This window comes from Camellia sinensis, chromosome 10 (genome assembly GCF_055761805.1).
Source record: "Camellia sinensis isolate YWXY chromosome 10, ASM5576180v1, whole genome shotgun sequence".
NCBI classification, from domain to species: Eukaryota; Viridiplantae; Streptophyta; class Magnoliopsida; order Ericales; family Theaceae; genus Camellia; species Camellia sinensis.
In genome coordinates this window covers 89,525,009-89,597,097 of record NC_138970.1, presented here as the reverse complement: position 1 = coordinate 89,597,097, position 72,089 = coordinate 89,525,009, and the positions used below count along the sequence as shown (strand labels likewise).

The following is a 72,089-nucleotide window of genomic DNA, read 5'->3' as shown; positions in this document are numbered from 1 at the left end:
ATATGAAGTCTCAGAAAAACAGCTTGGATGACTTCATTCTCGACATGCAAGGTATATTATTTTCTAATTTTTAGTTTGTGTCAGTGTCCATGTAAAATTTACTATCTAATTTTCTAATTAAATGTTTTAAGATATTACATTTTCTGAAAAAAAAAAAAGAAAGAAAAGAAGTTACTGCCAGAAATTAGCTTGATTGGTATATGTTGTCATAGCAAAAGGGAAGATGCAGGATTCATGTGCCAATTACCAAAAATTATGTGCCCTATAGTGCGCTCCATGAGTGTGATTGGTTTTTGTCAATAATGCATTTCTAATGAACATAACTCATTAAATTTTACCAATTTCTATCGTACCCCTTGTTCACACTGAAGATCAACTTCATGCTTTTTTTATTACGATTACATGGAATTAAGTTATTACGTTAGTAAGATCTGCATTCAAACTTTGGAAGCGAAATAATTTTGAGTTTGAAGAAGTTAAGATCTTGATTCTCTTGCGATAATGTATGATTTGCTTGGATCATTTGCTTATATTTTTTCCTGATAATTATTATCTCATTTAATCTTGGGAAATATCATTCATCAAGTATGCCTATGATGGAAGACGGGGATCATACTAGTGTGGACAGTGAGGAGGAACCATTAGAACATATTATAGGGCACAAAAAATCCGCAGCTGGCATTTTGTGCTTGCTGAAAACTTGCCATGGCAATGAGGCTTCTAATCTTCTGTTGACCAAGGATGTGTTGGGCATTGTTGCTACACTTGGGAATGTGGATGATGACAATCTCAGCAGGCTGGTTTGAAATTGCAGTCTTCTGTGTTTTTAATTGTTTACTTTGTACTATTGTCATTGCTTCGTATTTAGCTGTGTTCGATCATTTTTCAGCCTTTTTGACATGGACATGGTAGAGAATTACTTGTCCCATCCTAATGATATATAGCTCTAGTGATTGAATAGCTATATTCTGGTAAATGTTTTGTATATTATTAGGTTCATTTGAAGTTTGCATGGTCGTGTGTTTTTTAATGGTGCAATGAGTGTTGTTGTTGTTACATTGATGTCTTGGCAGTTCTGATGTTAAGATGCTTTGCTAACTTTACTGGCTCATGGATGGTAGACTTTCTACAGCATGTTGATTAAGGTGTAGTCAGAGAGTCTTACTGTTATTAGTGATCTATAGTATACTTGACATGTTCTGTTTTTCCAACTCTAGAGTCAGGCTTCTCTCGGAGTACTTGGGTATAGAAACTATGTTGGCAGTTGTCTGCAAGACTTATGATGGTGTTAAAGCTCTGGAAACATATGAAAATGATGGTTCTGTAAGTAAAAGTTCTGGTCTTCATGGGCTTTGAACTTCCATAGGGAGGCATTTGGATGGCCGTTTTCAAGTCATTTGTCTTGAAAATTTAAGGTATGTGGCCCCATGTACCATCTTTTTCTTGTGCAATCAGGAGTTCTAGTTTGTTGATACTATAAAACATTTTTTTTTGTTGTTAGACCATTCCATGGTGAGTTTGTAGCTGAGGACCCCCAGATGCAGCTTGATCTTTTCAAGCCAAGATCATATTGTAAATAATTTTTAAAGTTTTTGTTGCCTCAGTTGCAGATCGTATGTTCAGATCTGGTGCTGTTGATCTCATCTGCGTTGATTCTGTCTCAGCTCTTACTCCACGAGCTGAGATTGAAGTAAGTTACATTGTTTTTATTTTCAAAATACAGAAGTTGACAAGATTGCTAATGCCTGACACATCCTTGGGTCTGTTTGTTGTACATAGGGGGAAATTGGAATGCAGCAGATGGGTTTGCAAGCATGTCTCATGAGCCAAGCTCTGCATAAAATGTCTGGAAATGCGTCCAAAATTGGATGTACTCGTATTTTTCTGAATCAAATAAGACACAAGGTAATTTTGATTAATAAGGTGTAAAATAGAGCCCTGAAGACTAGAGGAAACACTGTTACAATCACTTTCTTCAATCACTCTCACAATTACTACAACTCAAGGTCCAGTACCAAAGGTTCGTTCATTTCCATCAGTTTTCTCATCATTTTCCTAGTAATTTTCCATTTCACTATGTTTTCCCCTGTTAAATCATATATTTTGCATACACAAACACACACACACACACACATATATATACACACTAGGGGTATAAGGCCACCTGATGGGTGTGCTATTAAATTTGTAAAATATAAATTTTAATTTTGAATTAGAAATATATATAGTGTTTGTTGATTAAGTGGTAAGGGTGTTGTTTTCCAAACTCGAGATCTTAAGTTTAAATCTTGTGCACTTCACTTTATAAATTTTTTTTCTCTTTTTTTATATAAAAAAATCCACTTGGCAAAAGGAAAGAGTAGGCTTCAAAACACTAAAGTGAGTTCTTCACACATATATAACTAGCGGTTGCCACACGTGATGCATGTGCAATTCAAATAAATAAAAATAAAATAAAACATTTATCATATATTACGTGCTAGTTAAGTGGTAAGAATTTTATTTATTTGACATAAATTTAAGGTTCAAATCCCCTCCTCTCATCTATCTAATTTTTTTTTTATTTCAAATAAAAAAGTAGACACGTGGCAGCATAAGAAACAAAGCTTCAAGACACCATAAAGAGTGTTCACTTTATAATAGTACTAGTGGATGGCACACACGATGTGTGTGCAATTTAAATAAGTAGGAATAAAAAAAATAATAATGAAATTAATATTATAATGTGTACTTAGCTTAAGTGGTATGAGTCCTTGTACTTAAACCCATGGTCATGGGTTCAAGCCTTACCCATCTCTTTGTTTAACTTTTTTTTAAAAAATAAAAAACACTGCCACATGGCATGAGGAGAGTAAAGGACACCATAAGAAGTGTTCACTTTATAATAGTATAGATAGATAGATAGATGGATAGATAGATAGATAATATAGATATGTAGTTTATACAGAATTATTTGTAGTGAAGTAATTTTATTGATTTGAAAGGAGTTTGAATACTGTTCTTAATTAGATAAGTGGTTGTTGTTGTTTGTGAATAGGAAGCTAAAATAGTCTATTTGTTTATCAAATCATACTGAGTTTTGCTGGCTGACTGAGTTGCATTCTTCTTTCCTTCATCTAGAAACTTTTCGAAAACCATGATTCTCAATGGATGGTTTTTCAATTCACAGTTTACTCTTGATTCTTCAAATACGTAATCTTTCTCATTGATTTGAAATTAAGGATTCTCAATGCTGGTTTTTCAGTTCACAGTTTAGTGTTGATTCTTAAAATAGGTAAATCATTTTACAGTTCGATACGTGATTTTATAACTATAGTTCTGATTTGGAACAAGACTAGACCGTTTAGATACATACATACATATATATATATGCATACATATAATTTGTTATTTTTTGTAAACACTCGAGTACTTAATTATGCCAATGACTTCCCCATCTTCAGCGAGCGTTGAAAGCGAACAATGAGGTACAGCAGTTGCTGCTGTGCTGAGCTCATAGCAGCAACCCCAAACCCCCCAATAACCTATTTAAACTTTAACTAAATTGCTTGTAGCATATATAAACACTAATAATTTTGACTAAGAATAAAATAGTTCACAGTAATTTTGTAAATCCATCCCAATAACCTATTTAAACTTTAACTAAATTGCATGTAGCATATAAACACTAACTACTATAGCGGGTTGCAAAAGGGAGTATTGAATGAATAGTAATCAAGATGTAAACAAGTTACAGACAATAAACAGAGAGTATGGAGAAGGTCTTTGGGTGAAAAATAAGGAAAGCACCCCTTAAACTGAAAACAAATTAACGCACTATTAAATACACCTTATCAAGTGTCCCGAAGGCACTCGTTACCAATAGCCAAACTTTATTAGTCTCATGTTATTGAAAGGGGGTTTGGGGAATGAATGGACTAAAATTGGGAAAAGGGGAAATATGATTAATTAAGCATTGAGTTAAAAGTTGCTTGAAATATGGTGACAATAATAGACTCCATATGAGTATGAAAGGGAATTCTTGCTTATTTTGGGAAGTCACATTTTACATTTGGTTGTCAAGAAAATTATTCCCGGTTTGTAAACCCTAGTTACTGTTATCTTTTTTTGCATAAACTATATTTTGGATGTGTTAATGTTGTTGTGTTGTCAATCACTACTCTCCATAATAAGCTTATAATGGGGTTTCCTTTCAGTTGGATTTATTTGCCTATATGTGTTCTTTTTTGGACGATATGTCTTTTGGGTCCCTCCACTGTTATGCAGCAGACATTGTTTTTTTTCTTCTATTCTTTGATTAAATGTTACTTATCACTCTTTGATTCTGAATTTTGCCCTAGTATCACCTCCAAGTTATCAATTTGAAACTGATAGCCTTTGTAAACAGATTGTTCTATATGAATATATTGATCAATGAAGGAATGAAATTTGCTGCTTTATTTTGCTACTATTATGAATCATCAATTTATTTTATTGATTTAGCATTTGAATGGAAGGATTGATTTTTGTTCTGATAATTGAAGTGTCAATGGTGGTGAGCTGTTATTCTTTAATGATTTAGCATTTGAATGAAGGACTGATTTTTGTTTTGAGAATTGAAGAGTCAATGGTGGTGAGCTGTTATTCTGAAGTGACATCCATTCTTTTAGTGATTCCTATTCAAATATCCTTCTCATCAAACTTCTCTGAAGAATAATTAATATGATCTCTATTTACATTCAGAATTTGAGAAATTCTTCCCAGTTTTATATTTACTGTATGTGGCCATTTTCATTATCTAATAGGTTTCCGGGGGGAAAAAATGGTAGTGTGACAAAACATCACTCTTAGAACCTTTTGGAGTTTGTAATAAATGACGGTTGATAGTCTAATAATTGGTAAGTGTGAGTGTGAGAATCCGAATATACAAATAAAATAAATAATTAGATAATAATAATTTTACAAATCTCAAATATTTTATTGTGAATCTTTAAGTGCGAATTAAATATTATTGGAGGGTCTTTTAATTAATTTTTAAACTTAAAATAAATTTATAGTGAAAGTATTTGTAAGTATATTTTGTTATATTAATAGTTCTATTTTATTTAAATTAATGGGTTAGAAAATAAAATAATATAAAGAGATAATAAATTAGAGCCTTTTGTTTAGATACATAACCCTAGGTTGCCTAATACATTCTATAGCAGCAGCAGGAGGCAGCCACGGGGAGAGAGAGAGATTGAGAGAAAAGAAGAAAAAAAAAGGGGTTGCAAACAAGGATGGATTTTTGGATGTGTACTAGGTCTTTATCTTTCTTCTTTGTTTTGGTTTTGTTTTTATCCTTATTCCATTTTTATTTTATTCATTCATGGAGGTTGTAGGTTTATAGTATACATATATATATATATATATATATATACTGTTAAGAAATTTGAGAAGTTAAATTCATGTATAAAGAATGGCTATTATTCTTAGTTAAAAAAATTCTGCGCATAATCACGAACTTTAAAAATCAAGAAACCATATCAAACAGATGAATTTTGAACTGAAATTTTTACAGTAGATCAATTACATATTGAATTGCATATCTGAATTTTTTCATAATTTTTGGAGTCAAAATCCATATAAATTGAGGTATTCAAATCTGTCCAGGAAACCAGTCCGAAACAGTAAATTCGGGAGTGTTGTTCTCTTTGGGTATAAATCCAAAAATTATTAAATTAGTGTCATTAGAACCGGTTACGAGTCTAGTTTCGTACGTTTTTGGCCTTGCATTGATTGCTCGTGTATATTAAGAGAACCGTCAATTTCTTTAAAGTGCTGCAGAAAATAACCTGTTTGGATATAATAAATTGTAGATAATTATTTTGATAAGAAAATCAAGTGAAACCAATTGGGTTTGAAACTTAGGATATATTAGATCATATCTGGAGGTTATTGGAATTTTTCGAATAGCGTGGAGTGGGTTTTGTAATTTTCAAAGTTAGCGAATAGGTTGGGAAGGCTTGTTTGAAATTCTGTTTTATCTTAAAGTCACAATTAATTAAGTTTTAACCGGAACCCATGTCTTGGGTTTTAAACCTTGAAGAACATGAACTTAGGTAATATTTAAGAGTAACGGTGAGTTGGGTTGAGCCGTGTTAGTGCGCTTTATTTGAGGTTACTTAATTCCTATTTTTTAGTATTTTTAAATTAGTTGTGACGTGTAGTTTTTATACTTGGTTCAGGGCACTAGTTGGACTTTTACACTCTATTCGAGGATTATATTATTTCGTTTCAGGTGAGTAGTTTCATGCTACATATTTTTATAAATGTTCCCCTACCCTAAACTGTTGGAAAATTAAATTGTTGTTTCATGATTAAACTGTTTTGATAAATTATTATATTATCAATTGAATCAAATTATTTCTGAAACATGTGTGAACTTGGCATACTGTAAACTATTTGTTTTGGTCTCATGTTTATAATGATGAGCTACCATGTTTTGTGAAACTAATGTGTATTGATTATTGGCACCATGTGTGTATTTAGTCCAGGGAAATTATTCCACTGTGTGTGGTGACTCTGGCCACTAGAGAACAGATCCAAGTTGGGCCATGATGACTCTAGTGCTCAACGATTGTAAAGAAAAGACCTTTAAAAACAACTAGGTGACCTTCAATTGGATCGTCTTTGAGAAAAGGCCCAGGTGCCACCCTGAGGATGACTCTTAGTTCGGTATTGGATCCAACGGGGCTTATAGCCTTGAGAACTGTGTGGCATATTATTTATTTTTATTGGTAGCCAGAAAATTATTGGTGTTCATGTTATAATCTATTTTAAGTAGAAAATGTCGTTTATCATGTTCTTGCGAGACATGAGTATTTTAAGTATTGAATTGTGAAACCTTCTTTTTGAAACAGATTGTATTTACCAAACTGTATGCCAATCTAGTTTCTGTGATATATATCTTATTTTAGAATTGAACCCTGTTTTCAAAACTGTATTTACTATCCATGTTGCTACTCACTGAGCTATCAGCTGACTTAGTTGTTTACCATTTCCAGGTGTTAGAAGGACTTAGAGTGGACTCATGGCGTAGCGGGGACTCAATTGCATGGACCTCTAGGGCATTTATTTAATTTTTTTTAGGTTGCTTTGTCGAGTTTTGTGCATACATTGTGGTTGGGTTTTATTTAGAATTATTTTATTTTGTGGGCAGTTTGTGTCCCATTTAGCATAAATATGTTTTTAGGAAGTTGGTTAAGACTTGTTTTTCACTTGTGGTATGTCGCTGGATTGAGTGTTGATTTATTTATTTCTGGGCTATCATCACGTTTATTCTTTATGGTTTTGGATTCATGTTTAGGCTTACGTGTGCCTTGGGCTAAGTCCTTGTGGGCCACGGCCGGTCATGCCCGGATTTGGGGTGTGACAGTGACAAACCATCCACTTTGGTCGACAGTGCTGGTTTGGTTTTATAACTCTATATGACAGTCTTAGCAGAACCTTTGGAGTCTGTAATTTCAACTTTGATGACTCTCTATTCATGCTCACACATCTTGATCGATTTGTCCATGGTATGGAGTCACATAAAACTACTTATTCCTTGGAGTTCAAAAATTGGTTATTATGTCATTAACAAAATGTATGGGAGTCAAGTGAAGTTTGTGCCCAAAAAATTGAGTTTATAACGTAGGGTTTTGGGGAATTTTAAACCATGGAAGCCCTTGCAGTGATTGGAATTAGTTCACTTATTTCTGGCAATACTTGTCTCTCACCTAGTAGACATCCATGATACTGCAGTTCTGAGCTTTCTAAAAATTTAATTAGCCATTTATCCTGAAAAAGGGAACTGTCCGGTACAAGGTTCTCTGCCAGTTTAATGAAATAAATATTAATTGTTTTGCATTTTCTGTAAGCTTGAAATTAATTATATTATAAATGATATTTTTTTGTGTTTCGTTTTGCAGATGCAATCCCTTTTGAGTATGTGATGATATCTTCACATATCGATATTGGAGCTTACTGTTCATATCAAAACAAACTATAATATATATGTTTTTTTATTTGCATTGTCGATACTTTTGTTTTGCTTTAGATACAAAAATTTAAGTTATTGAATATCAAAAGTTATTAGTATTGTTAGAGAATGTTTTATATATTTTTGTAAAGAATATTTGGTTGACAATTGTTGCAGGGTAAATATATACGTATGATTTTGTGAATATGAATGTGGATGTATTTTATTTTAGAAAATATTAATAATTTGTACAGGGAATGAATTAATAAAATATATATTGATTTTATGAAAATAATTTTATTGCGACAATAATAACCGTCGCTAATGTAATCATCATTTCCTTACATTTTATTAGCGACAGGTTAACCTGTAGTATATACATATTAGTTTAAATCTTTAGCGACGGTTTAAACTGTCGCAAATATGGTATTAATTTAATTTTGCTTTTTTGTGACGTTTTAGACCGTCGCTAATAACACTTTTCGCGACGTCAAATATCGTCGAAAAAAAAGTTTTGGCGACGACAACCAATATTGTCACTAAAAAGTGAAGTTTTTTCTCCTTTTTTGTGTCAGGTTAAACTGTCACAAAAACCATTGATTAGCCGTCGCTACAAGAACGCAACGGTTTGTAACCGTTGCAAATACTTTTTGTCATGCCCGCTTCCGCGAGCCCCCATTTCCCGTAGCTACTCCGTTGCAAAAGACTTTTTGCGCCGATATATCGACCTTTTGCGACGTTTGAGACTGTTGCAAAAAGTCTAATTTTTAGTAATGCTAGTAGGATATTTAGTCCCTCAGTCACAATGTTAAAAAGAAAGGGTGATAGTGGGTCACCCTGTCTAAGACCTCTTTGCAGGCTAAATTTTGAGGTTGGCGAACCATTTACCAATATTGAAACTTTGGCTGAAGATACACACTCCCTCATCCAGCATACCCATTTATCTCCAAAACCAAAATTTGAAAGCATAGTAAATAGAAAATTCCAATTGATTGAATCATAAGCTCTTTCAAAATCTAGCTTTAGGACAATTCCACTCTTTCTACTCTTCTTCCAGCCATCCACAATCTCATTGGCTATCAACACCTCATCTAAGATGTTTCTGCCCCCAATGAATGCTGATTGTGTAGCACTAATGATTCGTGGCAGCACTTTTTTAATTCTGTTGGCTAATACTTTTGCCAAAATTTTATACAAAGAGCCAATGAGACTAATAGGCCTGTAGTCATTCAAACTAGAGGGCTTCTCATTCTTAGCAATCAAAGCAACAAAAGAGCTATTAATACCTTTTATCAACTTTGAATTTTGATGAAATTCCTTCATGAATTGAAGCACATCTGCCTTGATAACCTTCCAACACTTTTGAAACAATATAAGATTAAACCCATTAGGTCTAGGTGCCTTGTTTCCTTCACAGCTCTTCACTGTAGCTTCAATCTCAGCTTCTGAAAACTCAACTTCTAAGGGCTCAACAGTTTCTCTACCCCCAATGGATAAGAAAGGCCCAGATAGTCTTGGTCTAATAAGCCATGGTTCAAAAAATTGGTTAATAAAATGTTGTTTTACTTCAGCTCTAACCTCCACAGGATCCTCCTTAACAGTCCCATTAACTAGTGTTGAGCACAGAGAGTTTCTGTTTTTCCTAGAACTTGCCATAATATGGAAAAATCTTGTGTTCCTATCTCCTTGTGTAGTCCACTTGATTCTAGATTTTTGAATCCATACCCACCATTTTACTTAGTTTCCAAGCTTCACCTTTTGCCTATCTTCTTCTCGCTTTCTCTGCCTCAGATAATGGTCTTTCTTCAACAATTATATCAAGAGTATGAATCTCCTCTTCAACCTCATTGAGTTTATGCTCCACATCACCAAAAACTTCCTTAGCCCAAAGTTTCAATGCCAGTTTTAATTTTTTGAGTGTCTGTAAACATTTGAAACCAGCCCAACCTTCCACATTTGATTATGCCCACGTAATCTCCACAAAAGATCTGAACTTTGGATGTAAGGTCCAAGCATTTAGAAATCTAAATGGTTTGGGACCCCAATCTCTCTCATCCTCCATCAACAGAATAGGACAATGATCTGAGACCTTCCTTGGCAGCCCTCAAAGCTTAAAATTAAACATTGTAGCCATTCTGGATTAAGCAAAAATCTATCAATTCTACTCCACTTCTCACCCTCCTGAGAATTACACCAGATAAATTTTCTCCCTATCATTGGTAAATCGGCCACTTCAAGTTTATCAATCAACCCATTAAACTCCCGCATACCTTTATCTCTCCTAGAACACCCTTTTCTTTTATGATATATTTTTGATCTCATTAAAGTCCCCTCCCAAGCACCAAGGTTTATTGCATAACAATTTAATCGAACCAAGCTATGCCACACCTTCTTTCTTATCCCAATATCATTTGGACCATAAATGTTTAATATCGCACAATCGAAACTGTTATAGAGAGTGCCTGATAAGATTATAAAGTTCCTATTGCTGCAGCAATCCACCAGTTGAAACACTTATGGGTTCCATGTGCATAACAGACCACCAGCAACTCCTTCTGAATCAACTGCCATGAAATCCATTTGGTCTCGGCCCCAGATTGATCTGACAAACTTTTCATCAATTGTTGATCTCTCTACCATATCAATCCTTCTTTCACAAAAAACTTTTCTAATCTCTCTCCTTTTCTTAGGCCTTCCTAACCCTCTTACATTCCAAATAAAAGCTTCATTAAAAAAACACTTATCAGCTCCTACTCACCCAGGTTTGCTGCTTAACTAGCATCGCCACCCCTTTTCTGTATTTTTTCCTTGTCTTGTGCTTCCAAATCCATTAATTTGTTGAGAATTTCTTCATCTTTACCTTCACAATTCACTCCAAGGATGTGCCCAATTTGGAGTGATACTTCAGCCTCATTGAGTAGCATTCTCCTATTACTTGATTCATTTGCTGTTAAGAGGGATATTGCAGCCACCGCCAACCTAAACACAGCTCCTTTCTTCAAATTTAATAAAGTTCCTCCAAGTTTTTGACCCCTTTGAAGACTTCCTTTCTTTTTGTGATGTTTGCTTGAGGTTTCTTTGGCTTTCTCCTTCTTGCTTGTAACTCTCATCCGAATTGATTCTGCAGAAGTACCAATGATCTCACTACTTTCCTCTCTTACATTACAAGTTTGTGCTTCTTCTCCACTGCAAGGTTGAATAGACTCTTCTACGTTGGACTGGGCCCCCCAATTTGCTGCTTTCAGGTGCTCTATGGGTTTGGGTTTGTGCACACTTCAATTCATGGGCTTTATTCAGGACAACCTCAATATTGAGCGCATGCCTTATTCATTTAGATCCACTTAGACTTTTCATGAAGCTTGGGGTAATGATTTCATCCTCAACGGTTCTGCTTCCCCCATTTTGAACGTTTATAGGGCTCATCACCAAAGCTACCTCCCTACCCACGCATGCACCCCCAGAAATTTCTTTCCCCATACCGCTGACAGTTTCAACCACCACAGACGTGCTCGTGCAGGTAGCCTCCCCTCCACTGACATTATAACCATCATTCCTTGTTTCGCTGACCCTTACCTCTAGGTCACCATTTCCATCCACCTCATTGCCAGCTTGCGCCTCCATGTCATTATCATCATCTTCATGCTTGCTTGCTACTTCAGCCGTCTGGACATCTTTATCACCATTAGAGCCATGATTGGCACTATTACCGTGTTGGTGATGACACATGCATTGTTTATTCACCACCTTCGCAGTAACAATCTGATCTTCACATACTTTTATCGGACACAACACCCTTTTGCAGTCCAAATTTATAGTTTTGTTGATGGATTCCATGCACTTTGTGCCTATTCTTACCTTGCCACAGATCAAGTTTTTTATATTAGAAGTATCATCATCCAGACCAATCACTTCCCCTCATAATCTGCCTATTGCATAAAAAGTGTTGTTGTTCCATAAGTTTAAGGGAACACCATAACAACTCAACCAGACAGCTCTTTCTTGTTCAATGGCCATCCTTTGTTTCCATTTCGTGATCGATTTAGACCATTCCTTTACCCAAACCTCCATTTTCTTGAGTTTTTCTCTCATGCGTTCCACTGATTGAAATGATAGAACTATGTCCCTACCCCCTCCATCTTGAACCTCAATGTCCTCCATGCCTCTAGTCCTCAACTCTTTTTGGAAATCTACCCCACAGCACAACGATTTTAATCACGCGATTGCACTATTGTACAACCATCCATTCCCTACTTCATATACTTTGAGAGTTAAGTTCGCACTAGCGATAGATCTTTTTCCACTTACAACATGGGCATAAGATTCCTTACCTTTTATCTTCCAAGAAACCTATCCAACACCTCTCATATCCTGTCTTTGAGTTGGTAGATATAGAGGCCTTTTCTGTGCTTCTTTACGTCTAACAAACTCTGTAGCTTTCACTTTCAAAGCTCTGTTATCACACCATAATCCATTTGCTTTCTGGATTGCCATGCTTGCTGCAATTGAACAATTATATCTCACAAATCCAAACCTTGAGCGCGTCATCTTCCTTCTTTTATGGGGTATGAATACATCTTGCACCACTCTGAAGTTGGTGAACAAAGTATACAGCCCTTTGGGTTCCATTGACTCTAGTAGGTTGTCAACAAAAACAATGTAGATGCCTGACTTCGATCTTTGATGCATACTCCTTGCACCTCCGTGCTTGCGTATCACTGGCTTCCAACCTCCTTCCTCCATTTGTTCTTTTCTTCTAACTTTGAAATCGTGACTTTTATGGTGCCTTCGACGATATCGACTTGGTGGACGAGAATTATGCTACAATGTGTTTCAACTCGACTATGCACCTAAAGAGACTATTAAGGTCTCGTTTGGTAACTACATGTTTTAGTCAAAAAGCTAAAAAATCACTATAAATTGTCATATCACTTTCTGTACTTTTCTACATATCTTTTCATAAAAAGTCAAAAATAGAAAAAAGTTACTAAAATAACTTGTTCCCAAATAAGGCATAAAATGGATGGGGTTGTGTGAACTGTGTGTCTGAGAAAGAATTGGTCTTCTATGGTGTTGTACAATTGCAGGCATCCGAAGAATCGAGTGTGGTTGATGCCGGGGGTTGTGAATTCAAAGTCATGTTTCGCTTGTTTGGAACTTTCTTGAGGGTCACAAAAACAAGGTTGCTGAGGGTGATCCGAGTACATTCCCAAAAGCAATGCACCTATAATACTCTCAAAGGGCCATGGTTTGATTTGTTGGACTTGTTGATCAAGGAAGTAGAAAAGTACCAGAAGGCAATGAAGAAAATTGTCCGCTCACAATGATTAGTATTTTGATTTCTTCTTTTGCACAACTTTAGGATGAGTCCAGATATATATGGTAGTGAAAAAAATAAAATAAAATAAAATACAAACAGAGTTTGGTTTTTTGGTATAAATATGACAGTTTTATATTTGTAATTTAATCAGAATGTTGTGAGTGACTTGAAATATGTTTAATGATGTAGACAAATACAATCACCTTGTTTGGTTTTGATTGATTTTCTAAAATTTGAGTTTTTTATTTTTTATTTTTTTGATTTTAGTAATTTTTATTAATATTTTAAGTAAAGTTTTTACTTCTAAATACGCATAACTTAGATTCATTTAAAGAGTAAAATATTTGGAAACAAATATTTAAAAAATTCAATAAATATAAAAAAAATACGAAAATGTACTAAATTTTTATATTTTTTGTATTTGATAAATTCTTTTTTTTTTTTAAAAAAAATCATAAATATTATACTTTTTAGGGTGAAATACTAATAAATCTCAAAATGTAATCTTGTGAACTGTTTTGTTCCCCTTTTTTCATATAAATTTAAAGGTCCCATTAAAGTGGAAATTACACAAAATGGTAGTCGCTTACACATTTGGGTTTAAGTTTTTAAGAAAAAAAGTGGATTTCTCCAAATGTGAAATTACACATTTAGGCAATCTTCACTATAGAGGTATTGGATTCCTTCCTTTTGGAACAAGTCCCACATTACGAATAAGAACGTAACACTACAATATTGCACTCCAATAACATAATACTCCAATGTAACACACTAAAAAAGTTCTTAATGTACTTTTCTCAAACGTAACAACTTAACACTATAAACTTTTCCCAAACGTAAGATTCCAATGTAATACAAAAAAAATTTCTTAGTGTACTTTTTCCAAACATAACACTCCAATTAACATAATCTCAAATGTAACACTCTAATGTAACACACATAAAAACACTAAAAAACTACTTAATGTACTTTTTGAAAATGTAATACTCACAGTTTGAAATTATACATTTACCCAAAGTTTACTGAGAAATTTTTGTACTCCTTTTGGAATGATTTGAAGAATCCCACACTTTTTTAGAATGGTTTGAAGAATCCCATATCATTTTTTTTAGTGTTATGTTGGAATGTTACGTTTGTAAAAAGTACACTAAAAAATATTTTTGTGTTACATTGTAGTGTTACCCTAAAGTTTTTCGAAGTGTTACATTAGAGTGTTACAGATTGAAATTATACATTTGTTCAAAGCTTACTAAGGAATTTTTTCATTTCTTTTGAAATATTTGAAAAATCTCACATCATTTTAGAATGTTTAAAGAATTCTATATTTCAACCCATTCAAAATAAAAAAGATTCGCATAAAAATTTATCTCAAATTTGATTCTCATAAGTTATGTATCTTACCTTTCTAGTACCCAAAAAACAAAAAAAAAAAAACAAAAAAAAAGGGAAAGAAAACAAAATAGAAATAAAGGTATAACTGTAAAGCTAATTTTCAAATAATATATTAAATTTATTTTTTCAAAATTAATGAAACTAACTGGTTTATAAGAAAACTCTTAGGATACTAAAAACGAAAAAACATAAAAAACAAAAAATTCAATTTTTTAAAGAGTGAACTTAATTTTCTAAGGACAAACAAGATGAATAATGTTATAATCTTCATTTCTAAAGACAAACTAGATGAATAATGTTATAATCCTCATTTCTTTTTAGGATACTGTGCAGTGCACCCAAAAGAATTTCCTTCTTTTTTTCATATTTTTCATAGTAACTCATTATAAGAGCATCTCCAACTGTTCATTTTTATTTTTATTTTAATTAAATTTGAGTAAAAACTCCATTTGATATCAAGTGCTCTAATTGAAGATTTTGGACTTTCATCAAAACACTGGATGACCGGACGAATGTCCAACCGATTGATCGTCCAGTGTATTTTTTTCACAAATTTTTGTCTAGAGATAGTCATTCGAGAGGACATCTGATGGTAAAAATCCAACGATTATGAATAGTAATTTGATGAAAGCTCCAAACGTCCTCAATTTGATAAAAGATTTTTGATATCATTGATTTAATACTAATTTGATGAAATCATTGGAGCAAAAAAAAAAAGTTATTTTTTCATCAAATTTTTTTTTTTCATCAAATTTAAATTTGATGAAAGAATTAATGAACCATTGGAGATGGTCTAAGTCATGCTTGGTGTAGTTTATTGTAAATTAAAACTTGATAATTAAAAAATAGAAACTAAACCACCATTTCTCTAACTTTCAAATAATCAAAATTTTCAACTTATTTAAGTTATTTTTTCCCAATAAATTATAAACAAAAATTGCACTAAATAGTATGATATAAACTCTTAAATTAAAATAAACCGTTTTGTAGCAAACAAGGCTCTACATTGTTGGATTAGTGATAAAACATAACATCAACTATCAACCATCAATTTGCAAACTATGCCACATCATGAGAAAAAAATATTATTATAACATACATATATATATATATATATATAGACGAACTTAGGGTTTTAATTTAAAACCGGTAAAAATATATACTAGCAAAAATTTTAATATATATACGAACACTATAAATCCTTAAGATTTGAACCTTCTAACAAAATAAATCTTAAATTTTTAATTTTATTAATTTAAATGCTAATTTATTGATTTGTTTCAAATCTAAAACCTTGCAACAAGTAAAAATTCCTATCCTAACTAATTCATAGATTGATTTTTTCTAAAATCAAGAGCAGTGCATATAGTAGTAATCTTCAAGAAAGGCTATTGTTAGAAGCCTGCATGACAGACGAAGCACATACCCTTGTATAATTGGAATACTAACACCAAAATCACACCAACAAAACCAATAATTCATCAAAAACATTAAAGGGAAACTACATGTAGGTGGGAGTTAAGAAAAAAAATTACAAACACATGAGGGTGCAAGTGTGCATATGTGGTAGGGTGCAAATGAAAGGCTGTGGATGTGCAAGTGTCACTTGCACCCCTCCATGTGTTCGCAATTTTTTTTGCCCAAATCTCACTTACATGTAATTCCCCCAACATTAAATTAGACACATTTGGAATAGAACATAAAATTCACTAGTTTAATAAAACAAACAAAAATATGACCAGTAGAGTTGCAGTTTTTTTTTAATTTGCCAAGCTTTTTCTACCAAATAAAAAACCAAAAACTACAGTCACTCTGCATAACAAAAAGTTCAAGCATAAATTATTCTGAATTGTGGAGGAAAGAAGGAATCTGAACCCCTTAGTCAAAAAGACTGAAGCCCATATCCTGCAGCAAGTTAGAAGAAAAGAAAAATCAATACCATTATGTTTGAAAGTTGTTCATATGCAAAGAACATGCATGAATGCGCACAACAATTTAAAAATAGAATAATGCTAGATTGGTCATATTTGAATAGCATATTTGGGAACTATCTATTGTGGCACCTCATATGACACTAACTATAATATTCACCTTTTATCTAAAATGAATGGACAATATAGCTTGAATCCATCAGTGTTATGGTTAGTTTGAATCCATCAATGTTAAACAAGTTAACCAGTAAACAAGTTGAAGCTCAGATAACCATGTAAGATGCGAGGAAAATTGAGATAACATAAGTAGCTGGGCGAAATGAGATGTCAAATCTCAGAATTCCAGCAACAATGTGATTAAGTGGATAAAAACTTACATCATCTGACTCCTCTTTCTCTTCCACCTTTTTCCTCTTTCTTGGGCTCAGCTGCTGCTGGAGCTGCTGCAGCAACACCACCACCATATGAGGTCACTGCAACAGCACCACCGCCACTAGAAGGAACTGATGCCAACTTCTCCCATCCAGATGCAATGAGCTCCGTTATATCCTTACCCTTGACCTCCGACAAAAGGAGCTGAATCCTATCATCATCAGCCTCAGCTCCAACTGTGTGAAGTCAAAACAAAGCCATAATATCAAACAATACAATACAGCATCACTTCTTATATAGGAAGCAGCTGAAATTAAAGGAATGCATCTTACATAGATTGCTTCAGGATAACCAATCCCTAGTAACTCTAGGAAAAATCAGTGTCGGGATTAAAGCAATTAAGATCGCAATAGTTTCAACTTCGTGTTTATGTCGTCAAAGAAATGGCAGTCAAGTTTTATTTTGCATTATATAAAAAATCATAAAAGTTAATGTCATAACCAAGTAAAACAATTGCATTATAAGCAACCCAGATAATTAGTCATTAATTTTGGGATATGTAACGCCCTCAAAATAATACATAATACCCAACATATCAAACATGCATTGATATAAAAGAAATCAACCATTTCTATTTATCAGAGTAATTCTTACAACTGTATTACATGTTAACAACAAAAGCAAATGCCCTATGGGCTTACAGCTTTCCAAGTTAACACTTGGTTACAAAAAGAAAAGTACTAACTCAATACATATTAAGCCCTTGGCTGGAAATTACATGTAATACATCAAAATAAACAAAAGAAAGAGTCTTCAACTCTCATTATCATCCAAGCTACGTCCTTGGAGGTGGCATACTACCTGTACCTGAAAATAATGTCCCATAAAGGGTGAGCCAACGCCCAGTAGAGATATGCTAAACACAGCATGAGCAATAACTAAGACAATAGCAATTGATAAATGTTCAATTTTCATAAACCAATTCATAACCCATTTCCATCTCATGACCACTACGTTCATGTTTCATTTCAGTTTCCATTTCTTATCAATTTCACAATTTACATCAATGGCTCAGAACCTGGCCAACCACTTATATGAGACAGTGACTCATATTAAACATTTCTCATTATTACAATAGATAAACATACTAGTTGTATCAACATCTCAACAGGTAAGCATACAAGCTGTACCCACATTTCAACAGATATGCATATTAACTATATCAACACTTCCAATGACAAGCATATGAGCTGTATCAACACTTCCAAGGATAAGCATATGAGCTATATCAACACATTATCTGACAAGCATATAAGCTGTATCAGTGGAGTCCATCCCCTATCTCCTCCCAAACAACATCCGGTTTAGAGGTCCATCCCCTATCTTCTCCTAAACCGTGGAGTACATCCCCTATCTCCTCTCACACACACAATGCATATATATACAAAGGTCATATACACAATCAATCAATACATAACGTTAATGTATTCTATCAACTGCCATACTCTATGACATATCCAATTGATTAGTTTTAGTTTGCCTAATCATCATGCATTGTCTACAACAATCAAAACTACCCTCCACCGGTAGCCCAAGCAATTATTTCTAAACAGATAATAAAAGCTCCAACAGATAAAATATCAATGTTTTCAAAAGTGAGCGATTTATAAATCCAACTCCATCATTTCACAACATAATGAGCCAATTTCATTATTTCCAACTCAATTTCATAAGTTCACAATTTTCCCAAATTAATTATACCAATTAATTTTAAACAACAAATTAGGACTTTTACCCCCAACTCTCGATATTAACCCAAGGGTTCCAATATCACCAACCAACAACAATATCATCATTTTGAAACCCAAAATACATATTATGAGCCCAAAATCATAAAACCCTCTTTAACACATTTTGAAACCCTATGTCCCAAAATCAACCATTTAAGCAATAGGCTCAAAATCTAGGTTAAAACCCATAAGAGTGAGTAGGAATCCCTACCTCAAAAGATGAGACCCAAAGGAGAAGATGATGAAAACGAAGTTGCTCCAAACCACGAGCTCCTCGGATCAAAAGACAGCCCTCGACGATCAACAACCTTTTTGTAAAGACCAAAGGTGAGGAAAACACCCTAGCTAGATCAATATCTAGAGAGAAGGCAAGATTTAGAGAGAGAGGCTCTCAAATGGCCCTTTCGGAAAAGTAAGAGAGAGATAGGGTGAGAAAAAGTGATTTAAAACTGCCCCACAGTCAACTGATATACGACATTCCTGCTCGAGTGGAAAACACAACGCTCGAGCGTCAAGAACAAAAACTAGGTCCGCTCGAGCGCAAAAAGACCAGCTCGAGCGCCAAGACACAAGAATAAAGTAAACCCGCTCGAGCGCGAAAACCACTCCGCTCAAGCGTAGATTTTCTGCTCTCAGAACTTACACCCAAAGGTACTACCCGCTCGAGCGCCAAAGTACCCGCTCGAGCTCCACCGCTCGAGCGTGAAAAACACACCTGCAGAAGTTTTGCAGGGACACGAAAATACTGGGGTTGTGCAATCCCCGCTCGAGCGCAAGAAGACCCGCTCGAGCGGACCTCCTAAAAACTGGGTAACAAGGAATTGAAACCAAGGCCTAACCAACCTGTAACAACCCTGCCCAAAACATCCCAACACTCAATCAAGCGGAATTAAAAGACGACAACAGGATAGATACAACTACCATCATCACGGAACCGAGTCCGAAATACAACAAAACAGTAAAGGGACAACCGGGATCGCTATAACCTCCCCCCCTTAAAGAATTTCGTCCCCGAAATTAAACACAAGTTTTTTTTTTTTTCAAAAACAGGTTTTCTCCTTTTTCAACAATATTACAACATAATATTAAACAACCCGACCCATTACCGGTCAATCCCATCTCTTTTCAAGAGGCAAAACACATTATTTAAAACAACTTGCATTATCAACATGCATTTCTTTGAAATTTACCAATTTCAACTCATTTTCCACAATTCAATCATACATGCAACATTATCATCATGCTTGCATTCCCACGATACATTGAACATATGCAATGTTATACAAATCTCCATTGACCAAAATATTCACAATGTCTTACAACTTAAGACATACACAATGCTCTTAAAGTTCAACAATATTACAGAATTTCATTATAAAATTACATATCAATAAACATGTCCGGATACTTCTCACGGACTTCCAACTCACGTTCCCAAGTGGCTTCCTCCACTCCGTGGTGTTTCCACAAAACCTTTACCAAGGGAATGGTCTTGCCTCGCAAGACTTGATCCCGCATATCCAAGACCCGCACCGGTCTCTCCTCATACGAGGCATCCTCATCTACCTCCAAGTTGGTCCAATCTAACACATGGGATGGATCCGGCTCATACTTCCGAAGCATACTAACATGAAAGACGTCATGAACCCCGGACAACTGTGGTGGCAAAGCCAAACGATAAGCAACTTCCCCAATCCTCTCGAGGATCTCAAAGGGACCAATAAACCGATGGAATAACTTCCCACTCTTCTCGAACCTCATCAAACCTCGCCTAGGTAATATTTTCAAGAAGACATGATCACCTACCTCAAACGCCAAAGGCCTCCTCCTACGGTCGGCATAACTCTTTCGGCGACTCTGGGCTGTAACAAGCCTCCTACGGATAAGCTCAACTTTCTCCGTCGTCTCCCTAACCAACTCCGGACCCAACAAAGGTGCATCACCCACCTCGGCCCAACACACTGGAGACCTACACGGTCGGCCATACAAGGCCTCGAACAGTGCCATACCGATGCTAGACTGAAAACTGTTGTGGTAGGCAAACTCTACCAATAGCAAGTGCCTCTCCCACGTCCCACTGAAGTCCAGGACACACCCTCGAAGCATATCCTCAAGGATCTGAATAGTACGCTAGGACTGCCCGTCAGTCTGAAGATGATAGGTCGTACTAAAGGTCAACTTAGTGCCCAAGGCACTCTGCAAACTCTGCCACAACCTAGCAGTAAAACGAGGATCTCTATTTGAGACGATCGTCACTGGGACCCCGTGCAATCTCACTATGTCCCGAATATACAAGTTGGCGAGGTGATCTACCGAATCTCTCACGCGTATAGGAATGAAGTGCGCCGACTTAGTCAACCGGTCTACAACCACCCAAATGGCATCACTACCCCGCTGAGTCCTCGGAAGACCTACAACGAAGTCCATAGTGATATGCTCCCACTTCCACTCGGCAATAGGCAAGGGTTGCAACAAACCCGCTGGCCTCTGATGCTCGGCCTTCACTTGCTAGCAAGTAAGGCACTTAGACACAAAAACAGCCACATCTCTCTTCATACCCCGCCGCCAAAACTGGTGACCCAAATCCCGATACATCTTAGTGGGCCCCGGATGCACTGCAAGACGTGAATGATGGAACTCTCGGAGTACTTCTTCTCGGCACGACTCCGGCACACACAGACGGTCTCGGTATCTCACACTCAGGTCGGGATACACCGTCAAACCCTTCTCAGCCTTCCCATTTGAGATCTTCTCTCGAAAGGAATCTACCTCAAGGTCATCTCTCTGTGCCTCTAACACTCGAGTCACGAGTGTAGGCTGCGCAATAACAGAAAACAAGGCCACAGCCTCAACTGATTCACCCAGAAGCAAGTCAAACTCACCAAGTACACCCAACATCTCCCATTCCCGGATGGCTATACAAGCTACATCACTAATGGATTTCCTACTAAGGGCATCGGCCACCACATTGGCCTTTCCCGGGTGATAGTGCAACTCAAAATCATAGTCCTCAATGAACTCCATCCACCTTCTCTACCTCAAATTTAAGTCTCTCTGTGTAAATAGATACTTCAAACTCTTGTGGTCCGAGAACACCTCGAACCTCTCACCATAAAGGTAGTGCCTCCACATCTTCAAGGCAAAGATTACTGCTGCTAACTCTAGGTCGTGTGTAGGGTAGTTCTTCTCGTGTATTTTAAACTGACGTGAGCCATAAACTACCACTTTCCCCTCTTGCATCAACACACAACCCAAACCCTCTCGTGAGGCATCACAGTAAACCGCATAACCCAACCCTCTCTCCGGAATAATCAAGACCGGAGCGGTGGTCAATCTAATCTTCAACTCTTGGACCGACTTTTCACAAGTCTCACTCCATATAAACTTGACCCTTTCCGCGTCAATCTAGTCAACGGCGAAGCTAGCCTGGAGAAATCTTTCACAAATCGATGGTAATACCCAGCTAATCCTAGAAAACTGCGGATCTCAAACACACTCTTAGGCTGTGCCCAATCTTGCACTGCCCCAACCTTGGATGTATCTACAGACACTCCTTCCCCGGATACCACATGGCCTAAGAATTTCACCTCTCCTAGCCAGAACTCACACTTCCCAAACTTGGCATATAGCCTATGGGCTCGAAGCAACTCAAGCACTACTCTCAAGTGTTCCTCGTGCTCCTCCTCAGAAGGCGAATAGATAAGAATGTCGTCCACAAAAACGACTACAAAATGGTCTAAGAATTCCAGGAAGATCCGGTTCATCAAATCCATAAAGACTACCAGTGCATTGGTAAGCCCGAATGGCATCACCAAAAACTCATAATGGCCATACCGCGTACGGAATGCCGTCTTTGGAATATCCTCCTCCCCGACCCTCAACTGGTGGTAACCCGATCTCAAGTCTATCTTAGAGAAACAACGGGAACCCTTCAACTGGTCAAACAAATCATCTATACGGGGCATAGGGTACTTATTCTTGACCGTAGCCCGATTCAACTTCCGGTAGTCTATACACAATCTCAAGGCACCATCTTTCTTTTTAGCAAAGAGGGTCGGTGCTCCCCACGGTGAAGCACTAGGGCGAACGAAACCCTTATCTAGCAATTCCTGGAGCTGAACTTTCAACTCAACCAACTCTGCTGGGGCAAAACAATAAGGTGCCATAGAAATCGGTGCTGTGCCGGGCACTAAATCAATAGAGAACTCTATCTCTCGGTGAGGTGGCAAACTAACGAGATCCTCGAGAAAAACATCTGAGTACTCACAAACCACCCTCGGCAAAACAATCTGGATCTCGTCACACTCACCACTTATAAAGCTAGCAAGTAGACCACTAAGCTCATTCCGCCCTCGCGGACCATACATCGGTGGCAACACACTACCAACCCGATCCCCCAAGAAATGGAAACACTCCCCGCTCAAGGTACAAACCGTGACCCTCTGGTGGTAACAATCAATAACAGCCCGGTATGACGATAGTCAGTCCATACCCAAAATAACATCAAAACCCTTCATGGGCATGACCACAAACGGAAAAGGAAGCCTATGGTCGGCGACCTCTATATCACAACCCCTAACACCTTGTTTCAAGATCAACTCACCACCAATAGGCGATACCACACATATAGGAGATGCTAACTGTGCTAACTCCAATTCCAAAACAGATGCAAATGCAGCAGATACAAAAGAATGAGATGCACCCGTATCAATCAATACACTAGCAACCGAGTTGCAAAACAGAAAGGTACCTCTCACTACTGATGGAGCCGGTACTAGGTCCTGCGCGGTAACAGCATACACATGCCCTGTAGGCCCCTGATCTACCTACTCACCTCTAGGAGCAAAAGACTGCTGCACTGACTGGGATGACGAAGCTCCCGGATTGGCCCTCGAGGCCTGCACAGACTGAGCTAGCTGATAACTCTGCGTCTGCCTAGAACCAGACGCTCCTGAAGTAGCACTCAACTGTGGGCAATACCTCTTCAGGTGCCCAGGCTGACCACACTGATAGCAAGACAAAGGCTAGCCCCTGCCCTGACTCTGGCCGTGAGGTCTAGCTGAAGAAGAAGCAGCTCGCTGACCCCCTCCCTTCTGTGGGCAAACCGAAGACTTGTGACCTAGCTGGCCACACGCAAAACAAGTCAAGCCTCCCTGACTACCTCTCCCAGAGCCCGTACTCGGCACTGGAAAGGTCGATCTAGCCATACCACCCTGAGACTGTTGAGGGTTAGGACCCCTCTGTCTACTGCCGTCACCCTAACCATCATGGCTCCTCTTGGAGCCTCTCTGCCCCTCGTCTTCCTCCTGCATCATAGCCTCCATATGAGCAGCAATATCCACCAAACGTCTGTACTCTCGGATGAAAGATCCACCAACCCATAACTTGAGGCCTCGCCTCAACTTTCGCTCAAACTCAAAGCAACGGCGTTCCTCGGACGCCACTAGTTCAGGTGCAAACCTGGACAGACTAGTAAAACTCGGCCACTGACAAGCCCTGCTGTTTAAGCTGGCAAAACTGCTCCCTCAGCTTCTCCCTTGCAGCTGAAGATAAAAACTTCTCCTGGAAAGCATTCACAAATGCCTCCCATGCACCACCAACACTGCCCTTCTCGTACTTCCACCATTGACCCGCATCTCCCTTCTGCTAGAAGGATGCCAGGGTCACCTTCAAAGCCCCGTCCTCGATGCCTAGCATCTCGAACGTCTTCTCCATCTGTTCCAACCACTCGTCAGCCTTATGTGGCTCCTTCGGATCCCCAACAAACTCGTCCGGGTTAGACCGGAAGAATTCTCTCTTCAAGAAAGAAGGCCCTGCCTCAGTAACCTGATTCTCAGCTCTGAGAATACCCAAAGCTCCCGCTATCTCTCGGGCCAAGGCGCCCATAGCCTGTTGACCCGCTGGCTTGGCCACGTTGGCCTGACCAACTCCCTCCTGCACTGCCGGAACGTCATCTGGTAGAGGCACCTCCTACCTACCATGCCTGCCACGCCTACCACGCCCTCATCCTGACATCCTAATAAAGGTAACCAAGACTATTAGCACATTCACAAATGTGCCGAAGCTATAACACTCGCGTCCTAATGCATGGACAACTGTAATTCACTCCACCTAAGCACATAAACACATAAGCACTTACGAATTTCATTTTCGGATAATGATAGTCCCGAGGCGTTACTAGAGTTCCGGTTAGAAACAGCATTGATCAAGTGCTTTTCCAACAAGACTCCCAGAAACCCAAGGATCCAATCAACATCCTAGAAACTACATTCCATACCCACATAGTCACATAAGCATGTTATCAATTAAACACATAGCATATGACACTACATCTAAGTTTCTATCAAGCGAGACAAACCCATTGCGATCCTAACCATTTCCCACGTACCCAAAGTATTCGAACCCGATACGCTCTGATACCAAGTTGTAACGCCCTCAAAATAATACATAATACCCAACATATCAGACATGCATTGATATAAAAGAAATCAACCATTTCTATTTATCAGAGTAATTCTTACAATTGTATTACATGTTAACAACAAAAGCAAATGCCCTATGGGCTTACAGCTTTCCAAGTTAACACTTGGTTACAAAAAAAAGAGTACTAACTCAATACATATTAAGCCCTTGGCTGGAAATTACATGTAATACATCAAAATAAACAAAAGAAAGAGTCTTCAACTCTCATTATCATCCAAGCTACGTCCTTGGAGGTAGCATACTGCCTGTACCTGAAAATAATGTCCCATAAAGGGTGAGCCAACGCCCAGTAGAGATATGCTAAACACAGCATGAGCAATAACTAAGACATTAGCAATTGATAAATGTTCAATTTTCATAAACCAATTCATAACCCATTTCCATCTCATGACCACTACGTTCATGTTTCATTTCAGTTTCCATTTCTTATCAATTTCACAATTTACATCAATGGCTCAGAACCTGGCCAACCACTTATATGAGACAGTGACTCATATTAAACATTTCTCATTATTACAATAGATAAACATACTAGTTGTATCAACATCTCAACAGGTAAGCATACAAGCTATACCCACATTTCAACAGATATGCATATTAGCTTTATCAACACTTCCAATGACAAGCATATGAGCTGTATCAACACTTCCAAGGATAAGCATATGAGCTATATCAACACATTATCTGACAAGCATATGAGCTGTATCAGTGGAGTCTATCCCCTATCTCCTCCCAAACAACATCCGATTTAGAGGTCCATCCCCTATCTTCCCCTAAACTGTGGAGTACATCCTCTATCTCCTCCCACACACACAATGCATATATATACAAAGGTCATATACACAATCAATCAATACATAACGTTAATGTATTCTATCAACTGACATACTCTATGACATATCCAATTTATTAGTTTTAGTTTGCCTAATCATCATGCATTGTCTACAACAATCAAAACTACCCTCCACCGGTAGCCCAAGCAATTATTTCTAAACAGATAATAAAAGCTCCAACAGATAAAATATCAATGTTTTCAAAAGTGAGCGATTTATAAATCCAACTCCATCATTTCACAACATAATGAGCCAATTTCATTATTTCCAACTCAATTCCATAAGTTCACAATTTTCCCAAATTAATTATACCAATTAATTTTAAACAACAAATTAGGGCTTTTACCCCCAACTCTCGATATTAACCCAAGGGTTCCAATATCACCAACCAACAACAATATCATCATTTTGAAACCCAAAATACATATTATGAGCCCAAAATCATAAAACCCTCTTTAACACATTTTGAAACCCTATGTCCCAAAATCAACCATTTAAGCAATAGGCTCAAAATCTAGGTTAAAACCCATAAGAGTAAGTAGGAATCCCTACCTCAAAAGATGAGACCCAAAGGAGAAGATGGTGAAAACGAAGTTGCTCCAAACCACGAGCTCCTCGGATCAAAAGATAGCCCTCGACGATCAACAACCTTTTTGTAAAGACCAAAGGTGAGGAAACACCCTAGCTAGATCAATATCTAGAGAGAAGGCAAGGTTTTAGAGAGAGAGGCTCTCAAATGGCCCTTTCGAAAAAGTAAGAGAGAGAAAGGGTGAGAAAAAGTGATTTAAAACTGCCCCACAGTCAACTGATATACGACATTCCCGCTCGAGCGGAAAACACAACGCTCGAGCATCAAGAACAAAAACTAGGTCCGCTCGATTGCAAAAGGACCAGCTCGAGCGCCAAGACACAAGAATAAAGTAAACCCGCTCGAGCGCGAAAACCAGTCTGCTCGAGCGTAGATTTCTTGCTCCCAGAACTTACACCCAAGGGTACTACCCGCTCGAGCGCCAAAGTACCCGCTCGAGCTCCACTGCTCGAGCGCAAAGAAACCCGCTCGAGTGTGAAAAACACACCTGCAGAAGTTTTGCAGGGACACGAAAATACTGGGGTTGTGCAATCCCCGCTCGAGCGCAAGAAGACCCGCTCGAGCGGACCTCTTAAAAACTGGGTAACAAGGAATTGAAACCAAGGCCTAACCAACCTGTAACAACCCTGCCCAAAACATCCCAACACTCAATCAAGCGGAATTAAAGGATGACAACAGGATAGATACAACTACCATCATCACGGAACCGAGTCCGGAATACAACAAAACAGTAAAGGGACAACCGGGATCGCTATAGGATACCTAAAAGGCAAAATGAGTCGATTGTACCCACCACAATTTAGGTTAGAGCTTCACCAATGGAGGTGTTAAAATTGTGTTTTAGTGTGTTAACTAACATAAAACAATAAAAGCTAACCCATTTTATGTGTATGTTAATTTAGAGAGTGAATAAGTACTACAATGGAGATGTTAAACCGTATGTTAAGTGTGTGTTAAGAATAAATAAATAAATAAACAAGTGTGTTAAAAAAATTACTACTAAGAATCACAATAACCTTATATGTGATCAGTAGTCACTCCCAGGGCCGGCCCTAACCTAAGGCAGGTAAGGCTTGTGCTTTAGGCCCCAAATTTTGGCCCAAAAAAAGGGCCTCCAAATTTAATAAATTGTTATAGGCCCAACCCCCCCTCCTTTTTTTTTTGTTTTTTTTTTTTTTAAGATCAATTTAAAGGGCCCCAAAATGTTTTATTGGGACCATGTAAAATTTAGCTCATATTTATTTATAAATGTGTTTGGCCCATATTTATTAAAATGAAAACATATATAAAAAAAACAAAACAAAAACAGAAGAAGTGTTTGGGCCCAACCCAAACCATACATACACTATATACAACATCACTTTCACTTTAGTGCACTGTTTTGCTTTCAATCTCTCTCTTTTTAACGAAGTAATGAAATGAAGATCACGGCAATATGTACCAAGTTCAAGGCAAGGCAGACACAGAGCACAGCATTGTTGTGAGCGACTCACTCTTTCTCTTTCACTCACTCCTCCGGCAACTCACTCTCTCTCTCTCACACTCTCTCTCATGGTAAATCTTCTCCCTCACTATTAGATTTTATTAAATAAAGTTACTCTAATTTTTTTTTTCTACATTCTTTTTCTATCAGTTAGTGGAATAATAAATTTGCCCTAATTTTTTTTTTACCTTCTTTATCCATTAGATTTTAGTGGGATAAATAATTTAGCCCTAATTTTTTTACTTAGGTATTTATCAGTTTTAATTGAATAATTTTTTTGCCCTAATTTTGTTTCATTAAATTTTTTTTTTTATAATTTATTTGTTATCAGATCAGTGGATTGTGATTTGTGGATTGAAGTGTTTGTGATTTGTGGATTGATTTGCAGTGTTTGTGATTTGTGGATTGAAGTGTTTGTGATTATAGCCATGTTTCCTAGGAAGTATAGTTCTGGAAAGGAAAAGAGAAAGAAGAGGATGAAAGTAGAACAATTAATTCAAGTATATGAAAGTAAATTTTAGTTTATAATTTTAATGATTATATGTTCAAGTATACTTAAATAAAAAATTTGTGGATACTTATCATTTTATACATAAATTTTTTATTAAAATATATATATATATTAGAGGGGCCCCATTTTTATAGTTCGCCTTAGGCCCCACAAATCTCAGGGCCGGCCCTAGTCACTCCACTACTAGGAATCACAACATTTTGACATAGGATCAGTAGACTCTTTCATTACTAGGAATCATTATGTCTTGACATATGATCAGTAATCTATTCACTACTATGAACCACAATCTCATAACTAAGTAATTAGTGGTCTAACACCCCCTAGAAACCACCAGTTTTTTTCTCTGTGATTAGTGATATTGCACTCACCACCAATTTAAGAATATATTCAGAATTATAAAAATTCAAAAAATATATTCACCCACCCTAACAGATTGTCTCATCTTTGCTCTTAAGCAAAGTCACATAGCAATCATATATCCTATAATTGACACAAGGATAACATACTAATTGCCTCTAAAAAATTCAGAGATATTATCTTGTAATCTTATTATTTCCTTTAATCACACTTGATCCATCTAGATCTTTCTTTAAGAACCTCGCAAGACTCAAGTTGTCAGGTGGAATAACATTTTCTATTGTCACCTCTTGAAGCCATTTATGAAAAATCACAACAAAAATTCACTATTCTATTTTTTTCAAAAACTAAACTTAACACTAGAAAATCCAAAGTCTGAAATTTAATTAAAACATGATCTCACCACTTATCTTAGAGTCGAACATGGTTAGGAAAGTTTCCAAGAAGACTAGAGGAGTCACACCGGTCCCACTTAAGACACAATTAACCTTACACAGAACTTTCAAGAGCATTTGATTCCTAGTCCATAGGAAACAACTTTAAAATTAAGTTTTTCCGAAGATAAACTAGGTTAAAACATATCAAGTTTACAAAACTTACAAGCAATTAAAAATTACTATCAAAATTGCACCACTCATAAAAGTTAACCGGTACTCTCAGAACTGAGCCTATTATTTCTGAATAAAAATCAAAAGTATTTTAGCTAATGCTAAAATTTGGTTTCCTTTTTCAAATCAAAACACTTTGGAAATAATCAAATTATAACCAAAGACTTTCTCAAAACTTGGTTTCCTACCACTTTGGAAATAAAAAGATTAAACCCAAATACTTCCTCTAAGCACAAAGGTTTGAAACCAAATCCATTTTAGTTTTCATTTCTAAAGATAACTCAGAAATACTTTTTAGCCAAGGCTAAACACTTTGGTTTCTATTACATAAAATCAAACCATTGAGGAATAATAAAATTAATCCCAAAGATTTTCTCTAAACCTGAAGGTTTATAAACATCTTTCTTTTCCCCTTTCCACTATGGTGAAACTATTACAAATTACAAATTAAAACTACTACAAATTAAAATGCAACTGTTACAATTACAAATTATCTCAATATGCAAAAACGAAGTTCATGGTTGCATCCGAAATCGTCTGTTTAGCCAAGAACACGTTTTTCCACTTGTAATGCTTATCTTTGTGTAAAATACATTACAAAACTCTATCCTCGTTGTCGCTAAATGTCACAGCCTGAAAATAAAGACAGTAACCCATCCACAACATTAATAAATAACAACAATGTGAAGTAATTATCTTCCATTAAGTCAAATTAAGTTTACAAAAGGATAACATATGTGGATATACATTCACAAAACGGGCCTTGAATCTGTAGCATATGTTGCAGAATAAAGAAATAAGATGGAAGTTAAACATGTAAGAAATGCCCTAAGGACTTACAGCTTTCCAAGTTAATATTTGGTTATAACAAAGTGGATTCGAATCCAATACAGTTAAAGCCCTTGGCTTGTAAAAAAATAAATACAATACTACACAAAATGAAGCTCTTACTCCAAGTCCTCCCAAAAGCTATTGCCTTAGTGGAGGCAAGTCATCAGCACCTGAAAATGATTTTTCCACATAAGGTGAACCAAAGCCCAATAGAGATACTACAACATAGTTTATGAATATTAACAAAGATATAAGGTGGATGCATATGCAATGCTCATGCCAAAATATTTTCATTTTCTCCTTTCAAAATCGTGCAATGCCAAGTTTACCTCTCAATACTTGATACCATTTCCATTACAATAGAAAACAGTGCAATGAATACAACACTATAAATCTCTAGGATGTGTCTGCTAGTAGACTATACAAGATAGGGGATGGACCTCTAAATCGGATTAGGGAAATTAATTATCTATTTAGAGATATTTCTGCAATTTCTACAATAATCATAGCTATCCTCTACCGATAGCCCAAAACAGATATCTCTAAATAGATAATGAATTTCCATAAAGATAGACTTTCTAATTTCCAAGATGTGAGTGGTAATACATACCCAACTCCACCATCCTCATCAAAACCAATCCAATTTCATATTTCCCACACCAATTCCACAATTTATATAAAATTAACATTTGATAAAATTAGGGCAAAACCCCATTTTCTTCCAAAATCAATTCCACATATCGAAATCAACTATTTTATCACAACTCAGCTTCATTTCTAATCCCACAACCATTTTCATGAAACTAGTAGAAAACCCCTCTTTTGAGTTTTAACCAAAAACCCTAGATTTGTTCAAAAGTTCCCCCAACTCACAATATTGTTCCAAAACACAAATAGCTAAGTTAAAAATCATAAGGAAGTGTGGAGCAATCTCTACCTCAAGCTAGAACATGAGAGAGAGTGTGGGAAACTCAAAGACACCGAAAATCAACTTTACTCTGATTAGAACGAAGCCCTCGTTGAGCTCTATCTTTTTAACAAAGGGACACGAGTGAAAAGATTGACAGATTTAGGTGAATTCAAGGGAAATAAGTGAGTTCTAGAGAGAGAGAGAGAGAGAGAAAATAGGGTTTTGAAATGTTTAGAGAGAGAGAAGTGAAAAAATGACTCAGAAAAGCGACTTTACGAACTGATATATGCGTATATCGCTCGAGCGTAAGAAGGTTCGCTCGAGCAAAGAATACCAACTCCCGAAAGTTTTACAGATAGAAGACCACTGCTCGAGCAAAGAATGCCAACTTCCAATACTTTTTGCAAACCTGCAAAAATACTAAGAGTACACAAGGACCGCTCGAGTGCAGAAAGTGTCGCTCGAGCAAAGAGGCAAAATTCTAGGCAACAACAGTTTGAAAAATAAGGAAACCACCAACCTATCCCAAACGCAACCAACATATCCCAATAGCCAACTCAAAGAAAAATAAGGAAAAACAAGGCATGAACAACTATATAAGACAATGAAACCAGGATCTAAAACATCAAATGGTTCGGGTCTAAACCAAAATCGCTATACTAAATCTCCATGTTCACTGGTTATATACACACTTAAATACAAGACGAGTTAATGAACCAATAAAGTGAATATTACATAAGTAATTTTAGATATAACTCGTAGTGTATAATTCAAAAGCTATAGATGCATTGCAGTTACAAGAATGTCATGAGTTGCATGGCTATAAATCAATTATATATATAGGAATATTATGGTCATAATGTTGGCATTCCAACCATGTAACTATAAGCAAATATTTATAACAATAAAGTTAAACTTCCACTTATCATTCCACAGATACAAAAATATTTTGTAGTAATTTCTTTGATTAAAAATCTAGACATGAGAACTCACAATTGACACAACAAAAAAAACATAGAATGAATAAGATTAATGCTATTACAATGCCAAACTATACCACCATGCGATAATGCAATATCATCATAAGCAAGCACAGTAATAAGACTATTATACTAGAAAAATTGAAACTGTTTTTGTAAATTTTCTCTCAAAACAAACCTATTTGGAGACATTTTATACCGTTGGAAACCTCTCGACTAGATGAATCTCGTGAAATTCTCAAAACATGAAACCCAATAGTTCATTTTTTTTTAGAATTTAATTATTCAAATTAAATCGAAATGGTTAACAAACTTTCAAAACAACAAACGGAAATAAATCTGAAACAAAACTGAACTATAAAGTGAATAACTAAATTCACAAATATGTCCAAAAATTTAAAGGTCCAATATTATGCCTTATTCCACACAAAGGTTATCATGTTCAAATAAAAAATTAGAAGTCCATTTTACTAATTCCAATTTGTTTTGTTTGTTCATGTTATATATCCTCCTTTCGCGTTTAGGTAAACCTGTAGAGAAAGCTAACTACAAAAGAAAACAAATAACAAACAACTCAAATAAATTAGTAACAATCTTAAGAAATAAAATTCTTATTTTATCTTATCAATTCTTAGTAACTTATGCACTAACAACCAAATTACTCATGCAATAACAACTAATTAACATAAAATAAATTTTATGAATAAATTATTAGAAAACTAGAAATCAATTAACCTAGAAATTAAAATAATAAATAACTAGCATGCATACTGCTCATAATACTAAAACTGTACTAGAACCAAACACATGAAAAATATATTTATTTAATTAAATAAATTGGAATGGCTAAGCATAAACTCCATGTAGTTGAAATAATGGTATGTTGACATTTTGAAACTGCTTCGGTTCTCGAAAAACATTAGTTCCGTTTTTCTTTTTTTATTAACATAATCATAGAACTGACGCAGTATAACATGCTGGGGAAATTATTCTATAATTACTTCCCAAAGCAAAGAACAAATATAGTGTCATAAAATAATATATTACATATGGCATGTGAATCTATTTGTCTAATTTGATGAGAAACATATAGTCTGTTTTAAGATTGTTGGTATTTTTCCATAATAATATAAGAAAAATATATAAAATAAAATAAACAGAAATGATAAAACAATTTTTTTTTCTTCTTATATTTTATTTATTAAAGAATAAAATACACAATTAAAAATACATAAATAAATTAAATTACACCATGCAATATATTACAAGATGGATTCCCATGAATATATAAAATAATATGCGAGAAATAGTTCAAATCTAAAAATTTGAAGAACAAAAGATAAGAGATACAAACCGAAACCTGTATGATACCACAATTTCCTTAAAACAAATTCACCGCCTCCCGATAAGTGTTAGAGGTACGCTGGCGTCTATCTCCCAGGATACGATGGTTGAAACCAAACTAATGCAGAAACACCTTCTGAATAGCTTTGGTGAACTTGACAATGATTATAGCGATCCCGGGTTTACCCTTGTTGTACAGTGATCCGGACATGTGTCCGTGAATGTTGGTAGTTGTTTATTTTCTAGTTTGCATCCTCTTTACTTTGTATATTGGGTTATGGGATGTGTTGGGCAGGTTTGTTACAGGTTGGTTGTGCTTGGGAGCCTAGTGTTGCTGCCCAGATTTTTGGTCCTTCGCTCGAGCGAAGAGGTTGTCGCTCGAGCGAGAGTAGTGTTGCCCCGGTTCTGGACCTGAGAGTTGTAGTTTCTGGCTCGAGCGAGCTTCTCGTGGCTCGAGCGGTCTGGGTTTTTCTTCGCTCGATCGAGAACTTCTTGGCTCGAGCGAGAGTTTTCTGTGTCTGGTCGCTCGAGCGACCAATCCTTCGCTCGAGCGAGAGTGTTTTATATCAGCGGACAGCAGCGTCTAAAACATCACTTTTTCACCCCTTTTCTTTGATTAAACCCTAAATCCGACACCCTCTCACTCTAAACTTGCACTCTCTCTAAGATTTCATCTCCCTAGGGTGTGAATCTAGCCTAGGGCCTTTGTTAAAAAGATAGAGAGTGTTGAGAGCTTCAATTTAATCTGAAAAAGTTTGGATTTGGAGCAAGTTGATCTTGGAGTCTTCATCTCCTTTTGGGCTAAAACTTCAAGGTAGGGATAACCTACTCCTCTCTATGGGTTTTGTCTTTAAATTTTGGTATTTTGAGATGTTGGGCTTGGTTTGGTAATTTTGTGAAAGTTTGGGGCTTTTGTGCAATTATACAAAAGTTGGGGTTTTATTCATAATAAACCTAGATGCATGTTTAGCATGAAAAAAATGGAATGATTGCTGAATCATTGAAGAAAATGGGACCTAAGGGTTGAAATGGTAATTATGGAAAATGGCCTAATTACATTGTTTAATTAATTGGGATAATTAATTGGTGAGAAATGAAATGTTGATTGAATATCCATTTGTGCATTTATTTTCTGTTTAGAAATAACTGCTTTGGGCTATCGGTGGAGGATAGTCGTGATTGTTGTAGACAATGTATGTTGATTAGGCAAACTGAAACTAATCAATGGAATGTGTTATGGAACTTGGCAGTTGCTGGAATACATTAATTGTTTGTATTGTGTGAGTTTATATAGAACCAATGTGTTTATATACGTTATGTGTAGAGGAGGAGATAGGGGATGTACTCCGCGGTTTAGGGGAAGATAGGGGATGGACCTCTAAACCGGATAGGTATTTGGAGGAGATAGGGGATGTACTCCGTAGACAGAGCTCATATGCTTGTCTAGAGAAGTGAAGATAGAGCTCATATGCTTATCTTTGTGAAGTGTGGATACAGCTTGTATGCTTATCTGTGGATATTGTTGATATACATATCTGTTGTAGAATGTGGATACAGCTTGTATGCTTATCTGTGGATATTGTTGATATACATATCTGTTGAGATTGTGGATATAGCTTTTATGCTTATCTGAATGTGAGATATAGTTTTTATACATATCTGTGGAAATGATGATAGAGCTAGCATGCTTATCTGATGAAAAAGGGAAAATGAAAAGTAAATGGGACTTGTAAGTCGTTGACATAAATATGTAATTTATGTGATTGTATCAGTGTTGACCAACTATCAATTGCTAATGTTTTAGTCATTGTCCATGGTTGGTTTAGTGTATTTCTACTGGGCTGTGGCTCACCCTATATGGGAATATCATTTTCAGGTGCAGGAAGCATGCCACCTCCAAGGACATAGCTGGGAGGCTAGTGGCGGGCATAGTTTTGTTGTTGTACTTTTGATGTATTACATGTAATTTCAAGCCAAGGGCTTAATGTGTAAACGAGTTAGAACTCTTTGTTGTAACCAAGTATTAACTTGGAAAGCTGTAAGCCCGTAGGGCATTTTGTTATGAGATTAACATGTAATACTTATGAAATGGAATTCTAATGAATGATAGAAGGTGGTTAGTTTATCTATCAATGCTTGTCTTATTTGTTGGGTTTAATGTTATTATTTTGAGGGCGTTACAACTTGGTATCAGAGCGTACCGGGTTCGAATACTTTGGGTACGTGGGAAGTGATTAGGATCACAATGGGTTTGTCTCGCTTGATAGAGACTTAGATGTGGTATAGATGTGGTATCATATGCTATGTGCTTAAGTGATAACATGTTTATGTGACTATGTGGGTATGGGATTTAATTTCTGGGATGTTGATTGGATCCTTGAGTTTCTGGAAGTCTTGTTGGAAAAGCACTTGATCAATGCTGTTTCTAACCGGAACTCTAGTAACGCCTTGGGACTATCATTTTCCGGAAATGAAATTCGTAAGTGCTTCTGTGTTTATGTGCTTATGTGGAGTGAATTACACTTGTCCATGCATTAGGACGTGAGTGTTTAGTTTCGGCACACCTATGAATGTGCTAACGTTCTGTGTTACCTTTATTAGGATGTCAGGACGAGGAAGAGGAGCTAGGCGAGGTAGACCTGCGAGGCAGGAAGCACCGTTACAGGGTGAGATTCCGGCAGTGCAGGAGGGAGTGGGGCAGGCCAATGTGGCCGAACCAGTGGGTCAGCAGGCTATGGGTGCCTTGGCCAGAGAGATAGCAGGAGCTGTGGGTATTCTTAGGGCTGAGAATCAGGCAGTTGAGGCAGGGCCTTCCTTCTTGAAGAGGGAGTTCTTTCGGTGTAATCCGGACGAGTTTATCGGGGATCCTAAAGAGCCGCTTAAGGCAGATGAATGGCTCGAACAGACAACGAAGACGTTTGAGATGCTTGGCATCGAGGATGGAGCACTGAAAGTGACCTTGGCATCCTTCCAGCTGAAGGGAGATGCGGGTCAATGGTGGAAGTACGAGAAAGCTCGTGTTGGTGGTACTTGGGAGGCGTTTATAAATGCTTTTCAGGAGAGGTTTTTGTCTGCAGTAGCTAGGGAGAAGCTGAGGGATCAGTTTAGCCGGCTTAATCAGCAGGGCTTGTCAGTGGCCGAGTTTGAGGCTACTTTTACCAGTCTGTCTAGGTTTGCACCTGAACTGGTGGCGTCTGAGGAACGCCGTTGCTATGAGTTTGAGCGGAAGTTGAGGCGGGGCCTCAAGTTGAGAATTGGTGGGTCTTATATTCGAGAGTATAGACACCTAGTGGATGCTGCAGCTCATATGGAGCTTATGATGCAGGAGGAGGATGAGGGCCAGAGAGGCTCCAAGAGGAGCCAGGATAGTCAGAGTGATGGCAGGAGACAGAGGGGTTCTAACCCTCAGCAGTCGCAGGGTGGTGTTGCTAGATCGACCTTCCCAGTGCCGAGTGTAGGCTCAGGGAGAGGTGGTCAGGGGGAATTCACTTGTTACAAGTGTGGCCAGCCGGGTCACAAGGTTTCTGTTTGCCCGCAGAAGGGTGGGGGTCAGAAAGCTGCTTCTTCATCAGCTAGACCGCAGAGTCAGAGTTTGGGCAGGGGGCAGCTCTTGACTTGTTATCAGTGTGGACAACCTGGGCACATGAAGAGGTTTTGTCCACAGTTGTGTGCCACTTCGGGAGCGTCTGGTTCTAGGCAGACGCAGGGTTTTCAGCCAGCTCAGTCTGTGCAGGCCTCGAGGGCCAATCCGGGAGTTTCGTCATCCCAGTCTGTGCAGCAGTCTTTTGCTCCGAGAGGTGAGCAGGTAGACCAGGGGCCTACGGGGCGCGTGTATGCTGTTACCGCGCAGGATTTAGTACCGGCTCCATCGGTGGTGAGAGGTACTTTTCTGTTTTGCAACTCGGTTGCTAGTGTGCTGATAGACACGGGTGCATCTCATTCTTTTGTATCTGCTGCATTTGCATCTGTTTTGGAATTGGAGTTAGCACAGTTAGCATCTCCTATTTGTGTGGTATCGCCTTTGGGCGGTGAGTTGATCCTGAAACAGGGTGTTAGAGGATGTGATATAGAGGTCGCCGACTATAGGCTTCCTTTTCCGTTTGTTGTCATGCCCATGAAGGGTTTTGATGTTATTTTGGGTATGGACTGGCTATCGTCATACCGGGCTGTTATTGATTGCTACCGCCAGAGGGTCACGTTATGTACCTTGAGCGGGGAGTGGTTCCATTTCTTGGGAGACCGGGTTGGTAGTGTTTTGCCACCGGGGTATGATTCGCGAGGGCGAAGTGAACTTAGTAGTCTACTTGCTAGCCTTGAGAGTAGCGAGTGTGTTGAGACTCAGAGTGTGTTGCCAAGGGTGGTTTGTGGGTATTCGGATGTCTTTCCCGAAGATCTTGTTAGTTTGCCACCTCACCGAGAGATAGAGTTCTCTATTGATTTAGTGCCTGGTACGGCGCCGATTTCTATGGCACCTTACCGTTTTGCTCCGGCAGAGTTGGTTGAGTTGAAGGTTCAGCTCCAGGAATTGCTAGATAAGGGTTTTGTTCGCCCTAGTGTTTCGCCGTGGGGAGCGCCGGCCCTCTTTGTTAAAAAGAAAGATGGTGCCTTGAGATTGTGTATTGACTATCGGAAGTTGAATCGGGCTACGGTTAAGAATAAGTATCCTATGCCCCGTATAGATGATTTGTTTGACCAGTTGAAGGGTTCCCGTTGTTTCTCTAAGATAGACTTGAGATCGGGTTACCATCAGTTGAGGGTCAGGAAGGAAGATATTCCTAAGACGGCATTCCGTACGCGGTATGGCCATTATGAGTTTTTGGTGATGCCATTCGGGCTTACCAATGCACCGGCAGTCTTTATGGACTTGATGAACCGGATTTTCCGGGAGTTCTTAGACCGATTTGTGGTCGTCTTCGTGGACGACATTCTTATCTATTCGCCTACCGAGGAGGAGCACGAGGCACACTTGAGAGTGGTGCTTGAGTTACTTAGAGCCCATAGGCTGTATGCCAAGTTTGGGAAGTGTGAGTTCTGGCTGGGGGAAGTCAAATTCTTAGGCCACGTGGTATCCGGGGAAGGGGTGTCTGTTGATACATCCAAGGTTGAGGCAGTGCAAGATTGGGCACAGCCTAAGAGTGTGTTTGAGATCCGCAGTTTTCTGGGATTAGCTGGGTATTACCGTCGGTTTGTGAAAGATTTCTCCAGGTTAGCGTCACCGTTGACTAGACTGACTAGGAAGGGAGTCAAGTTTGTGTGGAATGAGACTTGTGAAAAGTCGTTCCAAGAGCTGAAAGTTAGATTGACCACCGCTCCGGTGTTGATTATTCCGGAGAGAGGGTTGGGTTATGCGGTTTATTGTGATGCCTCACGAGAGGGTTTGGGCTGTGTGTTGATGCAAGAGGGGAAAGTGGTAGCTTATGGTTCACGTCAGTTGAAAATACACGAGAAGAATTACCCCACACATGACCTAGAGTTAGCAGCTGTGATCTTTGCCTTGAAAATCTGGAGGCACTACCTTTATGGTGAGAAGTTCGAGGTGTTCTCAGACCACAAGAGTTTGAAGTATCTGTTTACACAGAGAGACTTGAATCTGAGGCAGAGGAGATGGATGGAGTTCATCGAGGATTATGATTTTGAGTTGCATTATCATCCGGGAAAGGCCAATGTTGTGGCCGATGCCCTTAGTAGGAAAACCATTAGTGATGTAGCTTGTATAGCCATCCGGGAATGGGAGATGTTGGGAGCACTTGGCGAGTTTGATTTGCTACTGAGCGAATCTGTTGAGACTGCAGCTTTGTTTTCTGTTGTTGCGCAGCCCACACTTTTGATTAGAGTGTTAGAGGCACAGAGAGGTGACCTTGAGGTAGAATCCTTCCGAGAGAAGATCTCCAGTGGGAAAGTTGAGAAGGGTTTGACGGTGTATCCCGACCTGAGTGTGAGATACCGAGACCGTTTGTTTGTACCGGAGGCTTGCCGAGAGGAAGTACTCCGAGAGTTTCACCATTCGCGCCTTGCGGTGCATCCGGGAGGTACTAAGATGTATCAGGATGTGGGTCGCCAGTTTTGGTGGCGGGGTATGAAAAGAGATGTGGCTGTTTTCGTATCGAAATGCCTTACTTGCCAGCAGGTGAAGGCCGAACATCAGAGGCCAGCGGGTTTGTTGCAACCCTTGCCTATTGCCGAGTGGAAATGGGAGCATGTCACTATGGACTTCGTTGTGGGTCTTCCGAGGACTCAGCGGGGTAGTAATGCTATTTGGGTGGTTGTAGACCGGTTGACTAAGTCGGCGCACTTTATTCCTATGCGCGTGAGAGATTCGGTAGATCATCTTGCCGATTTGTATATTCGGGACGTAGTGAGATTGCACGGGGTCCCAGTGACGATCGTCTCAGATAGAGATCCTCGTTTTACTGCTAGGTTGTGGCAGAGTTTGCAGAGTGCCTTGGGCACCAAGTTGACCTTTAGTACGGCTTATCATCCTCAGACTGACGGGCAGTCCGAGCGTACTATTCAGATCCTCGAGGATATGCTTCGGGGTTGTGTCCTGGACTTCAGTGGGACGTGGGAGAGGCACTTGCCATTGGTAGAGTTTGCCTACAACAACAGTTTTCAGTCTAGCATCGGTATGGCACCGTTTGAGGCCTTGTATGGCCGACCGTGTAGGTCTCCAGTTTGTTGGGCCGAGGTGGGTGATGCACCTTTGTTGGGTCCGGAGTTGGTGAGGGAGACGACGGAGAAAGTTGAGCTTATCCGTAGGAGGCTTGTTACAGCCCAGAGCCGACAAAAGAGTTATGCCGACCGTAGGAGGAGGCCTTTGGCGTTTGAGGTAGGTGATCATGTCTTTCTGAAGATATCACCTAGGCGAGGCTTGATGAGGTTTGGGAAGAGTGGGAAGTTATCCCCTCGGTTTATTGGTCCTTTTGAGATCCTTGAGAGGATAGGTGAGGTTGCTTATCGGTTAGCCTTACCGCCGCAGTTGTCCGGAGTACATGACGTGTTTCATGTGAGTATGCTTCGGAAGTATGAGCCAGATCCATCACATGTGTTGGATTGGACCGATTTAGAGGTAGTTGAGGATGCCTCGTATGAGGAGAGACCGGTTCGGGTCTTGGATAGGCGGGATCAAGTCCTGCGTGGCAAGACCATTCCTTTGGTGAAAGTCTTGTGGAAACATCACGGAGTGGAGGAAGCCACTTGGGAACGTGAGTTAGAAGTCCGAGAGAAATATCCGGACTTGTTTATTGATATGTAATTTTGTATTTAAATTTTACATTTTGTTGAACTTAAGAGCTTTTATATATGTCTTAAGTTGTGAAACATTGAAAATGTTTTGGTTATTGGAAGTATGTTTTGGAACTTGCCTCATATGGAAGTTGAATGTAACATTATAGGTGTTAAGTATATTGTTGACATTGGAAAGTTAGTGCATAATGTTGATGCATGTTAATAATACATATGTTGTTTACATATTGTGATATGTCTCTTGTTAAAGGGATGGGATGACCGGTAATGGGTCGAATTGTTGAATGTTAAATTGTAACATTGTTCAAAATGGAGGAAAACCTGTTATTGAAAACTTGTGTTTAATTTCGGGGACGAAATTCTTTAAGGGGGGGAGGTTATAGCGATCCCGGGTTTACCCTTGTTGTACAGTGATCCGGACATGTGTCCGTGAATGTTGGTAGTTGTTTATTTTCTAGTTTGCATCCTCTTTACTTTGTATATTGGGTTATGGGATGTGTTGGGCAGGTTTGTTACAGGTTGGTTGTGCTTGGGAGCCTAGTGTTGCTGCCCAGATTTTTGGTCCTTCGCTCGAGCGAAGAGGTTGTCGCTCGAGCGAGAGTAGTGTTGCCCCGGTTCTGGACCTGAGAGTTGTAGTTTCTGGCTCGAGCGAGCTTCTCGTGGCTCGAGCGGTCTGGGTTTTTCTTCGCTCGATCGAGAACTTCTTGGCTCGAGCGAGAGTTTTCTGTGTCTGGTCGCTCGAGCGACCAATCCTTCGCTCGAGCGAGAGTGTTTTATATCAGCGGACAGCAGCGTCTAAAACATCACTTTTTCACCCCTTTTCTTTGATTAAACCCTAAATCCGACACCCTCTCACTCTAAACTTGCACTCTCTCTAAGATTTCATCTCCCTAGGGTGTGAATCTAGCCTAGGGCCTTTGTTAAAAAGATAGAGAGCGTTGAGAGCTTCAATTTAATCTGAAAAAGTTTGGATTTGGAGCAAGTTGATCTTGGAGTCTTCATCTCCTTTTGGGCTAAAACTTCAAGGTAGGGATAACCTACTCCTCTCTATGGGTTTTGTCTTTAAATTTTGGTATTTTGAGATGTTGGGCTTGGTTTGGTAATTTTGTGAAAGTTTGGGGCTTTTGTGCAATTATACAAAAGTTGGGGTTTTATTCATAATAAACCTAGATGCATGTTTAGCATGAAAAAAATGGAATGATTGCTGAATCATTGAAGAAAATGGGACCTAAGGGTTGAAATGGTAATTATGGAAAATGGCCTAATTACATTGTTTAATTAATTGGGATAATTAATTGGTGAGAAATGAAATGTTGATTGAATATCCATTTGTGCATTTATTTTCTGTTTAGAAATAACTGCTTTGGGCTATCGGTGGAGGATAGTCGTGATTGTTGTAGACAATGTATGTTGATTAGGCAAACTGAAACTAATCAATGGAATGTGTTATGGAACTTGGCAGTTGCTGGAATACATTAATTGTTTGTATTGTGTGAGTTTATATAGAACCAATGTGTTTATATACGTTATGTGTAGAGGAGGAGATAGGGGATGTACTCCGCGGTTTAGGGGAAGATAGGGGATGGACCTCTAAACCGGATAGGTATTTGGAGGAGATAGGGGATGTACTCCGTAGACAGAGCTCATATGCTTGTCTAGAGAAGTGAAGATAGAGCTCATATGCTTATCTTTGTGAAGTGTGGATACAGCTTGTATGCTTATCTGTGGATATTGTTGATATACATATCTGTTGTAGAATGTGGATACAGCTTGTATGCTTATCTGTGGATATTGTTGATATACATATCTGTTGAGATTGTGGATATAGCTTTTATGCTTATCTGAATGTGAGATATAGTTTTTATACATATCTGTGGAAATGATGATAGAGCTAGCATGCTTATCTGATTAAAAAGGGAAAATGAAAAGTAAATGGGACTTGTAAGTCGTTGACATAAATATGTAATTTATGTGATTGTATCAGTGTTGACCAACTATCAATTGCTAATGTTTTAGTCATTGTCCATGGTTGGTTTAGTGTATTTCTACTGGGCTGTGGCTCACCCTATATGGGAATATCATTTTCAGGTGCAGGAAGCATGCCACCTCCAAGGACATAGCTGGGAGGCTAGTGGCGGGCATAGTTTTGTTGTTGTACTTTTGATGTATTACATGTAATTTCAAGCCAAGGGCTTAATGTGTAAACGAGTTAGAACTCTTTGTTGTAACCAAGTATTAACTTGGAAAGCTGTAAGCCCGTAGGGCATTTTGTTATGAGATTAACATGTAATACTTATGAAATGGAATTCTAATGAATGATAGAAGGTGGTTAGTTTATCTATCAACGCTTGTCTTATTTGTTGGGTTTAATGTTATTATTTTGAGGGCGTTACAATGATAGCACACTCTCTCTAACAAGAACCAAAGAAGGGGCTAGCACAAAAAAGATAGAAAAATTTTCTTTGGTATAAAAATCTTCTCCAACTTTATCTAAAGAAAATCGAAAAAATTTCATCTCAAAAATATTTCTATCTCATCCATCTAAATTGGAGGGGAAAGACCCTTTTTATACTTATAGGGAAAGAGTCTTAGCCATGAAGTCTACTATAAAACTTAGCATCAATGACCATCAACTCTAGTCATAAGGGATAAAGTTACAAATGTGCAAAACTCCCATGTGCATAATATGATCATCAACTCCATCATCAAAAGATGAGAGTTACAAAGGTTCAAAACCTCCATTGCATTATATAAATATATATATCTATATATATATATATATATATAATGATATTTAAATAATCTAACTAGATGGGTTGTAAAATAGATACAGGTGTTGGGTCACAATCCAATCCAAACCCAGTCTAAAACATATGCACAAGACAAGCCCAACCCAACATAGCACAATCTGGCCCATGCCCAAGATTAAGTCCAACACACGCACATACACATGCCTAGGCCAGTCCAAACCAAAACTAAGACTAAGACTAAGTCTAAGTCCAAGCCTATGCCCAAGCCTAACTTTTATTGATGCCCATTTTATGAGACAATTCTCATTCACAACTTAATAGTTTCGGCTCATTATTTATGTATTGCAACCTTCACACTTAAGAGAATACAAAATCATTCTGACCCACCTCAATCGGCTGTTGGGTCCCACTTTAATTTCGAATTAAAATTGTCGAAAAATCATTATTTTCCAAAAAAGAATTACTCTAATATTTGGACAAGCATTTTGTAACCATTGAAACATGACGATTACAACATGGCACCATTGAATAGATGTGTAAATATTCCCACATCTATCTAAATTTGTGGGCATGCTGTGATTAAGGTGAGTATAATGTCAATATTTAGAATCATGCATTTATATATTTTCATACATTTTTACATATATATATATATATATATACTAGCGTATGCCCGTGCCTGAAGGCACGGTGTAAGTAATATTAGGATTAGAATATAATTGCAATCCCAACCCTATTTAAATTTATTTTTTAATTTGATAAAATCACAAATTTATTATAAAATTTTGGAGTTCTCACAAAATTCTTCACGAACACTTGCTTTGGCTTGTATAATGTATAGTTAGATAGATAGATGTACCTAGCATACATACAATTTCCAAGGGCATACAAACAATACTGCTTTTACTTATATAATTATATGGAAATTGTATGTATGCCCATAATGTCCTAGTGTATTACAGGCATACATACATTGTGTGGAAATATGTGTAAAATATATTGAACAAAAAGGAGAAAAATCAAAATAAACAAATAGAGAGAAAAATAAAAACGGGATAAAATAAAAAATAAAAAGAAAAGAGAGAGGAAAGCGGGATCATGAGATCATGGAAGGAGGGGTGTGAAAAAAGGAAAAAGTAAGAGAGAGAGAAGCAGTAAAGTAGAAAATGTATATGTAGAACATTTTTGAAAAATATATCTCATCCATTGTTTTATAATTTAAACAGATCCAAACCATCCAAATGTCCTAATAGGACAAAAATATGTTGAAGATTCAAAAACCGTCCTGTTTTATTAAAATATGTTGAAGATTCATATGAGGTCTAAATTTACGAAGTCCATCAAGTATTCAATATATTTAAAAATAATAATTAATTGTTCAAATTCATGTAATTTGTGGACTAAAAAATTCATTAATATAATCTCCACTACACACAGTAAAATCTGGCTCCTAATTCTAGGATCGCAGACTTTTTCATATAATATGAATAAAAATAAGTAATAAAAAAGGAGAGGAAAAAATAGGGAGAAAAATAAAAATGGGAGAAAATAAAAAAAAACAAAAAAGAAAAAAAGAAAAAAAAAAGAAAAGAGAAAGGAATGTGGGATCATGGGATCATAGAAGGATAGGTGCGAAAAGGAAAAAGTAAGAGAAAGAAGCGGAAAAATAGAAACTGTACATGTAGGATATTTTTTGAAAAATATATATCAGTCATTGTTTTATAATTTGAATAGATCTGAGTCGTCCAAATGTCCTAGTAGGACAAATTCAAAAATCATTATACTTTATTTTATATATCTATATATATATATATACATATTTACACATTTTGATACATTTTTTATGCTGATGAGATTTGAAGAGATCATTTTAAAATTATTAGTTAATTGAGAATATTTTATTTAGTATATAATAGTCTAGAATTAATACCTTGTTTGGTTTCAGAAAATTGATTAATAAAACCGAGAATTTTCTCAAAATTATTTGTTCTCAGAAAGAGCATCTCTAGTTCGGATTTGTTTGTAATTCAGTCTTGTTCTTTGCACATCTTTTTGATATACTTTCATGCATCAATTTTTTATACATATATTGAGATAACACTTTTCAAATATCGCAATTTATTCCAATTTAAAGACAAAGCCATAAAGTAGGCTGATAGGATATCATAGCAGGACATAGTGAAAGATGAGAAAAGGATCATGGGAGATTCCTATGGACAACTCAAGCTTTTCTATGCTCTAATAAAACACTTTTGAGTTGCTAGGGCTAGCTTATCATGCATAAAGATATTGGTTTGTATAAGCATCCATCATTTGTATAATTAAAACTCTAATTAGCTTACGTTGTGTTTGAATCATAGATTTTGGTACAAATTTTGAAAGTGAAAGGGAAAAGGTATAAATGAAATGTGAATGAAATATAATTATATTTCACCTTTATTTTTCTTTTTCCTTTCCAATTCCCAACCAAAATCCATGATCCAAACTCAACCTTAATAGTTCAAGACTATTAGCTATGGTGGACCTTGTAGCTCAAAATGGCCATGATTGTCTGTATGGTTGTCATCGCCAGCAGAACAGAGGCAGAGACTACTGAGATGGATGACCATGGATTGCTAAAATATGTGCACCTTAGAGTTGCCCAGTTGCTGCTATAGTTGTGAGAACTCGAATATAAAAATAAAGTAAACAATTAAATAATAATAATTTTACAATCTCAAATATTTTGATGGTGAATCCTAGAGTACAAATTAAATATTTGTTGGAGGGTCTTTTAATTAATTTTAAACCTAAAATAAATTCATGGTGAAAGTCTTTAATTTAGAGGCAAAATTTATTATTAAAAAAATATATAAATATAGAGAGGAGGGTGTGACTTGAACTCTAGACTGCAAAGTTAATAAATAAGGCTCTTACCATTTGAGTTGCATATAACTTATATACAAATTTTGTATATTTATCTATTTATTTGACCTATGTGTGCTCACCACTAGTATAAAATAAAATAAACACAAACCCTACTCTATTATTTGTTCATCACATATAGCAGCAGCAGCAGCAGCCACACTAACGGAATAGAGATTGAAAGAGTAGGGGAAAAAAAAAAAAAAAAGTTGCAATCAAAGAATAACTTTTGGGTGTGTGGTAGGGTTCTAGCTTTCTTCTTTATTTTATTTTTGTTTTTTTATCCTTATTCTATTTTATGATTTAATTCGTTGATGGTGGGGTTGTAGGTTTCTGTATTTTGTATACATATATACTGTTAAGAAATTTGAGGAGTTAAATTCATGTATAAAGAATGGGTGTAATTCTTAGTTCAAAAATTATGTACAGAATCACAAACTTTAAAAATCAAGAAACCATATCAAATGGATGAATTTTGAACTGAAATTCTTACAGTAGATTAATTGCATATTGAATTGCATATCAGAATTTTCTTATAATTTTTGGGAGTCAAAATATATATTAACTGGTGCGTTCAAATCTATCTAGAAAACTGGTATAAATCAATAACTTCGGAAGCGTCGTTCTCTTTGGGTATAAATCCAAAAATTATCAAATCAGCGTCATTAGAACCGGTTACGAGTCTAGTTTCTTAAAGTTTTGGCCTTGTGTTGATTTCTCATGTATACTAAGAGAAACATTCACTTTGCTTGGTTCCCATTTTTTAAAAACAGTTTTCAGAAAATTCTACACTCTTATTTTTCGTGTTTTTTTGTTTTTACTGAATTTTTTTAATATTTTATGCAAATTTTTTACTTTTTAGACACACCTAACATAAATACACCTAAAAAGTAAAAAAAAATTGTAAAAAAAATCTTTTAAAAATTCACTAAATACCAAAAATATAAAAAAAAATACAAGAATTTAGTACATTTTTTGTATTTTTATGTATTTCTTAATTTTTTAAAATATTTTTTCACAATTTTTTTACTTTTTAGACACATCTAAGTAAGGTGCATCTAAAAAAGTAAAAAAAAAATGTTTAAAATTTAAAAAATATTCACTAAAAACAAAAAAAACACGAAAATCAAAAAACTCAATTTTCAAAAAACTTAATCCAGAAAACTCAAACCAAACACAGTGATTAATTTTTTTAAAGTGCTATAGAAAACAACCTGTTTGGATATAATTAATTGTAAATAATTATTTTGATAAGTAAACCAAGTAAAACCAATTGGGTTTGAAACGTAGGATATATTAGTTGATATCTGGAGGGTTTTGGAATTTTTTGAACAGCGTGGAGTGGGTTTTGTAATTTTCAAAGTTAGCAAATAGATTGGAAAAACTTGTTTAAAACTCTGTTTTATCTTAAAATTACTTTTAATTAAGTTTCGATCTGAACCCATGTCTTAGGTAATTTTAGACCTTGAAGAACATGAGCTTAGATAATATTTGAGAGTAACAGTGAGTTGGCTTGAGCCGTGTTAGTGCGTTTTACTTTGGGGTTACTTAGTTCTTATTCTTTAGTATTTTAAATTAGTAGTGACGTGCAGTTTTCATACTTGGTTCAGGGCACTAGTTGGACTTTTATACTCTATTTGAGGATTACATTGTTCCGTTTTCAAGTGAGTAGTTACATGCTACATATTTTTATAAATGTTCCCCTACCCTGAATTGTTGGAAAATTGAATTGTTGTTTCAGGACTAAATTGTTTTGATAAATTATTATAGTATCAATGGAATTAAATTATTTCTGAAACATGTGTAAACTACTGTAAACTATTTGTTATGGTCTCATGTTTATAATGGTGAACTACCATGTTTTGCAAAACTAAATTGTATTAATAATCGGGACCATTTGTATATTTAGTCCAGGGAAATTATTCCATTGTGTGTGGTGACACTGGCTACTACGGAAAAGATCCTGGTTAGGCCATGATGACTCTAGTGCTCAACAATTGTAAGGAAAAGACCTGGGTTGGGCTAGGTGACCTTCAATTGTATCGTCTTAGAGAAAAGGCCTGGGTTGCTACCCTGAGGATGACTCTTGATTTAATATTGGATCCAACAAGCTTATTACCTTGAGAATTGTGTGGCGTATTACTTGTTATTCTTGGTACCTAGAAAATTATTGGTGTTCATGTTGTAATTTGTTTTAAGTGAAAAATGTCATTTATCATGTTCTTGAGAGACATGAGTATTTTAATTGTTGAACTGTGAAACTTTTTTTTTGAAACAGATTATCTTTATCAAAAGTGTATGTCAATCTAGTTTCTGTGATATATATTTTATTTTGGAATTGATCCCTATATACAAAGTTGTATATACTATCTATGTTGCTACTCACTGAGCTATCAGCTGACTTAGTTGTTTATCATTTCTTGGTGTTAGAAGGACTTAGAGTGGACTCGTGGCGTAGTGGGGACTCAATTGCATGGACTTCTAGGACATTCATTATTTTGTTTTAGCTTGTTATGTCAGTTTTGTGCGTACATTGTGGTTGGATTTTATTTGGAATTATTTTATTTTGTGGTCGGTTTGTGTTCCATTTAGTGTATATTTTTTTTGAAGTTGGTTATGGCTGGTTTTACCATTTATACTTGTGACATGTCAGTGGATTGGGTTTTGATTTATTTATGACAGACTGATTTTGTATCCAAACATCAAATTTTCGTCACTAAAGTGATCTGCGATAAAAAAAATTGTCACTACGTTTGTGGCCTATACATCGTCGTTGAAAGTACCCAGTAACGAAAAACAGTTTCGTCGCCTATTTTTCATTTTTGGCGACGAAATGTTTTGTCTCCAAATGTTGAATTTTTCGTCTTCTAAAACATCAATTTCGTCACCAAACTAAATAATATTTTATTTTAATTGTTTTTGGTGACGAAATATTTCGTCACCAAATATATTTTAGTGACGAAAGTTTTCTTCACCAATGATATGGATTAAGGTGACAAAAAAATTCGTCACTAAAATGAACAAAAAAGAAAATTATTCAATGACAAAACATTTTGTCACCAAATATTTTAATTTAGCGACGAAATATTCAGCAAATGTGATGAAATTATTTGTTTCGTACTATATCATTAGTGACAAAATTATTCGTCATGTTTTTTGAAAACTAATAGCAACATTTTTTATTTCGTCACTAATAAAAATTAAAAAATTTGAAAATGGGGGTTCTTCCGGAATTTTTTCTTTTCAGTAACAATTCCCTGCGCATTTCAATAACTTGTTCAATAAAATATCTATTACAAATCAATACAAAAATTTGTTCATTTTTATAAACATCACAATCAAATTTCAGCACTATCCACAAAAATATAGTATGAACTGCATGTAGATTATAAACATATCTCCTAATATCCATAAAAAACATCTACTAATATCCACAAAAATATAATATCAACCGCATGCGGATTACCAAACACATCTCCTAATATCCAACAAAAAACATGTCTACAAATATCGACAAAAATAAAATATCAAGGGTGAATTACCAAACATGCCCTGTAATACTAACAAAAATATAAAATTTACAACGCAACCAAAATACATGTAAGGTAATTTGAACAAAAATACAAAATGAGTTACCATCTACCCTCCAAATTACCAAACATGTCCATATCAAATCTCGAATCAGCAAAAAAATGAAACACACCAAAAAAAAAAAAAAAAAATGCAAGTTAGACAATTATTATCTTATCCATAAAATATACAATTTAACATGCATTTTTCGAATTAGTTTTCAAATCGGGAGTCCGGTGCAAGTTCCGTTAGTTTCCACAACTCACATTGGTTCCCCCCGACATGTTTGAGGTGCCCCCCGAGTCGTCCCGTGGCTGTTACACGATTTTGGCCCCCGAAGGTCTATTTTCAAGCTTAAGTGTGAAAAAGTGCAATTTTGGACTTAGTTTTCAAACCGAGAGTCCCGTGCTAGTTCCGTAAGTTTTCACAACTCACATTGGTCCCTCCCGAGGTGTTTGACATGTTCCTCGGGCCGTCTCATGGTTGTTGCACGATTTTGGCCTCCGATGGCCTATTTTCAAGCTTAAGTGTGAAAAAGTGCAATTTTTGACTTAGTTTTCAAACCGGGAGTCCCGTGCTAGTTCTGTAAGTTTCCACAACTCACATTGGTCCCTCCCGAGGTGTTTGAGGTGTTCCCCAGGCCGTCTCATGGCTATTGCACGATTTTGGCCTCCGGTGGCCTATTTTGAAGCATAAGTGTGAAAAAGTGCAATTTTGGACTTAGTTTTCAAACCGGAAGTCCCGTGCTAGTTTCGTAAGTTTCCACAACTCACATCGGTCGCTCCCAAGGTGTTTGAGGTGTTCCCCAGGCCGTCTCATGGCTGTTGCACAATTTTGGCCTTTGATTGCCTATTTTCAATCTTAAGTGTGAAAAAGTGCATTTTTTGACTTACTTTTCAAACCGGGAGTCCCGTGCTAGTTCCGTAAGTTTTCACAACTCACATTGGTCCCTCCCGACGTGTTTGATGTGTTTCCCGGGTTGTCTCGTGGCTGTTGCACGATTTTAGCCTCCAATGGTCTATTTTTAAGCTTAAGTGTGAAAAAGTACAATCTTGGACTTAGTTTTCAAACCGGGAGTCCTGTGCGAGTTCTGTAAGTTCCCACAACTCACATTGGTCCCTCCCGAGGTGTTTGAGGTGTTACCTGGGCTATCTCATGGCTATTGCACGATTTTGGCCTCCGATGGCCTATTTCAAGCTTAAGTGTGAAAAAGTGTATTTTTGGACTTAGTTTTCAAACCGGGTGTCCTGTGCTAGTTTCGTAAGTTTCCACAACTCACATTGGTCCCTCCCGAGGTATCTGAGGTGTTCCCTAGGCCATCTCGTGGCTGTTGCACGATTTTGGCCTCCGATGGCCTATATTCAAGCTTAAGTGAGAAAAAGTGTATTTTTGGACTTAGTTTTCAAACCGAGATTCCTACGCTAGTTCTGTAAGTTTTCACAACTCACATTGGTCCCTCCCAAGGTGTTTGAGGTGTTACCTAGGCCGTCTCGTAGCTGTTGCACGATTTTAGCCTCTGATGGCCTATTTTCAAGCTTAAGTGTGAAAAAGTGCATTTTTGGACTTAATTTTCAAACTGGGAGTGTTGTGCTAGTTCCGTAAGTTTCGACAACTCACATTGGCTCCTCCCGAGGTGTTTGAGGTGCTCCCCGGGCCGTCTCGTGGCTGTTGCACGATTTTGACCTCCGATGGCCTATTTTCAAGCTTAAGTGTGAAAAAGTGCATTTTTGGACTTAGTTTTCAAATCGGGAGTCCCGTGCTAGTTCCGTAAGTTTCCATAACTTACTTTGGTTGCTCGCAAGGTGTTTGAGGTGTTACCCGGGCTGTCTCGTGGCTGTTACACGATTTTGGCCCCCGGAGGCCTATTTTCAAGCTTAAGTGTGAAAAAGTTCATTTTTGGACTTAGTTTTTAAACCGGGAGTCCCGTGCTAGTTCCATAAGTTTCCACAACTTACTTTGGTCCCTCCCGAGGTGTTTGAGGTGTTACCCAGGCCGTCTCATGGCTGTTGCATGATTTTGGCCTCCGATGGCCTATTTTTCATGCTTAAGTGTGAAAAAGTGCTTTTTTGGACATAGTTTTCGAACCGGGAGTCCCGTGCTCGTTCCGTAAGTTTCCACAACTTAATTTGGTCCCTCCTGAGATGTTTGAGGTGTTACCCGAGCCGTGTCCTGGCTGTTACATGATTTAGCCCTCCGATGGCCTATTTTCAAGCTTAAGTGTGAAAAAGTATATTTTTGGACTTAGTTTTCAAACCGGGAGTCCCGTGCTAGTTTCGTGAGTTTCCATAACTTACTTTGGTCCCTCCCGAGGTGTTTGAGGTGTTACCCAGGCCGTCTCATGGCTGTTAAACGATTTTGACCTCCGATGGCCTATTTTTCAAGCTTAAGTGTGAAAAAGTGCATTTTTAGACTTCGTTTTCGAACGAAGAGTCCCGTGCTAGTTCTGTAATTTTCCACAACTTACTTTGGCCCCTCCCGAGGTGTTTGAGGTGTTACCTGGGCCATCTCGTGGAAGTTGCACGATTTTGGCCTCTGATGGCCTATTTTTCAAGCTTAAGTGAAAAAGTACTTTTTTGGACTTAGTTTTCGAATCGGGAGTCCCGTGCTAGTTCCGTAAGTTTCCACAACTTAATTTGGTCCCTACCGAGTTGTTCCCCAAGCCTTCTCGTGGCTGTTTCACGATTTTGGAAAAGTGTATTTTTCTACTTAATTTTCAAACAATGAGTGTTGTGCTAGTTCCATAAGTTTTCACAACTTACATCGGTCCCTGCCAAGGTGTTCCCCGGGCCTTCTTGTGGCTGTTTCACGATTTTGGAGCCCGATGGCATATTTTCAAGTCTAAGTGTTAGAAAAGTGCATTTTTCTACTTAGTTTGCAAACCAGGAGTCCAGTGCTAGTTCCGTATGTTTCCACAACTGACATTGGTCCCTCCCGAAGTGTTTGAGGTGTTCCCCAGGCCTTCTCGTGGTTGTTTTACGATTTTGGCCCCTCGGTGGCCTGTTTTCAAGCCTAAGTATTGGAAAAGTGTATTTTTCTGCTTGGTTTTCAAACCGCAATACTTTTTCTACACCTTCACTTCATGCATAAACATCACATTCAAAAGTTTAGTGATCTTATGTTTTCAACAAAATCCTCAATCCAAGGGAACTTAAAAGAATCTAAAAACAAAAACACGTTTGAATGTTGAAAAGAACACCTTAACTACACTAATAATTTTGGAACATAAAATTCACATAAAGATGAAACCACACATTATAAACTCCATTTTTACAAACCCAGTGAATTCAAATTCAAACATTTCTTGCTTTATCTATGTTATTGTTATCATTCAAGTCATAAGAAGAGAACTCATACAATCGTTTATGAAAACAACTAGTATCAACACAAAAGATGAGAAAGAACAAAACACTACTTACCTCTGGTGTTCAAATTTGATTTTCAAGTTTCATGTTTTGTTTTATTTTCAAATTATACTGAAACATGAAAACATGAATAGACACTTTAAAGCAAAAAGAGGAGTCACATTTATCATCTTCTTCTTCTTCCTCAGTCCTTCCCTTTAATGGAGTCATGTTTATATATAGGAAGGTTTAGCTTTAGATATCCAAGTCATGTTAAGATGTCAAATCCCAACTATTCAATATCTGCTTGAAGATGTTAAGGCCCCGGCTATTCAAGATGTTAAGATCTTTTATTCCAGCTAGGCATACAGATGGAAGCACACGTTATTTGAACACTTTTTTGTACTCTTTTACAGCCTTCTACCTACTATAACATTCAAAACGTAATCAATGACCAACGCCAATCCCATATGTTGGATGCACCCCAAAAAATAGAAATCACATCCTTCACTTCCATCTTAAGCCCTAAAGTTAATAAAAACAAAATTGTACTTACTTTCAGGGCCATAAAACTTTGAAGACTCCAATATTACATTTGCTTATTTAAATACATGTGCGTCCATACACAGTAGCTCCTATTCTAAGGCTTTCCCAAACCTACAGGTAAACACATAAACTTTCTAGTTTGTTTCTGTAGAACTAGAACTTTCTTTAGTATGTTAAAATTCCAAGTTTTGGCTGTCCATGTCATCATGCTCAACAGAATACTAAGAAACACACACACACACACACACACACACACAGAGAAAGAGAGGGGTGAAGTAACAAACCGTCTTAGGAAGGTTATAGATAAGCACCAAACTCAACACTATTGCCAAAGCAAAAATCCTACAAAATAATAATCAGAAAGGAGGGCCAACAAGTATTTACAACCATCAGAGGCAGATTAAAGACCAAATATTGACTTCAATATTACTGGTTGTCATATACATTTGACTTCCCAATACTTTCAAATCCTTCAGTATCAAGGTAGAAGACAGAAGTCTACTCCTTAATTTCTATTTCTACCGGAGCTCCCCATGCCTAAATCCCTATAAGAAACAACATAAAATCTGTAAATTACATCTGTGAATAAGTGGTTTCTTAGATCCAGTACATCATGATCATATCTCCATCTACCTTTTGTCTTTGTGTCATGCATGTGCCCAACACCAAACCCTGCAAAGTCATCAAGCATCAAAGCTTAGGAAACCATTGAAACAAACCAACTTATGATAAAACATTAATGATTTTCACTTTTCAACCCAATCTCAACTAATGGCATTAGAGGTTGCCCTTCATAACAAGAAAGGGAAAGAAGTTGATTAAGAAGAAATGATTTTCCAAAGCGATATGGACCAATCACCTAATAAAACACCCATCAAAATGGAGTCAGTTCTAAACAAAATTTAGAGCAAGGTTGAGCAAATCAAAATTTCTCTAAGCAAAAGGTTGACTTTTCACAGAGGACTTGACATGCACAAATAATTACAGAGATGGACTATTGTCAGTCATGCACACACGAGAAATCAGTGATGTACAATATTCCAAAAACACATAACAAATTAAACAAAACATTACTCATTTTCAATCAAGTTAATTTTTCTAATTTAATTAACGGGCACTATGTCTATTCTAGATTTTACAAACCTTTTGGATTGGTTAAATGGAAAAATAAAATTTGTTTTTGATCAGTATCAAATATTTGAAACTAATAGATATTAAGGAAAATCAATCTCAAACTTACAGCAACAGCAGCAATCGGGGTTGTTATTCTCTGAATTGCCTCCAATCCTTCCTTTGAAATGTGAAGGCTTGTATGACCGGGGTCAGGTTCAACAATAAGAAACCTGTAAAAGAAATAAAAAGGGTAAAATGAATTATTGATCACAAGGCATGGTTTTACATAAAGCTATGAGTAGAACCCCACAAGCTATGGTTTGCCTTGTTTACTCTCCAAGTGGCTCCAAGATTAATTTTAATGATGAATAATAAAAATAAAAACTTCCTTACCAATAAAACCAGCCCACCACTATAACACTCCTTCCACTAATGCAGGCATTACCCATTGTGTCCCCCACCAAAGTAAAAAATCAGCCCATACCCTCCAAACAAAAGGACACAACAGCAAGATAATGAAATGACCTTTTAATGCCCAATAATTAAAAGGTTCATTATATGAAGGCGTTAACTTGATGTAACCCCTCTGCTATACCTACCCCCCCCCCCCCCCTCACACACAAATAAACAAAAACTTCACAGCAAAAGTTTCAAGCTTTGAAATTAATAGAAAAACATGTTTTGTTGTGCTGTCTATAGACAACCCAGTAGGCTAATTTTTCTATGTTAAAATCAAAACATTTGATCTGTTTCTGTTCATAGTTTTCCCTCTTTTGGTGCATATGGTATGGTTCATTTGTAGAGGTATTGTGGTTTTCTATTCCTGTTATTCTAAACTTTGTTTGCACATTTTGTCAAACACATGGTGAGCAATAGGGTGAAGAACAACAATTGATGAGTAGAGACCAACAACCCACAATATAAAATATATCTCTGAACTCCTTGGCCAAAATCAACAAAATAGATGAATTGTTTGATAAATAAAGGAGCCAAAAGCATTACAATAACAGAGTATCCATAGCTATGCTCATTTAAAATGGTTTTTCTTTTTGAAGTTATAGTGAAGTCAAACACACAAGATGCTAATATTTCAAATTCAAGATTAATTTTTTTGATAATAAACACATCTATATATATATATATAATATTCTTGATGTGCATAATAAAAAAAAAGCATTTGAAAGTTGACACCAACAAAAAACACATCTATATATATAGATATGTTCTTGACGTGCATAATTGTAAAAAAAAGCATTTGAAAGTCACACTCATCTTTGTCATAACAAATACACTACGTACACATGTTACATAACGTTGGAGTAACCACCCAACATTGTAAGGCCCACTTGAAATTCTTATACAAAATGAAAAAAAAAAATTAACCAGGACATATCTACATGGATGGAAATGAAGGATTGCGATTCACCTTGAATGGCAAAAGAAAGAACGAAAGTAGTATAGTAATTAAATATGTTAGTTGCCTCATATACATCACATAACCAGATGACTAAAATTGGGGTTTTCCTTTTATCAAAGTCAAATTTAAAAATCAAACTATTATTATGGTTTATGTAATAATTAAGGGGAAAAAAAAAAGAAAAAAAACACCAACAACAACAACACAACAAAGCTCCCAATTTTAATTTTTAATTTTAGACACTGTTCATACAGTCGGCTCATTTTATTTTAATCTTATCTTTCATTCATTTTTCCAATCACTTTCCTTTTCCCTCCACAAATCCAAGATTCAATCACAAAAAAATAAAAAAATAAAAAATAAAAAAATATCCCCAATTTAATTTTTCTAATTATTCCTCTGCCTTAAATTTTTGAAACTCCTAAACTTTTGCGTAAAGATACATATCTAAAGAAAAAAAAATCCCGATTTTGAGTGGGGTTATGCAGCTCCACCAATGATTACTCGCATATACAGAAATATATGCATACATATTCCCCACAATACATACATACATACATATATATTAGGTTACTCATACATAAATACCTACCTTTTTGTTCTATGGAATTGAACCAAACAATCAAAATACACAGGCAGACATTCAAATAGCCTATCTTCTAGAGAGAGATTGATCTGATTCAGGGGGGGAAAAAACGAAGAAATTGAGAAATTAAGGGGTAAAGAAGAAGATTGAATTACCTGAAACATATCGCATTTATTTTTTGTGATTTTGGGTTCATGTTTATGGCTTACGTGTGCCTTGGGCTTAGTCCCTATGAGCCACGGCCGGTCATACCTGGATTTGGGTTGTGACAATAGTAGACATGGTCAGCCCTAGGCATAGGCCGACCAAGCCATGGGCTAGGGCCCCTCAAAATAGACCCAAAAAAAATGGCCTCTTTCTATTATAGTTTAGTATAATATATTAGGTATGTTTTAAGTTTTAAAAAAAAAAAAAATTAAGAAAGCCCAAATTAACTTAAAATAAATTGACCCATAAAAAAATTAAAAGGCCCATTCAAAAATATTAGCATTGTTATCCATTGGAAATAGATCCAAAAAATGGGCCCCTTCTATTATAGTTTAGTGTAATATATTAGGTATGCTTTAAGTTCAAAAAAAAATTAAGGAAGGTCCAAACTAACTTAAAATAAATTGACCCATTAAAAAACTGAAAGGCCCATTTAAAATAATTAGCATTGTTATCCATTGAAAATGATTTTGCACAAAAATTAGATTATGGAAGTTTGATTAATTTATTTGCTTTTAAAAATGCAAAAAGAGCGAAAATCAAGCGATACTTATTAGTTGTTGTAATGTAATACTAAGTATTTTTCGTGATTTTGACTCAAATCTTTTGTCCTTTACCTTCAATTTTTTTTTTTTTTCATTCAATGAAAAAAAAAATGTGGAGGGTCTCAAAAATTTATTAGTTGATTATCTACTTTGGGACCCGGAAATCTCAAGACCGGGCCTGATAGTAGGCCTCCACTTCTCTAAATTGCTTAGAGAGGTAACACCCCCTAATGTTGAAAACATCTTTATCTCCCAATTTCCTGAAAAGATGAGCTACTTGTAGATCATTGTAGGAGAAATTTGTGATAATTCCATCGTCACAAAGGAATGTAACATCTCTGCCCGAGTTGATGAGACTACTCATGAAGGCAATGTATTCAGAAAAGTAAGTAGCGGAACCTTGTGGGCTGCATTGTTCCAAGGCAACACAGTTGATAAGGATGGTGCTGGTGAAATCATTGATGGTTATTGGTGGGATTTCCAGCACCCCTTTGTGGAAATTTATGTCCAAGAAGCTACCATCAATAATTTTTTGTGGCCTAAACTTGATCCCAGCAAGCCGGAGCCGTGTCACACATGGCATTGACTGATCGGACAATGGGTGATACTCTTGTGAACCATGTGATGACGTGCAGAGGTTGATTGAATTCAGTAATATTCTTATTTGGAAGTCGCTGGAGTTGCAGGGTGAGATTGAGCAGGGGAGATAGCTTGAGTGAAACAAGTCAAGTAGATGATTCTTGGCTAGATTGTGAAATTTTATGTTCTTTAGTAATTCAAGGGACCTGGGCAGGGCAAGATTAAAGAACTTTAAGGCTTGCAAACTTAAGAGGTCACTGGTATTGCCAATGGAGAGATTGAATAACCTCTCAAGAACGAAGAAGGGAAGTTGGTTTTCAAGCTTCAGGAGGTCTCTAATGAGAATTGGAATTAACCATGTCTTTCTGAACAATAGGCTGTTGGCCTTTACAGAGTCTTCACTCTCAGAAACTTGTTGGAAGAGCTCAATGATAAAGCAACCATCAAGCATCATCATCTCAATGAATTGCTCACTTGATATCTCAATGGGCTCTGAGTACCATGTTCTTGCCTCTGTCTCTAATTTTTTCATGGCCTGCCTTAGGTGCACAGCATGCGGTTGATTTGTTCGGGAAAGCAAGGAATGAAGAAACTGCCATTTGTAACTTTCAAATTCTAAGACCCCATCTTTGCTGTGGTGATAAGGGCCTATTGACACAATTTCTGGCTCAATGTCCCTAGGACTGCCGATTTCTATGAGGCTTTGAGGGACTTTGCATATGAAAGCATTTTGTCTTTCTTTTAAGTTTTGGATTCCTTCTCTTCTAATTTCGTGCAAGCGCCTCTGCATGTGAATGATAGATGCAACGTTAGTGGATTCTTCTATTTCATTGGTAGAGCGAACTGGCAATTCTTGGTTGCTATCTGATTCCGCTATTGTAATGGCCTGGTGCTCTCCATTCTCCATTTGTTTGTTTGGTTTTTTTTTTTTTTTTTTGCTCTCTCTTTCCCTTCCACTATTTCACATATGCATGCTGAAGGTGGAGTGAGACCTTTCTCATGTTCATTGCTCAGATAGAAAGCTTGCTAAATAAAAGGTGTTTTCTTGGGGTTATCGTCACCTCACCAGCTTTTACTATGAAACTGAAGTGAAGGTTTCAAGGCAAAGAAAGAACACAACAAAAATCTCTTCATGTTCTGGAAATTTCCCAGAAATTAATTTTTAATTTTTATATTTTTAGAAGCATCCCAGAAATTACTTGAGATTAGGTTTCAACAACTGATGTCAAATTTATAAATATTTTTTTGGGTGCAAGGTCCTTGAAGTGGACTTACCCACCAGCTATTCACTAGGAAACTGAGGGGAAAGGTTTCAAGGCAAAGTAAAAGTGGTGTTTGATAATAATTGCCACAAAAAGAAAATAGACTTTTTAGTCCAATAAGATAAAACATCACATTCAATTCATAATCATTACATTTTTTCTTTCACAAAAAAGTCAAAAAAGCTAAAAAAGACAAAACTCCTTCCCAAACTAGACTTTTTAGCCTTGGGCTAAAATAGTCAAAAAAGTCAAAAAGTCAACCCACTTTCCAAACAGAGACTCTAGTTTAAAATTTGGGCCAGCTACGTCTAACTTGGAAGAGATTTGAACCCAAAATATATTTCAGTACATCCAATTTTAATTTATATTATATCCTAATGTGGATTTATTAATAAGGACAATAAATATTTAACCCTAAAATAATTTTTTTTTGCTCATGGTACATCCTAATAAATTATTTTTATTCAAATCTCTATATTTTCTTTCCCAAAAGATTAAAGTTATTTCTTCTTCTTCTTCTTTCCTCCAAAACTTCAATCCACCCTACTAAAACTCACCATTATATGCACATTCACTTAAAAAGTATAATATTTGTAAAAAAAATATAGAAAAAAATTTAATAAAAAAGGTAAGCCAAGCAAGGCAGCGGAGCATTTCCCATTCAAGTATTTTATCAAACACATAATAATCAACAAATTGGAATAGCAAAACAGTAAGAGAAGAAAGAGATACAAAAAAGCAGAGGCAAGGCAATATGTTATGTAAACAAGTGATTAGTCATTTTAGCAATGTTCAAAGCAATTTTATTTTATTTTTTAAAGTTTTGATTTATGGAATCAAACTGTATTGCTTCATGATTTGATGAGAATTTTGAGATATAAACAAAATTGATCCTTTTTTTTTTAATTTTTTTTGTTGTGTGTGTTTGCAATTCAAATTAGGTCTTCCATAAACATATAAGTCATTATTTATCTCAGAAAGCAAATTAAACAACAGACAAGAGAGAAAGGAAAACCCTAGACGTACGATGTCGTCGAGCTAAAGACAAAGGGGATCAAAAGATCTACCGAAGTGAAGGACGAGAAGTTTGTCGATGGTGTCTCTGATTATAGAGTTTGCCTTTAGTTTTTTTAATTTGTTTATTATTTATTATTTGGGTTTACCTTTAGAGTAATTTGGGAAAAATAATAGGGTGTAGTGAGAGTTATATACAATTTTAAATAATTGAATAAGGAGTACTCAGAAATTGAAAGTATTTAATAATTTTTTGGGGGTAAATAGAATCCCCGAACTTGGGTTCAACCTTCAACACGCTTTTTATTGGTGGATCATAAATCTAATCTGATCTTCTTGACTCCAAAGCTATATCAAAGAATGTAAATGAGAACCAATACTGCTTAGCCCAAACCCCAGTGGTTATGGTTTTTTTTTAATACATCTAGCATAGTGGTTGTGTAATACTCTTTGTGGTGTGTAATTTCAAATTTAACTCCTGTAGAGAGGATTTGAGATGGTGTTATTTCTCTCTCATTGTAGAGGTTGTGTGTAATAGTAGTGAAGTGGTTGTTAGGCTTGTGTTCGGACTTAATATATTGGTAATTGGCTGTTAAGTAGGTTTTATTGACTTTCTATATTGTGTGAGTTAGTAGCCTGTTTTAAGAAAAGAAAAAAAAATACTAACTAACTAGCTAGAAGTGTAATGATCATATAATTTGAGGAAATCATTAGAAAAGTAAACATATGCATATAGTGGATCTGGATGGAAAAACTTGTTGGCTGGACATACAACTTATTGAACCAAGTTCGACATTTTATGCTAAAAGAAAATGGCCCGGCCATATGCTCCATGTCGGCCACTCTTTAAAGAGATAATCATTTCCCTCTAAGATGGTACAGCAAGGCTCTGTTTGGAAATTTAGTTTTTTTAGTTTTTTATGACGTAAAAAAGTTAATGTATTTGGAAGTGTTTTTAGTTGAATGGATAATTATGAGGAAAAAAAATTAATTGTCTTGTATGACGTAATCCTTTGTTATTGGGGTTAAATTTTTGGCTTTTTTACTTTCTTTTTTCCTATGTGTGTGATTTTTTGGGTTTTAGTCACTTTACAAAAAAACCCGTTTAAGTGTTGCTTGAATTTAAATGTCCACATTCAATTAGTATATTTTGATGCATAATTAACACTTATATACATGTTGGATGGCAAGATTAATATTTTTCAAAGATGTCATTTTTCTTTTTATATTTATTGTGATGTGTATTTATAGTTTTCATGATTTAGTCATGGTTTAGGAGAGAAATTGAATTAGATTATGAGATTTAATTGAAACACTTTTTACACATTAGAAAATAAATTGACACAATTTAAATATTACAAATTACATATTGTAGAGGCTAAAAATATAATATATATTTTTAATAGCATTTACACATTTATTCCTGAATAATCCAAATTGGAGTTAACACAATTTAAGCACGAGTTAGGTTGAGGGACCAAATCAAAATACTTTTTATGCATTAAGGATTAAATTTGTGAAATTCAATGTATAAAGAGAGAAATACAGAGAGAATAAATTGTATGTATTCAATTGATTGATTATTCAGTGATTTACAACACTCTCATTTATAGAGAGGAAATGTGGTATACATAGGATACTAACTAACTAACACCGAAAGCAGAAACATTATCATTAGTGGGACAGCTGGATAGCTAGATATTGCACACTAATATTACACTAGATATTGCACACTAATATTACACTAACAGCCCCCCTCAAAGTCAAGGAGGATAGGTACTAACCAACTTGAGTTTGGAGAGAGTAACAAAACAGGAAAGTAAACTGATAAATAAAATAAAATAGGATAGGAGACACTATATGGTTGTGTCAGACCGTTGTAGCAGACAATGTCGGGACAGTTTACGGGGTCATGTTGGACCGATGCAGAAGCTAACCGGAATCACTGTCGGGACAGTTTACGGGGTCATGCCGGACCAATGTAGAGGCTAACCGGAATCAATGTCGGGACAGTTTACAAGGTCATGCCGGACCGATATAGAAGCTAACCGGAATCAATGTCGGGACAGTTTATGGGGTCATGCCAGACCGATGTAGAAGCTAACCGGAATCAATGTCGGGACAGTTTACGGGGTCATGCCGGACCGTTGTAGAAAACTTTGGTGGTACATTAAGGGGGCGACTTAGAGAGTGCTCCATGGGGTGGCTTGGGTGGTTCGCATGGTGTATAACCATGCTTACCATGATATATTTATAATACCCCCCTCAAAGTCAAATAGGTTTGAAGATAGAAACCTATTGGAGGTTGAAACAAAGAAATTGATAAAGTGGAGCAGAACGGGTCAACACATAGTGGAGATGTGAAAAAAAAAATGGTAGAAATGTGTTTTTTTTTTTTTTTTTTTTGTGTGTGTGTGTAGAACAGTGAACGGGGTGCCTTGATATGAAGAAAACAAGGGTGTTGTGCAAGCCGGATGGCAAGAATGGCACAAGGTTGTTTGGAGCAGTAAAATTAGTAAGGTGGTGTTGAATGTGGGTTGGTATTATAATAAAAAAAAATATGTATGTATATATAGAAAAGAAAAGAAAGTTGAAGAGAGTGTGAACATACTGACGATGAAAAGTAAAAACATAACATAAATTAAAAATTAAAGGAGGTAGTGGGGAACCGAGTGGTGTTTGGTCAAAGTGGTGGAAGAAGATACATGGCCAGCAGGATGATTAGGTTTTGGTGGGTGGGAAAAAAAGTAAAGTGAGAGAGAGAAAATCTGTTTGCCGGATTGAGAGAGAGAGAGAGAGCTTCGATGCAAGTGTGAGTGGTGTGGGTCTGTGTCGTGCTGTCTATATCGGTGTGTGAATGTATGGTGTGTATCTGGGTGTGTTGTGTATGGTGTGTGGGTGTGTTGTTTAGCTCCAAAAAATGTTGTCTTTCATCTCCCTTTGTATGGGTGTGGGTGTGTTGTATGGTGTGTTCTTTCAAACGGTCTGTTTCTCATTTTCAGCTATAATTCCAAGCTCGAGATCGATATCGATGGAGATCAACGACGATGGTGGTGCTGTCTCCGACAACGATGCCGGGAGGTTGCCAATGATGCCGGAAGAGGGCGGCAGAGCTCCGGCGTTAGATTCATGTTGCGATGGGGACGCGCAATTGTTATCCACCGCCTACGGATGGGTCGGTGGTGCCTGTGGTTGCAGCAAAGGACCCACTGGTAGTCTTGAGGTAGTCGCTTGATGCCCTAGCTGCGGAGGAGCTCGACGGAGTCCGGTGTATGGGGGTCATGCGCGACGTCGAAGTTACAGAAATTGAACTCCCAAATGAAGCCGCTCTCGCCGGAGCCGAGGTGTGTGAGGTTTACGGCGGCGTCGGTGAGAGTGAGACCGAGCTGGATGAGATTCAAAGCGTCGACGTTTGATTTCAAGAGCTTGTAGTGGTCCGACGGGAGGATTGATCTGGTATTGGAGATGCCATATTGATTGATTCACAGACACCTGTTGGACCCAACATTTGTTTGCATGGAGAATGAGATGGGTTGGTTATCCACATCAAGATTCAATATATCCAAATCCATAATAGTTGAACCCAAGTGACTTGTTGTGTTGGGTTGGTTACCGAGAAGAGAATCAGAATTAGCTATATGGAGACGTTTTGCAGTTATCACTGTAAAGTAAAGAGAGAAAGTGTGAGAGAGGTCTTGCGAGTTGATGGAGGTCTCAAATTGGTTGAGGTTCGGCGGGCGGTCAAGGCAAGGTTGCCGCCCGCCGGAAGGCGAAGAATACCAAGAGCTTAACCTATAGCTCTGATATCATGTGAAATTCAATGTATAAAGAGAGAAATACAGAGAGAATAAATTGTATGTATTCAATTGATTGATTATTCAGTGATTTACAACACTCTCATTTATAGAGAGGAAAGGTGGTATACATAGGATACTAACTAACTAACACCGAAAGCAAAAATATTATCATTAGTGGGACAGCTGGACAGCTAGATATTGCACACTAATATTACACTAGATATTGCACACTAATATTACACTAACAAAATTGACACAATTTAATCAATAAAAACCAAAATGGCAAAACTTAAATACTTTTTAGTGCTAAAAAGGTAATTAATCCTTTAATAATAATAATAATAATAAAAGAAGAAATACAAGAGTTTCACCAGAACCAACCAAACCAAAAGCAAAGCAAAAGAAAAACCCACAAAATACATATAACTGGAAGACACATACAAACTTAACAACATATAACAGGCTCCAGCTTGCAGCTTGCACATGTAGTGCTAACAAACTTCTAGAATCTATACTTCTTGAACATAAAACTTCATTAGCTATCATCATCCTTGAACGAGCAAGAGAGTAAGCACCATGAAGATTATTGCAACGAACGAGAGAGATGTAACAACAATACAAACTCTAGCACTGAAAGCAAAAAATCAAAAGAACTAGATGTGAGTTTGCTGAAAAAATCGAAAGAACTAATGAAAAATTCACATGTAATAGAAAGTACGTGCGAGTCAAGAACAAAAATTGAGTGCAATAGTGACACCCCAATAAAAAATCTAAAATGAAATTGGACAGACATCTCTTGAATACAACTCATCCAATCATGAATGAAAGATTTCAACCTTATTATAGATGATATTGCCACACGGTATCACTATTATACTAGCAAATGTGTAAGCCATCATGGATGTGTGTATATGTACCCACATCTATGCTATATAATTTATTCCATTTTAAAGGAAAAGATGAGACACCCAAACAAAATAGGCAGACAAGTTAACATAGAAGGATAAGAAAAAGAAGAGAAAAGCGTCATATAGGAGATTTCTTGGGACAACTCAAACTTAATAATATGCATAAAGATATATGGGTGAGATAAACATTCACCTTTTATACAGTTAATTCTGATCAGCATAACAGTCCAGAAGCATTAGCTATGGTGGACCTTGTAGCTCAAAATGGCTGTGATTGTCTGTATCGCCGTTAGCGCCAGCAGAGCAGAGGCTGAGACGACTGAGATGGTTGACCACGGACTGCTAAAATATGTGCGCCTCAAAGTTGCCCAGTCGCTGCTATAGTAGGCCTCCACTTCTCTGAATTCGTTTTTCAGGTAACACTCTCTAATGTTGAACACAACATGCTCTCCCAATTTCTTGAAAAGATTAGCAACATGATTATCATTGTAGGAGAAATTTGAGATAATTCCGTCCTCACAAAGGAATGTAACGTCTCTACTTGAGTTGATGAGACAACTCATGAAGGCGATATATTCAGAAAAGCATTTCGAGTAGGGCCGTGGGTGGCATTGTTCGTAGGCAACACAGTTGATTAGGACAGTGCTGGTGAAATCATTGATGGTCATGGGTGGGATTTCTAGCAACCCTTTGTGGAAATTTATGTCCAAGAAATTATCATCTTTTTGTGGCCTAAACTTGACCCCAGCATGCCGGAGTCGTGTCACACATGGTATTGACTGATCAGATAATGGACGATACCTTGGTAATCCATGTGATCTTCTTCTGCAGAGGTTGGTTAACTTGCTGAGGTAGCTTAAGCAGGGGAGCAATCTTCTTGTGAACAGGTTGCTTGAGCCGTGGCAGAATAACCGGGCTTCCCTTAAGGCGGCTTGCCGTATTGGGAAGCAGTAGCTACAGTAAAACAAGGCAAGTAGATGACTGCTGTCTTCATAAAGGGAAACTCGCCGTTGTCCCTTGAATGATTCAAGGGACCTCGGAAGGGCAAGATTAAAAAACTCTAAGGCTTGCCAAACAAAGTGTTCACTTGTATTGCAATTGGAGAGACTGAATAACTTCAAAAGAACGAAGAGGGGAATTTGGTTTTCAAGCTTTAAGAGGTCTCTAATGAGAATCGGAATTAACCATGGCTTCATGAGCACTAGGCTATTGACATTCGCAGAATCTTCACTCCGGCAAACTTGTTGGAAGAGCTCAATGATGAAGCAACCATCAAGTAGCATCATCTCAATGAAATCGTCACTTGACATCTGAATCAGCTCTGAGTATTGTGCTCTTGCCTTGAGCTCTAATTCTTTCATGGTTAGCGTCATGAGCCGTAAAGAACTCTTCGGTTGTTTCATTCGAGAAAGTAGGGAATGAAGAAACTGCCATTTGTAACTTTGCAATTCAAGTACCTCATCTTTGTCGTGGTGATAAGGGCCTATCGACACCTTTTCTGGCTCAGTGGCCCTTCTACTGATTCTTGCAAGGTTTTGAGGGACTCTGCATATAGAAGTGGAGACCCTTTCAGTTGTGCTTTGAGCTCCTTCTCTTCTATTTTCTTCCAAGCGCCTCTGTATGAGAATGACACATGCATCGTCACTGGATTCCTCTATTTCATTGGTAGAGCGAACCGACGTTTCTATGTTGCTATTGGATTCCTCTATAGTAATGGCTTGATGCTCTCCATTCTCCATTTTTTTTTTCCCTCACTCTCTAGCTCTCTCTTCCCCTTCCACTATTTCACTTGTGTAAGTTGACCCTTTCTCATGTTCAGAGCTCAACCAGAAAAGCTGCTTAAATAAACCGAAGGGAAGGTGCTAGTCCTTGGAAAGTCTACTTGCCATTCACTAGAGGAAACCGAAGGGAAGGTTCAAGGCAAATTAAGGAGTCTACAACTAGACAAATTTCTTCAGTTTTCGTAATCAAATTAAATTCCCTGGTCCTACTGGTTTCTTTTTTTGGTACATCCGAAAAGGAAAACATATTCAGAAGCGGTTTCAATCAATTATGTTGCAATGAATCATTGTACCAGCAGTAGTAACATGGATATCAAGAGATTTGTTGGTGGTTTAGGAGAATAATGCTCCATACCATTTTTTGACACTTATCAAATTATCTCAATATCTTAATAAAAAAATATTAAATTTTATAATTTTAACTAATAATATTAAGTTGAAACCCCATGTAACGATCTACCAACAATGCCGTATAATTTTTGAATAATGCTATATGCACTAATTAATATATTAATTGATGATGTGAAATAATTTAAGAAGTTTTGGATATTTATAATGTGATAATTAGTGAGATCAATAATAATATCATCACTAGTGTCCATACACTAAATAATACTAATTGGTACATGTAGCCCCACCCATAATTTTTCCATGGATATCTCTGCACGAAGCTTCAAAATTTAAGAATTGCCAATTGACTCATCCTCACGTATAGAGGCGACACCGCTTTAATCAAGGCTCGGTTTATTTTATTTTATTTATTTATTAAATTTTAGACTTCTAGATTTAACTTGATAAGAGGAATTAGGAAATTAAAAAAAAAATCAAAATTTTCAAAAGAAGTCCAAAAAAGACAAAATAAGTAAAAATAATAATGGACTTTTTTGGCTTTTTTAATTTTTAATTATTTTTTTTTTTTACTTTTTAAATTTGTCTACACAAGATGGATTAGAAAAGTAAAAAATTGACATAATTTTAAAGTAAAAATTAAAAAAAGAGATCGCTTTTTTAGGTGTTTCCAAACACGGACAAAAAATTTAAGGGATAATTTGTTTTTAAGATCTTTGATATTAAAATTTTATAAGATAAATGATATGCAATATTGTCATAGTAATTGGAGTCCCTCAACATTTTTATAGAGAAAATTCAACACAGATTCGTCACAATACAAAAAAAAAAAATTAATTTTCACAGAGAAGTTTCTTTGATTTCACATAGAATTTTTTAAATTTCTCAGGTATAATCACAAAGAAATTTCACCAAAAAATCTTAACTAATAAAAATATATATATTAGATTTCTCTTACTATTTAAAGTTGAAAAATGATGTTTATTAATTTTTTCTTATTATTAAAGTGGGTGTAAGTGGTGAGTCCGGATCCTCTCCAGGCATCCCTTCGATCAACGGTCAAGATTTAGCCATGTCACCCCACTCAAAATCTGTGGCTAAGATTAGCTTAAAAAAAAAAAAAAAAAAAAAAAAACTCATTTACATCCTACCACTCACTCACACTCAATCACTCACGTTTTCTCTCTCTCTCTCTCTCTCTCTCTCTCGCATCCCACCACTCTCTCTCTCTCTCTTTGACATCCCACCCACACACACTCTCTCTCTCTCTCTCTCTCATTTCTAATAAAAAATTAAAAAACTATTTTAATCCTTTTATTTTATTTTCATAATATATATATAATTTTTAATATAAAATTTTAACTTTATAAATTTAATATCATTAAAAATATACCTTTAAAATAAGACTAATATTAAATATATTTAATAAAAATTTAAAATAAATAAAAAGTATATATGATTTGCACCAATACAGAGATTAAATTTGTGTTTTATTTGATTTGTATCTATACACATATTGAATTTCTATATATTTTATTTCCTTTAAAAAATTATAAACTTGTTTGGTTAATAAAATTAAATTAAAAATCAGTATTTTCATATGATTTTTTTTAGAATGAAGATTGTTTTTGATATTTTCATATGATTATAAACTTGTTTGGTTAATAAAATTAAATTAAAAGTCATTATTTTCACAAGATAATCATATGAAAATAATGAATTTTAATTTTATTTTATTAACCAAACAAGTTAATAATTTTTTTTAAAAGAAATAAAATATACAGAAATTTAATCTACGCATAGGTACAAATCAAATAAAACACAAATTGAATTTGTGTATCCATGCAAACCAAATACACCTTTTTTTTTTTAGATTTTTATTAAATATATTTAATATTAGTCTTATTTTAAAGGTATATTTTTAAAGATATTAAATTTATAAAATTAAAATTTTATATATATCTTATGAAAATAAAATAAAAAGGATTAAAATAGTTTTTTAATTTTTTATTTGAAATGAGAGAGAGAGAGAGAGAGAGAGAGAGATGGGATGTCAGAGAGAGAGACAACATGAGTGATTGAGTGTGTGTGAGTGGTGAGAAGTTAATGGTTCTTTTTATTTATTTTAGCTAATCTTAGCCACAGATTTTGAGTGGGGTGACATGGCTAAATCTTGACCGTTGACCGGAAGGATGGCTGGAGAGAAGAGGTGGAGAGGATCCGGACTCGTAAGTGGTAGGGGGGAGTCCGGATCCTCTCCAGCCTTCCTCTCCGGCCTCTCTCCGGTCAACGTCCAGGATTTGGCAACGTCACCCCTAACAAAATCTATGACTCAGATTAGCTAAACAAAAAGAAAAAAATTGAATTTCAAGAAGCTTTGGACAGTTCGTGTGTTCACTCACAAGTGCTTTGACTCTTCTTTCCCTCTCACATTCATGGCAGATTTGGGTCTTCAGTTTTTCTAAACCCTTCGGCGACCCTCACGCACCACCGCGACACGCCAGACTTCTCTCCCCCACCTCCACCCTTACTAGCTTCGGCCGATCCAACACCACCCTCCCCCATTCTTCTTCTAGATCTGAATTCTTTCAGGGCAAAATCCATGTACAAATCAATAACTCTCCACCCTACTCCATTCTTCTTCAATAACTCTTCAAATTTGTGACTTGATGATTGTAACATTTGATGATTTTAAAAGTTGTTAAATTTCAACCCATGATTTTAACACCCAGTTGTTTCTTTGAATCTGGGATTTTAACTTTTAAACAAACCCAAATTTTTTAAATCACGATTTTAATCCATGATTCAAAGAAAAGATTTGCAGATTTTTTAAATCTCTGAAACTTCGGTAGTAAATTTTCATATTTTAGATCGGCCACCGTTGGGAAGAGACGAGGGAGGGAGGAAAGGAGAGAGAAGAGTGATTGGTCGTCGGCGGCATAGATCTGTTGTTGTTGCCGACCGTTGGGAATAGAGATACGGAGAAGAGAGGAGAAGAAAGAGAGAGAGAGAGAGAGAGAGAGCAAGCAATATAGCACAATTTTTTTTTTATAGCTAATCTGAGCCTTAGATTTTGTTAGGGGTGACGTGGCCAAATCTTGGGCGTTGACTGGAGAGAGGGCCGGAGAGGATCCGGACTCGTGGGGGGGTGTTGGTATATTGGACACTTTACTAGAAGAATCATGTTTTAGCTTTCGTTTGGCATAAGTTAAAATGAGATTTTTTTTTGACTAAAATAGTCACAAAAAGACAAAATAATTTTTTAGTTCAATAAGACAATGTCATATACAAACCATAATTATTTCATTTTTTCTCTCACAAAAGTAAAAAAACAAAAATAAAAAAAAAAACGAAAAAACATATCCCAAACAAAACTTTTTAACCTCAAACTAAAATAGTAAAAAAACTAAAAAATTAAAAAGCCAACCACATCCCAAACCAACCCTTAATCATAGGGCTATTTGGGAAGATGGTTATAATTAGTTTTTTAGTGAAAAGCTGCTTAGAGGGGAAGTGGGTTATAATCTAGGAAGTGGATTATAACCCACTTCCCAAAAGGGGCCATAATTTTGAAAGATTTCCCACTGTCCAAGAATAATTTCTTCTTAGACTCACTGTCAAGTAGTTTTTTCAATTTTAAAATAAACACTACTTCTATATATATGATGGGGCTTCCTGTAACATGAGAGTAATTTTATATGAGAAAGTTGATGTCAATGCAATTAAAATTTCACATGGAAAAAATATATATTTTTTAGTAGTTTACTTTTTAATATTAACAAATATTTAATTTTTTTTAGATACATCTAAATTAGATGCAATTAAAATATATATAAAAAATAACTAAAATATATAAGAAAAAGTTTATAAAAAAACATGAAATTTGTATTTTTTGTATTTTTTTTTTTTTATGGCCGGATATCCGGGCCAGTTTGCGAGTATATTGACTAATCTTGAGATTCACGTAAAGCGCCACCTCCACGCAGATCAGGTAAATCTTGGACAAAACTCACAGGCATGACCCCAATGAACGAATTATTCTTAATGAGAATTGTACCTGACAACTAAAAGGAGCACACCTCTAAATCCTATGTTGCACCTACTAGGCCAAATGGACAACAATAGCTACTCCAAATCCTAATACACAAGGCATATGTAGTTAGCATGGATGGCTTTATTTAAGGAGTAGCAGGTCCTTGGAATGACACAAGATGACCCTACTAATGCACTGCGACCGTAAAATTGTATGGAGTTCAAAGAAGGTTTATGCAGATCCATGTTGCAAATAATTCATTTATTGGAAGAATGAGCATATCACATTGCATTGAAACGAAGCAAATCCAATTTTCAAAAAGTGAAGAGATTTCTCTTGTCTTGTTGCATTTAGTTTATTTTCCTTTAATTGAAACCTTCCCTTCAATTTCCTAGCAGTTGGTGGGTACGTATGTTCACTTTACGCTATAT

At 36.6% G+C, this 72,089-nt stretch overlaps 2 protein-coding genes, 2 long non-coding RNA genes and 1 pseudogene across 9 annotated transcripts; 1 reads left to right on the top strand and 4 right to left on the bottom strand.

Annotated features, from left to right (window-relative positions):
• Positions 1-265: 265 nt before the first annotated feature.
• LOC114298852 (uncharacterized) lies at positions 266-8,153 on the top strand. Of its 4 annotated transcripts, XR_014342289.1 has the most exons (5): positions 266-1,415; positions 1,605-1,690; positions 1,780-2,020; positions 6,207-6,259; positions 7,026-7,903. It is a non-coding gene; the product is annotated as an uncharacterized LOC114298852 (long non-coding RNA). The 4 variants fall into 4 exon arrangements; XR_014342291.1 differs by lacking the exons at positions 6,207-6,259; positions 7,026-7,903 and adding an exon at positions 7,932-8,153; XR_014342288.1 differs by lacking the exon at positions 7,026-7,903 and having other exon boundaries at positions 6,207-7,012.
• Positions 8,154-16,358: 8,205 nt separating this feature from the next.
• On the bottom strand, positions 16,359-17,233 carry LOC114298849 (uncharacterized; annotated as a pseudogene). The gene is made up of 2 exons (XR_014342304.1): positions 16,999-17,233; positions 16,359-16,595 (listed from the first exon to the last, which is right to left on the bottom strand). The product of XR_014342304.1 is annotated as an uncharacterized LOC114298849 (transcript).
• Positions 17,234-54,461: 37,228 nt separating this feature from the next.
• Positions 54,462-56,939, bottom strand: LOC145801674 (uncharacterized). Of its 2 annotated transcripts, XR_014343319.1 has the most exons (4): positions 55,575-56,939; positions 55,309-55,411; positions 54,702-54,740; positions 54,462-54,613 (listed from the first exon to the last, which is right to left on the bottom strand). It is a non-coding gene; the product is annotated as an uncharacterized LOC145801674 (long non-coding RNA). The 2 variants fall into 2 exon arrangements; XR_014343318.1 differs by having other exon boundaries at positions 54,462-54,740; positions 55,575-56,926.
• Positions 56,940-58,102: 1,163 nt separating this feature from the next.
• Positions 58,103-59,422, bottom strand: LOC114298850 (UPF0481 protein At3g47200-like). The gene has a single exon (XM_028243485.2). The coding sequence runs from the start codon at positions 59,420-59,422 to the stop codon at positions 58,103-58,105; it is 1,320 nt and encodes a 439-aa protein (XP_028099286.2).
• A 5,451-nt stretch (positions 59,423-64,873) lies between these two features.
• Positions 64,874-67,558, bottom strand: LOC114298777 (UPF0481 protein At3g47200). Its single transcript, XM_082891783.1, has 2 exons — positions 65,690-67,558; positions 64,874-65,218 (listed from the first exon to the last, which is right to left on the bottom strand). The coding sequence occupies exon 1, from the start codon at positions 67,233-67,235 to the stop codon at positions 65,733-65,735; it is 1,503 nt and encodes a 500-aa protein (XP_082747909.1). The 5' UTR covers positions 67,236-67,558; the 3' UTR covers positions 64,874-65,218; positions 65,690-65,732.
• Between the last annotated feature and the right edge of the window lie 4,531 nt (positions 67,559-72,089).

What these genes read in the sequence shown, in the direction of transcription:
- LOC114298850 (XM_028243485.2), bottom strand. Translation starts at nt 59,422, where the DNA reads ATGGAGAATGGAGAGCACCAGGCCATTACAATAGCGGAATCAGATAGC.
- LOC114298777 (XM_082891783.1), bottom strand. Translation starts at nt 67,235, where the DNA reads ATGGAGAATGGAGAGCATCAAGCCATTACTATAGAGGAATCCAATAGC.